General features: G+C 37.9%; 2 protein-coding genes across 5 annotated transcripts; one reads left to right on the forward strand and one right to left on the reverse strand.

The window, feature by feature from the left end:
- Positions 1–25,457: 25,457 nt before the first annotated feature.
- LOC127625647 (zinc finger protein 180-like) lies at positions 25,458–43,043 on the reverse strand. Of its 4 annotated transcripts, XR_007968327.1 has the most exons (7): positions 42,781–43,043; positions 41,822–42,276; positions 41,597–41,661; positions 37,053–37,169; positions 35,991–36,881; positions 26,686–26,810; positions 25,458–26,543 (listed from the first exon to the last, which is right to left on the reverse strand). XR_007968327.1 is itself a non-coding variant. In XM_052100947.1 (5 exons), exons 1-5 carry the CDS (start codon positions 42,962–42,964, stop codon positions 26,164–26,166), a joined length of 1,209 nt encoding a protein of 402 aa, XP_051956907.1. In that variant the 5' UTR covers positions 42,965–43,043; the 3' UTR covers positions 25,458–26,163. The 4 variants fall into 4 exon arrangements, 3 of the variants coding, with proteins under 3 accessions (XP_051956907.1, XP_051956908.1, XP_051956909.1); XM_052100947.1 differs by lacking the exons at positions 35,991–36,881; positions 37,053–37,169; XM_052100948.1 differs by lacking the exons at positions 25,458–26,543; positions 26,686–26,810 and having other exon boundaries at positions 35,334–36,881.
- A 14,321-nt stretch (positions 43,044–57,364) lies between these two features.
- On the forward strand, positions 57,365–60,221 carry LOC127625923 (myogenin-like). Its single transcript, XM_052101388.1, has 3 exons — positions 57,365–58,720; positions 59,350–59,455; positions 59,611–60,221. The coding sequence occupies exons 1-3, from the start codon at positions 58,184–58,186 to the stop codon at positions 59,727–59,729; spliced, it is 762 nt and encodes a 253-aa protein (XP_051957348.1). The 5' UTR covers positions 57,365–58,183; the 3' UTR covers positions 59,730–60,221.
- The last annotated feature ends 727 nt before the right edge of the window (positions 60,222–60,948 follow it).

Here is a 60,948-nt window from a genome sequence, read left to right on the forward strand (position 1 = left end):
TGTAATAAAAGACAGGGCAGCTGCCAGTAATTCTCCCTCTCTCGCCAGCTTTATACCTCGCGTACCCCCATCAGGCTGATTGGGGACCGGGCATGTGCTGTTCCAGCCCGGCCCTGCCCTCCCCCACTCTACAATCATCTTGTAGCCCCCTCGACTCCATGCCCTCGACTGAAGATTCCTGGCGTGCCGGTTCTGACAAGTCTAGAGGACGCCATCATAGGACCTCCTCCTCAGTCACTTTCCCACAGAGCAAGGTAAGTTCTTTGAGTTTTCTTCTCAGCACAATTGTTTCGGGATGCAACTTTGCTCCCCGACATATTACCTGCTCCCCCTGCTGCAATGCCCCACCGAGTATGTCATACGTGATCGTCCCCTTAGTGCCCCCCGCTCGGAGCTTGGATGTGTCACTTACGCTTCCAACCCGTTGCGGTGGCAGGCCGGGACCATCCAACTTGGCGACGCAATTTAGTTCAGGCGATGCGTGCTGGCCAATCTTGGACCTGCGAGTTCTGAACCGGGCCTCACAAAGACTCCCGTTCAAAGGTGCTCACGCGGAAACTTATTCTAACGTGTGTCCAGCATCTAGATTGGTTCCATCTAGATTGGAAGCCAGAATACTTGCACACATTCAATTCTTTGCTCATCTCTGAAAAACCACCATCTGATTTTTTAAACATTTCAAAAACCGAATGTTATAAAACCTGCCACACAGCGTGGCTCTTTGCCCTCCAACAGTCTGGTAGGAACAGTGAAAATAAACACAAACTGAATTTTCTGGTGTAGCTGTAGTGGTTTAGTGTGTAACAACAATGTGGAAATGCTTATTTTCATGTGGACGAACCGGGTTCTAATCAGTCTTTCTTCCCACTTTTTCCCCATCCTGTTTCCTGTTATAGTTCCTTTAATACTACTTATAATAATTAATAAAAATGAATATGAAGGTTGGTTCTCCACCATGATTTGGTCACGGTGAAGGTCGGGGAATTTAGAGAAAGTTTTGATCTAGGTCAAATTAATCATAGTTTTCTACAGTAATATTGTAGTCAAGTCAAGTCAAGTCAAGTGGTTTTTATTGTCGTTTCAACCATATACAGTTAGTACAGTACACAGCAAAACGAGACAACATTCCTCCAGGACCATGGTGCTACATAAAAACAACAAAGGACCAACACAGGACCACATGAGACAACACAACAAAATAAAATACCTATATATAAAAAAAAAAAAAAAAAAAAACCTACATATACCTATATAATGTGCACGTGCAAACATGTGCAAAAAGTACGGGACAGTACAACAAATTTCTGACAATGAACAGGACAATAGACAGTGCAGTGCCGACCAGTACTCAGTAGTGCAAAAAGATGACAGTTTCTAAAAATGTAAACATAACATACTATGAGATAATGTTCTATGCACATAGCAGTTATTGAGGTAGCAGACAGTTATAAAGTGACAGTAATTAAAGTGCAACTCAGGACACGTGTGTGTCAAACCAGTCTCTGAGTATTGAGGAGTCTGATGGCTTGGGGAAGAAGCTGTTACACAGTCTGGCCGTGAGGGCCCGAATGCTTCGGTACCTCTTGCCAGACGGGAGGAGGGTAAAGAGTTTGTGTGAGGGGTGTGTGGGGTCGTCCACAATGCTGGTTGCTTTATGGATACAGTGTTTTTTGTAAATGTCTTTGATGGAGGGAAGAGAGACCACAATGATCTTCTCAGCTGTCCTCACTATCCTCTGCAGGGCTTTGCGGTCCGAAACGGTGCAAGTCCCAAACCAGGCAGTGATGCAGCTGCTCAGGATGCTCTCAATAGTCCCTCTATAGAATGTAGTGAGGATGGGGGTTGGGAGATGTGCTTTCCTCAGCCTTCGAAGAAAGTAGAGACGCTGCTGGGCTTTCTTGGTGATAGAGCTGGTGTTGAGGGACCAGGTGAGGTTCTCCGCCAAGTGAACACCAAGGAATTTGGTGCTTTTGACGATCTCCACAGAGGAGCCGTCGATGTTCAGCGGAGTGTGTTCACCTTGTGCTCTCCTAAAGTCAACAACCATCTCTTTTGTTTTGTCGACATTCAGGGACAGGTTGTTGGCTCTACACCAGTTCGTCAGCCGCTGCACCTCCTCTCTGTATGCTGACTCGTCGTTCTTGCTGATGAGACCCACCACGGTCGTGTCATCGGCGAACTTGATGATGTGATTCGAGCTGTGCATTGCTGTACAGTCGTGAGTCAGCAGAGTGAACAGCAGTGGACTGAGCACACAGCCCTGGGGGCCCCAGTGCTCAGTGTGGTGGTGGTGGAGATGCTGTTCCCGATCCGGACTGACTGAGGTCTCCCAGTCAGGAAGTCCAGGATCCAGTTGCAGAGGGAGGTGTCCAGGCCCAGCAGGTTCAGCTTTCCAATCAGGTGCTGGGGAATGATTGTGTTGAATGCTGAGCTGAAATCTATGAACAGCATTCGAACGTATGAGTCCTTATTGTCTAGGTGGGTGAGGGCCAGATGGAGGGTTGTGGTGATGGCATCGTCCGTTGAACGGTTTGAAGTTACATATTACTGTAGTTACCATCACTACAGTAATATGGTGTTGGTATAGTAACCACAGTGCCAACAATGCCTATTAAGTGGCATTTGCGTCTGCATAGGGCCCCCACGACAACCTGGGTTTCCCCTACCAGGATTCCAGTATAGCCAAATAGTAATTTACAATAAGTGTAAATAGCACTAGGCACACAGCCCGGCAATATGCATGCCAATAGTCTGATGGAACCTATCAAACCTATTTAAAATATTACATACACTATGAAGAAAAGACATGCAGAGATAAGTACAGTATGTGAATTTGACCTTCCTTGGCCTAAGATCTGATTTGGCGACATCAGTAAGTCAGCTGGTTAGATGAATAAGTTAACCGGATTAAAATCTAACTTTGGCCAATTTCACAGTGACTGTACATGCAAATGGAAAGTTGTTTATTTTAAATAAACATTTATTTACACAAAAAGTGTGAATACACGTGTGGTCTGAAACGTGTGGTTGGTGGCTTTTCCCCAAGGATCGGCATCTCACAGGCCGGCAGAAAGCGAGGGGCATGGCAGCGACTCAATGACCTGTTTCCTGGACCTGAAAAGAACACTCAAAAGCCGCATTTAAAGACAGCAGTGAAGAGGTACCATTATATGACACATCAGGTGCATTTCTTCCCACTGCCAGCGAAGTAGTTAAGTTCAGTCAAAATACTTAAACAACACACACCGATTTTGTTAGATTATATACTGTTTTATTATACACCAGGCTGCAAATAGCATGCCACTATTTACATGTCATCTACTGTAGCCATCCACACCTTAATTTGGTCATTTAATTCTCTTATTCATTTTTCACATATCTTCATGAAATATATTTATTAATTTGGGATGTGATGTGTTTGTTTGTTAAAAAAAAATATATTCTTTCTTTTTTTGTACTTCTGAAGTAGCTATAACTGTGCTGATAAACTACAGTTGTCAGTTATGCATTTTTAATCTTTATACTTTATAATAAATAGACTTGTTTATTAGCAAAATGTAAACTTGCTTAGTTATATATGTTGGGTGTCTTTGGATAGGTATACTTGTAGGTGGGGGGGCCCAAAATGCTAGGGCTGGCCCTGAGTAACCATGTTTAATTTTGTGGTTTCTATCATTCTAATAACAAAATACCATGGTGATACTATGGTTTCTGTTGTAAAAATCAAGGTTATGTTTTGTAAGGGAAGGTTAAGGTTAGGTCTAAATGGAGCCTCTGCCTAAACAAATAAAACGTTTTATGTAGTATTTGTCAAAATTCTCTCTTTAGCTTGAGATTAATGTTTCACATTATTAGGTAGATGAGGCGGAAAATCCCTGCACTATATTTTCTGTGGAAGTAGCTCTGCTCTGCTCTTACTTATTATATTATATATTATGTATTTGGGTAATGATCAAAACATTTGGGAATTATTTTGCAAGCCCCCAATTTCAAGCAAGATATTAGAAGCATTTATTGGATTTATCAGCTTGAATCTCTATAGCACCACCATCAGAGCTGATCTGTTTGCTTATCGTCTTAAAGCAGAGCCCACCCCCTCATAAGTGCATATGCAAATATGTGTAACCTTAGTTTGGCATGTATTAGCTGCCTGGAGGATTCGCTTTCCAATGTGAGTTTGTTGTTGTTTCAGTTTCTACTGTTATGTGAACGTAGATGTAGGAGGGAGAAAATGGCAACATTATTAATGCAGCTGGTTTCTTTTCAGACAGTTTCCATGGTAATTGCAGCAAATCTTTCTCAGGTGGAGGGATAGTGGTCTTGCTGCAATCCAAGTTTTTCTAAATGTTCATGGGGGTATAGAGAAGGACAATTTCAGTAAACTAAGTTTTTGTTTTTTAGTCAATCTAAGACCTTTGTGTCTAATATTAGCATTATATTCTTTATGTATAGCCAGAGGGGAACTGGCTCCCCCAGCTGAGCCTGGTTTCGCCCAAGGTTTTTTTTTTTCTTCTCTCCATTAACTAAATCTTATGGAGATTTGGGGTTTTTGCCACAGTCGCTCGCCTTCACCTTTGACTTGCTCACTGGGGGCCATGAAAATTTATGGAGATTACATTTTCCATTTAAACTGCTCAATTATCAGCTGCGGCCTGTGAATTTTAAGTCTTGGCCTTCAGTGCGATTCATGCCATTAAGAAAACACTGCAGTCCTATTCACTGCAGTGTTGTGGGATTCTGTGGAAATTCTGAAGGCCTAACGGGGTGGAGCTCAAAGTAACACACTGCTTCAGCTAAGGAGTATGGTTTTGGGCATGCAATTTGTGAAACAGATGCCACACTTTGCTTGTAAGCATCGAGAAATAAACTTTTAGTTTTTTGCTATTCATTTGTAGATGAATTAGGAGTGGAATGTGTTTGAAAATACATAGGCAAAAAGGTCAATGAGAATGAAAGTATGAAAAAATACTTATTTATTAGGCATGCTACGCCAGCAGAGAAGGCTTTGCTGGCCCTGAGAAATGGCCACTGTCAATGAGGTCATTACATTACAGCATAATATTTTGTAAAGCTACTTTGAAACTATGTGTTGTGAAAAGCGCTGCACAAATAAAAATGACTTGACCTTACCTTAATGCTTGGGATATTGGGTTTATCTTTGCAGACCTATTGCATAATGCCATTTCCAGAGAATTGATGAAATGAAAAGGGTTGCCATAATTGCAAGTCACCAGTACAAACAGGTGACTGTGAGAGAGAACATGTGGAGGTACAGTAAATGCTCTTCCACAAGTGTTTTTTGTGGAAACTGCATCTGTGTCATTTGAGTGTCATTGTCTTTATCCATTGTACTTGTTCATGATCTAGCTGTGCAAGAAAGGCATATCACAAATATATGTTGCAGCATAATACTGCTTAGACTGATTCAACCACTGCATACTTTGAATGACAGCTCCACCTGGGCATTATATCTGGTATAGCATGTCTATAAAACTAATTGAGTCAGTGCCCCACTGCACAAGGCAAGTAAAGGTCTATTTACTAACTAAGTTAGTAAACTTAGTAGTTAAAGGATTATACATTATACAAGGATTATACAAGGATATACATACAAACCGCAGAAGTGTGCGGTTTGGGACGCACCTATTTACTCTCCCTGTCATGTGCCATGCAAAGCATGCTGGGAAACAGAAATCCCCTGCCCTGTTTCAGTTAATGGTGCTGTAAGCAATTTTAACTGTTCTAGAATTCCCACAAGTTGAGCCATTGGATTAGCCACACCCCCTTTCCAAACCCCCACACTCCAAAGATACCAAATGAGGCCAATATTGAGCAGAACTGACAACTGTTATGAGCAACATGGAATTAAGCCTCAATAATTCACTGCTACTACAATACTATGAGATCAAATGAAAGTATTGACAGGCAGAAAGTGTAATTGATCGCTGCCCCACATATTTTTGTTTGCTGTTCACGGAGTCTAGAGCTGTCACAGAGACCAGTGCGATATCTCAGGACACTTATTTCATTCATATCTTTCAAGGAGTAGTAAAATGAAGAAAAAGTTTTAAATACTTATCAAGGTTAATTTATTTGAACTAATTTGTATGATAAAATTTTTTCCTATTCAAAACAATTAATTATTTTGAGCATTAGGGTTTACAGTGCATACATCCCACAGAAGTAAATCTTGGGGTCTTTTAAGAGGACATCCTGGGCTTTTCAGAGATACCAAATGTTTGGCAGTTTGGCCATGACAACTTCTTCTCCTTGGTCTATAGGAATGTATTATTTTACCTGTTCAGCACATCAAATATTAATATTTTATTCTTAAAAAAAAAATTGCCAATATATACATATATATATATATATATATATATATATATATATATATATATATATATATATATATATATATATATATATATATTATCCCACACTTTTTTTTTGTTCTTTTTGCACCAAACATTATATTGAAATTTTAAAAAGTTAAATTGCTTTTTTTTTTTGCTGGGTCTCGGGAGTTTAGTAAGATGACAAAATAATTTCTTGTAATGTTAAAAAGCTTTATAATAATCTTTATAATGACAAAGCAGGCTGCATATATAAAAATGCATATGAATGACAGTTCCTGTTTTAAATATATCTTGAAAATTTTATGTCATGATTTTCAAAGCTCTGTGTTTTTATTTTGGTGGGTATGAATGGAATGGAATGACAATTGAGAGATATACATTAAAAGCCTTTTGCATGTATCATATTTGATACATGTATTTCAATGTGATTTTTTCTTAAATTAAATAATGTATGAAATTTTAACCAAGCACAAGTTGCTTCAATTTAGCAAATACATTTTGAAATATCAGTTATAATATAAAGATTATTTTAATTAAAGATTATTATTTATTATTTCATAGCAAAAAGAAATCACAGTACGAAGGACAACATTTTTGAAATTATATTACAAGGTCTTCTTCCAAAAGAGTACAGAAACTTTCACGGGGAGGCAAATGCACATCTTTATAGGGTTAACAGGTTAAAGGTGCTGTAAGCGATTTCAGCCATTCTACTTCCACAAGACTGAGCCATTGGATTAGCCACGTCCCCTCTTTCAAAACCCTGCACTCCAAAGATACCAAAATGAGCTATGTTGAGAGCAGAAATTGTTGTTTAAAAAACAGTAGCAAAACAGCACCCTCAACTGACAACTTGAATGAACAACATGACATAAAAATGAATTATGCCTCAGTTATTCACAGCAACTACAACATTATGAGAATGCACAAAATGATTGACAGGCAGAAACACATTTTTGTTTGCTGTTTACAGAATCTAGAGCTGTCACAGAGACTGGTGAGATATCTCAGATGCTTATTTCTTTAATATCTTTCAGGGAGTAGGAATATTTTTTGATACCTTTCCATTAAAAAAATCACTTATAGCACCTTTAATAAAGTATGCCAAATGTAATATCCTTCAATCTCACTGGTTGGCACTGGTAAAAGACATGTTTCCAGAGATCAAATGCAATGTCACACTGTATCTGTGACTGGGGCGGACCTATACATTTTTTGTGGGGTGGCAAGGGGGTGGTATGCAGACTATGAGGAGTGGCAACACTTAAGAATTTGCCCATGTGTAGTTTTTATGGATTAAGGTACCAAGTCAACAGTCATACATAATGACCAATTTAAGCACCCAAATAAATATTTCACATAATATGGTAATTTCTTTCTACATCTGCAACTATCAGTCTTGAATGAAGATGAATACATAGATCAGCACTTTGATTAAGAACATGACATATTGATCTAGTGGTAAATTGTTGCCTTTAGTATTTAGAGGTTTTGGATTGTAATTCACCCAAATATAATATTTTATTTGAATAAAACAAGATTGCATCTTGTGGAAATAAGCTCATCAACCCACGAGAGCCCAAACACTGTACGCACGCTGCAATAGTTGGTTGATGGTGTGATTGGCTGCTGCTGTAAACACTCACAGGATTGGTTGTTGCTGTAATCAATCAATGGGTCTGTTATAATTTGTGCGTTTGGTCAAAGTTTATGCAGTTTGACATGAATAAACCCCTACACAATGTCAAAATCAATGATAATATACTTACATTTATATTTAATACATTTGAATACTTATGCTGGGGTGGCAGATGGGGCTGCAATGCTTTTCCTTAGGGTGGTATTTGGCCCCCATGCCACTCTGGTAGATCCGTGACTCCTGTGAATAAATCGGATCTGTGCTCAAGATGAGGCCTGCTAAAACTGCTGCCACTAGTCTCATGTGCAGTATAATAAACCCAGTGTTTTCTGTTGATCTCTATTTGTTTTCTTTTGATATTTGCATGTGGCATTTATCAGTGTGAATTTTTTTCATTGACTTTTTCCCCCCCATAGCATGTAAACATGCAGATATGCACAGGCGCATGAATTATTAAGTATTCCAAATGAATTAGATTTTATCTACCTTTGAAGTAACAGGTATGGGTTTTCACTCAGTAAATAAAGCATTACTCCTGTTCTCCCTTGTTAGTTTTACATAAAATGTATGTCAGAATATTTCCTGTAAAATTTTTAGGTCAAGTCATTTTTATTTGTATAGTGCTTTTCACAACACACATTAATGATTAATGTCTTTTAAGTCCTTCCTGGATTAACTGCAGAAGTTTACATAGATGCATTGTCCTTTGTTAGTTGGCTGATGAAGGCTTCTGTTGCCAATTAATTGATAGACTATGTATTCCATTCCAAACTGATCCCTGTGGCACTCCATAATTAGGTTTTGTTTGATTTGACAATTCCTTGTTTACATAGACAAAGTGGTAGCGGTCTGCTAAATAGGACCTAAACCATTCTAATGTAAATCCACAAAGGCCAACATAATTCTCAATCCTATTCAAGAGAATGTCGTGATCTATGGTTTCGAAGGCAGCACTAAGATCTAAAAGCACTAGAAGAGAAATGCAGCCGTGATCAGATGATAGGAGCAAGCAATTTGTAACTCTGATAAGCGCAGACTCTGTACTATGGTGGGGCCTAAGTCCTGATTGAAATTGTTCATATAAGGTATCTCTCTGTAGAAATGAACATAGTTGAGAGGACACTAACTTTTCTAGTATTTTTGACATAAATGGGAGATTTGAAATTGGTCTATAAATAGCCAGTTATCCAGGATCAAGCTGTGGCTTCTTAATAAGCAGTTTGATAACTGCAATGTTAAAGTTTCTTGGGACATGTCCTAAGGATAGCAGGGAGTTAATTATATTAAGAATAGGTTCCGAGATTACAGTGAATACCTCTTTTAAGAGCTTAGTTGGTATTGGATATAATATAAATGTTGTGGATTTTGGAAGTTTTTTTTTAGCTCATAATGACCTATGTGTCACGATTCCCTTGTTGTCTGCCCTTGGCTTCACTTGTCTTTGTCTAAAACTACACTTCCCATGATCCCCGGCCCTCATCACTGCCAGCCCTGTGTCATTGTGCTCACCTGATTGTCGTTTGTCATCATCATGTCTCCAGTGTATATAAACCCTGTTTGTTCTCCATTCCCTTGTCGATCGTTGATGTTTATGCATGTTATGGTAGTCTCTGTGTTTAAATCCTGCCCGTATTCGCTGTCGATGGTTTTTCATGTTTATGTTGTGTTTTCCCCTCGTGGTTGTTTTGTTTGTTCCTGGTGTTGTTTTATTTTAGTTATCCTGTTCACCCTTTTGTTTATCTCATTAAAGAACTGCACATAGATCCTCACTCCTCGTCTGCCTCCTTCTGCCAAACCGTTACACTATGACAGCAAAGTTTTGAAGTGCTCGTGAGGAAAATGACACACTGTTTTATGAGGTACTGTGACAGACTTTTATTTCTGATTATTTCAATTTTATCAGTGAAGAAATTCATTAAGTGTGATCATTGTACCATGGTGCAGGGCTTTTGTGTAATTTTCTTAAATCATAGGGCAGCACATTATCAAGATTGCTAGAGAAGACTGTATTAAAATGTTCTGTTATTACATTGAGTTCTTCTAGACTTTGTGGCTTACTGAGTATATGACATAGATCTGGAAGATTATTAGTGAAGCTATCTTTAATGGTCGAAAGAATAGTTCTACCTGAACAATAGCAAGGTGTAGATTGAATAACATTAGCTGATCACAGCATACAAGAGATGAGGTACTGATCTGCGACGTCATCGCTCTGTGGCAGAATTTCTACAGTATCAACATCAACTCAATGACAAAATTAAATCTAGCATATGATTATGGCAATGAGTTGGTCCTGTCACATTTTGTCTGACTCCAAGAGAGTTGAGAATATTGATAAATGCTCATCCCAATGTGTCATTTTCATTATCTATGTGAATGAAGTCACCAACAATTAAAGCTCTATCTAAAGTAACTACTAGATCTGATAGAAATTAGGAATAGGATAGGAAATCAGAATACAGCCCAGGTTATCTATATACTGTAGCAAGGTAAAAAGATGACAGAAATATTTTATTTTGAAGAATTAAAACTGAATTTCACCAAGATGGTCTAGGGCACTGGAAATTACTTGGAGCCAGAAAACTAAGCACTGACAAAATGGTTCCTTAAAGTCTAGCATGACCCAGCTAAATGAGATACGGATGACCATCTGTGTAACTTAATCATCATGAGAAACAAGGGCAGATCTGTCAAAATACACACTTGGAAAACCCCCATCACTGGAAAGAACATTCCAAGAGAGAGATAAAGAACCATTGCCCTGGAAATCTATGAAAGCTGAGGTACTCTTTATTCTGAACAATAACCAATTTGACACACTTAAAATTAGACATTTCCTGGGGAATGCCTCACTGTCGTATGCTAAAATTCACCAGACAAAAAGATCTTGATGACTTGAAGAAAGCAGGCTTTCTTTGAAATGCTTCCTTGGTATTATCCTTTTTGCAGGACAGAAATCTAATGTTCATAACTTAAATTGTACAAATTAACTTTTCAAGTGTATATCAGGACCTATTTTCTTAATCTAGGAACTGTGACATAATTGCAAAATTTACTTTACTGTAATTTTATCCTGCACTTAATCTGCCAAAGTGCCTAGAATGGTCATTCAAGGTTTAACCTTATCATAATCCTGACAATAATTTTTTTAATAATGTGTAATATATTCATGTTTAGAATTAACAAACTACTTAGTAGAAAACCTTTATCATGCATTATAACTAAATGATAATTGCAATTTAATAAGAAAGTATGTCATGTTTAATAAGGAAATGTTTGCCTGTTTATGTAGAGAATGTTGATTTTAACAGATGTCATGTCTCTTACACCGATTTCAAGGTATAAAATGTATGTTTAAAACATTTACTATTTAGAGTGGGAATTTTTAAGAATCCTTTAGACAAAGGATTGTAAATCAACTTTGAAAATGACTGAAATTTGACCATGTGACTCTGAAAAACCACCTCTGATTGGCTTGGAGCCTCTTTGGGGTGTGGACAGATTTCACTCAAGACTCTGGTACCAAGGAAGAAGTCTTTAGTTGTCTCTCTTCTGCTCTCTTGCTTCCACTTTCTCTGCAACTCCTCAAACTCTGTGCTCTTGCCTTTGTGGCTTGCAGCCTCAGTGCAATGTAGAAGTCCAGGAAGGCTCGGAGTAAAGCTCAGAGGAAGCCTTTTTCTTCTCTGCGCTATGACACACACCTCGTCATCCATCAACGCAACAGATGTAGCACAATGTACGATCATTAACAAAAGTCAAAAACACAGACGGAAACAACAGAACATTTTACTGACACAGCCAAAGAACCAAAGTGATGCAAGAAAACACAATGACATACAAGTACCTCTCCAGACTTTGCTTTATGTACTGGTGCATTATTTAAATACTTCGGGTAACCCAATTGCAAATCGAGTTATATTGAATGGTTTCCAAGGCATTGTCTGTAGAATCCATAAAGTAGATTTTCTGTGTACAAATCATTTCATTCACCTGTTACACTATTCACCAACTTGTATCATGTTTGTATGTGTTTGATTATTTTTTATGCTTAGAATAGCAATAAAGTCTTGTTTGTATTCAAAGATAATTTGACTGTGGTATATTTTGATAAATAATCTTGTCACATGATTTGTTTCAAAGATCCGGCCCTAAAGCTAAACCTAAAATATTTTTTAGAATATTTTCAATAAGCCATGAAAATAATATTACTCCAATAAAAGCATTTATCATAATTTCCTTATTAAAGCTAATTCCTTACAATAGAAATTGTGAACAGATACAACGAAACGTTGCATTACGATATTAATGGTGGAGAATTTTATTCAGACAAATAATCTAATTATTTGTACTTTATCTATCTTATAATGGTTGTCAAATAAGGTTCATTTCAGTATAAATAGACATACTGTTCCCTAAATTATAATTATGGAGGTACTCCGCAATTTAATCCTTACCATATACATCTACATTAACCAAAATTCCTACATTTGTATCTGATGGTGTCACATTAAGCATTAATAGTTCAAAAGACTTAAACATATATCCTGTCCTCTGAGTAACACCAAAAACGTCACTGTAAATTGTAGCAACACCTCCTCTTCGTGCCTTCAGATGAGGCTCATGTTTAAAACAATAACATGGGGGAGTAGATTAATTTAAACGAATATATTCATCTGGTTTAAGCCTGGTTTCATTCAAACTGAGCATATCCAAACTATGATCTATAATATTTACAATTAGTGCTTTGGTTGAAAGAGATCTAATGTTTAGTAGCCCTAGCTTTTATATATTTATCTTCAACTTTTTAGTTATTTTCAAGTTTTACCGCAATCAAATTTTTCCAAAATAATTTTGTGAGTTTTGTGTTTGGTAGTTGGGAGAACAGACACAGTCACTATATGATATCTAGGTGATACAGTCTCTATGTGTTGTTGTTTGTTGTAGTCGAGCCTGCACTTGTGTGTGTGTTCATGTTTGTGTGTGCTGAAAGCAGTAAAACAATTACAAATTACAAGAACGGTTCACCTAGCCCTGCTTCCTCCTTGAGAGTATACAAGAACTTTGGCTAAGTGGCCAACTGTTCATCATCATTTAGAGCCGAGAGGCCGAGAAGTGTATAGCTGCAGGCATGGCTCCAAAGAGGGGCATGAGATTCAAATCACCATTATGGATATAGAAAGCCCCTAACGATAACTTTCCCTTACCGTAACCATTTTGAAGATGGCGCAACCCCCTTTTGGAGAAACCTCGCTCTCTTTTGGAGATTCCATCCCAATTTGGAGGTCTCCAGCCTGCAGCTATACCTACTTGGAGAGATCGATCTCTCCCATGAACACAAGCACTGCATCCTCATGCCCTCAGTCTCAGGTCTTTGTTTGCACAGTAGCCTAGCAACTAACTGTGGCTGTTGACATGTTCAAATGCCTTTCATTTTCCAGTATTGCACCCTCTCTTTTGAGGGAAAAAAATCTATAAATTATGTACTTTTGTATGGGCAAAAATGTATGTTACTCATGAGCCATTGCAAAGCGAGTCAGAGTGTGAGCACAGATGTTACTGACCAGCCCCATTGGTTTTATTTAAACATTGGGACCTATAATGCTTGGCACCTATAATCTCAGATACTTTCATCGTTGGTCTGTTGACCAAGAAGCACTGGTAATAGCGCTGATGAGGAAGAATGGTAGTTAGCATGTTGTTTTAATACTTTATTTAATTGTATAATTACTGCATAGCAAGCTTTTTTTTTGTTTTGTTTTGTGAAGACCAGATGGTATAAATTACATACACCAGGCCTCCATGTATTTGTAATAAATGCCTGGTGATATTGTGACTCTGATAATGTGACTGGGTTGCAGCCAAGATACTTCTGGTTGATGACTGGTACTGTCAGCTTTTGAAAACATGTTGAAATCTCTGCACAACTGTGCATGAGTTCAACTGCAAAATGTGGCCTAACTTTGTTTTCAGAGAAATTATAAGATTGACACTTAACCAACAAAATAGGGCCAAAAACAATATACAAAACTATATATTTACATTTTCTGAAGAAAATGTTAGCGGTGTTTGACTCTGCTAAAGTAACTGCCACAATACTACACTCTTGCATTGTTCATATTACTCAATAAATGCTTATGACCAAGAAAACGTATTTAACTGAGCTGTTTCAATGAAAGTGTCTTGTCATTTGTGTTGGGACAACATAAATATTTTTGTGGATTTTGCAGTGGAAGATCTGGAAAATTCCCGCTGGGCCAGTCAAAAATTGGTCCAGTTAGATCCACATGTTGATTGACAAACTTTCATCATATGTCGCTTAACAATTGCCAACAGTCCGTAACATCCGGTATTTAAAGGATCAGAATTGCGTTCCGTATTATTGGCTAGTTGATTTTACGAACGTTCCATGATTGTCAGACGTCACTGGTGGGCGATGGTATTTCCGGTCTAACGCTACGTTAGGTTCATCGACGACGCCGGTAACTGTCAGGTAAGACTAGGACCAGATAAACATGGCTTTCTACACCAGATCCCTTCAACATCTGCCAAGGATAACGATAAATGACGTACACCGAATAATTCAAGCGTCATCACCGGCTCCCAAGAGCAAGAGGGAAAAGGGTTTCAAGATATACGTCTCTTCATTCATTGACAATTATGAAGGTAAGTTATGCTATGTCTTTAGCTAGCTGTAGCCCTAACGTTAGCGATGATGCTAGGTGACGTTAGGCTAGAAAGTAACCTTTACAAAATACTTATTAAACGATTAATTTTAGTTATTGGTCACATGTGGTTTATTATGTTCATTTTACTTTCTGACATTGAATAAATGTATGGGCGTTTCTTCAACAAGGGGCACTTTTAGGCTTGTGAAGTTGAATAGAAAAACTTGTTCAAAAGTCACGTAACAACATAAGTTTAAATTATTTGTCTAGTTTTAAGGTCTGTAAGAGGACAAAATTAGATTACAAGAGAAGTTATGAGACTGTGTTAGTCTCATAACTAAGAAGTTATGAGTTATTCTGTTTTTAGATAACAGCAGTGAAATGTCATTTCCACCACATCTCAATGCTGTTATTTAAAAACAGAATAACTTATGTCAGTCAAGAATTGTCTAGGATCATTTTTGTAACTATTTTTATCAGTTTTTCCACAATGTACAATAATTATACATTTGTCAATGAGATAAATGAACTGCCCTAAGGACCAAACGGTGAACTGTACACCTGTCACACTCTGAAATGCAATACTGGTTTGGGCAAGAGCTTATTAGGAAATAAATGACTTGCATTTTTATATCAAGTAGAGCATGATCTCGTAAATTGTGGATACATTTTTAATGTGTGATGAGAACTTTTAAATATTTTTTTAAAATGTGGGTGGTGATGGAAATTACAATGAATTAACGTGAATGTAGAGAAACAGTGGAGATGTTTATTAGAAAATCAATTAAACTCATCACACTCAGTAAACTCAATTCACAAAGCCATTAAACATAACCACAACTGTTTTTAGTGTAGTGCTGAGTTTGATGTATACAACTGATTTGTCTCACAGATGAACGGTTACAGTGCGTGTAAATAACTGACACAACTTATGGCAAGGCAAAAATATAAGCAATAAATGATGCAACAAAATTGAATTTTCATTCATCTAAATGAAATCAATTAATATAAAAGCATAATTTAGAAATAAAAATAATATTATAATCTAAATATAAAAAGTATTGTAATGTATTATAATATAAAAAGTATTACACAAATCTACTCTTGCAATCCATATCAATTGTACTTTGGTCATATTTTTTAAAAATGACATTTTTGGTTACAAAGTACATAAAAGTGCCCATAGTCTAAGAATCACCCATATACTAATGACTTGTGTTGTTCAGTTACATGTATTGACAGTATTTGGTTATCCCCAGTATCAAGTAAAGACAGACAGGGAGAGTCATCTGTGCTACCTGTCATAGATCTTTGAGGAAACATGAGAAACCTCACACCATCAGAGTAGGATGAAAGACAGTTCAGTTGTTCGTCTGATCCAACCAGTTCTGTTCTGGAGCTTCAATTTGGCAATGATTGGTTAAACTGGCAAACAAAAGTATAATTACCTAAACAAGTTGAACATCTTAGACAACTATCTAGCTAGCCAAACGTTTGAAGTAGTTAACACTATGATGACACTTGCCTCCCCTATTAGTGTTCTAGTAGACCTACCATTCCTATATGAAACCCCAGAAGCTGGTTGTTGAGACAGTTGCTTTGCTGTTTATATTGTGTTGTGTTTAACTAACTTACTTTCTTACTAACCCTAAAGTAACCTCATTCTCTAACTCATAGTAGCGAACTTGAAAAATAATGCAAAATGCACTTTTGACTTTGAGATATCTGATCAGTTTGTGATCTCTGCTGATTATAACACACTTTTTTGTTTTTTAAAAGATTGTCCTAGAAGACTCCACTCCTGTTCAGCTCTATGAGGTCGAGTGCTCCTGTGTGGCTGGCAGAGCCTTAATCATAATGTTGCATTACTGTATCGGACTGTACAAAACATGTGTTTGTGTGAAAATCAATGTAAATAGTTCTCTTTAAGAAATGCACATGTATGTACATAAACAACAAACCTATACGAGGTACCTTTTGTTATTATCAATTCAGTGTTAGTAGTTATTAGATTACATTAAATTTTATTGTCATTTAGCAGAGTACAGGTACAGAGCCAATGAAATGCAGTTGACATCCAACCAGAAGTGCAAAGAAGCATTAAAGTACTGTTGAGTACTGTATTATGTGCAGTTATGTGGACTAGTTATCTACAAACTCATAACTCATACAAAATGTCAAACGTTGCATCACAATGTTACAATTATAGGAGCCATGTTATTGTTGAGTGTAGTATGACAGCTTGTGTCTTTGTATAATAAATGTCTGAATTAACTCATGTATTTGTGTTCCTCCTGGCAGTGTAAAAGACAATAAATGACATGTAAACATTGTCAATATTTCAGACAATTTTCTGAAAGGTATATCACAAGATACAAAAAAAACAAACAGCATAGTAAATTACAAAATATATAAGCAGTATATGGAAGCTCAAAGAGAAAAATACAGTCCTTGGCGCTGGTAAACAAAAATTGTTCCACTCAAAAAGACATGGCACAGCTCCTTGAACAAGTTTTCGGCGTCCTGTGGTTATGATGAAACCTTCTAGCTTAAAATGTCGACTGCATACCCGGGTGTTATCGGTAGGAGTGAAGTTCTCGCGTCTTATCTTGACTACCCACTGAGCTCGTACCTCAGGCTGATGCGGAAAACGATGAAAACTTCAGAATTATACCTCGATGAAACGGCACATCGAGGAACACTACAATGTAATTTAGAATTGCCAATTTGATACTGATATGTAAGACGTTTCTTATTTACTGTTAACATTTTACATACGGTACTCACTGATAACTTGCCACTCACTCTTTCACAACATCTACATCGGAAATACCGGTAGTAACCTAAACCGGAAGTCCCCCCGCCCACCACGCAGATTTCGAACGTTCGTCGCGTCACCTGTGCACATAGCGAATAGCGGACGCAGTCTGTATTTTATCATCTCGCACACAAATGAGAGAGTAGCCATTGATGATGTTGTGATGCTTCTTCACAGGGTGGGAAGGATCAAGGATGATCCATCGCGAACAGATGGGCTACTAATAGCTGAAAGGATGAATGTGCTTCAGGTACAAGATCATCACAAGTTTAATACTGGCTGCAGTCTCACAATCTCAATCAATTAATCTCTGAAATCCTCTGCCCTAGCAGTGCAGAATGATAATAGCTAAATTATTTTTTGTCCCAAAATAACAGAATATTTAAAGTAAATGAATGTTGTTTTTGAATGGCATGTAAAAAAAATTAAAACAATCACTCAGCCTTCATTGTTTCACTGGATCTGTTGCTATTTTAATTATCTAAAATACAAAGCACTGACCATTTAAAGTGTGAGCCTGTACATCTTGAAATAGTTATAAACATTTACAGTTCTACACTGTTATTATGTGTTGTGTGTAATCTGATTAAAAAGTAAAAGTTAATGTAATTGAATTACTTTTTAGTAAAAAAGATATAGTGAAACGCATTACATTTTAAATTCTTGTAATCGGATTATAGTTACTAACTTTCAATTAATTTAATTATTTTAAATAGATTACTAGGATTAAACATTTGTAAAACAATATTTTTTTATGTTGAAAACAATTAAAACATAAAATATGTTTATATGTGTACCGTTTGAATTTCTGTGACAGCTGAAGCATCATTAATGAGTCATTGTGAGGAAGAAATGTGTGATGAGTGTGTGAAATGTTTGCAACAATGAACAAGGAGGAAATAAAGACATTGGTTTGAATTTGTGGAGTGGAAGAGGACAGGGCGGGATTTTTTTTTATGAAATAGTTTTGCATGTCTTCGCATAAATTTTGCATGCCATTGCAATACATTTACCATGGTTTTACTAAAATAACCATATTTTAACCTTAATATTAGTAGTAACACCATATTAATAATACAGGAAAACAAAAACTATGGTAGTAAAAATCATAATTTTGTGGTTATTTTGATTTCACTACAAATACCATAAAACTATTGTAACCACAAGATTAGCCATGATTAATCTGTTGTAAAACCATGGTTACTATGTGGATACTGTATACTGTTACTTAACTGTTACTGTACTTTTCATAGTTACTACAATATTACTAGTGTAAAACCATGGATTCCGTTAAAAAATAAAATAAATACATAAATTCAAATAAAATAATAATAATAATAAAGTGGTTATCCTAAAACAGTCATGGTGCAATATTACTATAGTTGTCTACAATTGGTAGCACTTTATAATAAGATTACATTTGTTAACATTAGTACATGCATTAGGTATCATTAACTAACAATGGACAAAATACTTTTTACAGTATTTATTAAACTTTGTTAATGTTATTTAATAAAAAATGTAAAATGTCATTGTTAATGTAAGTTCATAGTATGTTAGTACATAGTACATTAACTAATGTAAACATATCCAAGTTTTAATTTTTAAAATCATGTTGAAATTAACATGAACCAAGATTTAGAAATGGTGAAAAAGGATTATTCATTTTTGCGTTATACATTTGCTGATGAAGAAGCTCAGAAAATGGGAATAGAGGAAGATTTAAAATCGTAAAACTTTTAAAAGCAAGTATTTCAAAAATGTAACCATGCATTAGACATAGTTTTGACCGTCGTACCTAGTTTTGATTAAAAAAAAGTGTAGAACATTCTGAGAATGTATTTTTTTTTTTAATTCACAGAATTATAGGGCAATGTTAATTTAAAGAACTGCAATAATAGAAAATAATAGGCAATAATTAGGCAACAATATATAGGCCTAATAATGTTTTTTTTTTTTTTTGTGGTAATTTATATTTTAATTGAATGGTTTTTTTGGTAATTTATTAATTTAATTTATTGTTTTTGTTATGGTAATTTATATAATTTTTTAGTTTGGTAATATAATGTTTATTTATTTTATTTTTGTTGTTGTTTGCATAGCAATTTAATTGATCAAACCCAGAGAATGATGCCGATATGTTTAAAAATAAAGCACATTGTAGTTTTCTTCTAGTGTTGTGTATTTATTTTTTATTTAATACACCTTCTGCATGGAAGGTTGTGATATTAAAAAACATACTGAAACAATTTTACAGTGGAGAGGTAGTGAGGTGTTATTTATTATCTTTGATAATAAATAATATTCTATTGAAATTGAAAATTTATTTTTTTATTTTTGATTGTTCATTTAAAAGATTAAAAAGCTAACATTGATTATATTCAATGTTATATTGATTTGAATAATTAATAATGATCTTTGATAACCCGTTCCTGAACAAAGCACCCAACACTGAGAAAGCCACATAGGTAATAGAGAAATTTTAGGAGAGGGGAAATACAGGACCAAGCATGATTTGTTTTCAGAATAAGTCAGGACACTAGAAAAAGTGCTTAAATATGGGACTATCCCAGGAAAAACAGGATGTCTGGCCACCTTACAACCGACAGTGGTCCGAGGAGGGACAAACCACAAACTGGCGACAAGGTGTTGGGTGCCCAAGGCTCATCGATGCGTGAGGGCAATGAAGGCTATCCTGTCTGATCTGAACTGACAAAAGGCCTACTGTGGCACAAGTCACCGAAAATGTTTAAGAAGGTTACGGGATGAATGTGTCACAACACACAGTGCATCGCACCCTGATGCATATGGGGCTGCGTAGCCACAGACTGGTCAGAGAGCCCATGAAGACCCCTGTCCATCATCGAAAGCGCCTACAATGGGTACGCAGGTGTCTGAACTGGACATTAAAGCAGCAGAAAAAGTTCACCTGGTCTGATGAGTCCGGTTTCTTTTACATCACGTGGACGGTCATGTACGTGTGCGCCATTTACCTGGGGAAGTGATGGCACCAGGATGCATTGTGGGAAGACAACAAGCCAGTGGAGGTATTGTGATGCTCTGGGCAATATTCTGTTGGGAAACCCTAGGTCCGGCCATTAGTGGACATCAATTTGACACGTTCCACCTACCTAAACATCATTGCATCGTTTACACCCCTTCATGGCAATGGTATTCCCTAATGTCAGTGGCCTCTTTGAGCAGGATAATGTGCCCTGCCACCCTGCACACATTGATCGGGAATGGTTTGAGGAACATAATGAAGAGATAAAGTAGTTGCCCTGGCCTACAAATTCCCCAGCTCTTAATCTGATTGAGCATCTGTGGGATGTGCCAGACCAACAAGTCTGATCCACAACGGCTCCACCTCGTAACTTACAGGACTTGAAGGATCTGCTGCTAATATCTTGGTGCCATACCACAGGACATCTTCAGGGGTCTTGTAGAGTCCATGCCTCAGCGGGTCGGCCCTGTTTTGGTAGCACACAGAGGACCAACAGAATATTAGGAATGTGGTCATAATATTTTGGCTCATCATTGTATATTGTACCAGTGAAAACATGAGTTCTAGACTTAGAGTGCTGGACAAGCCTGTGAAAAATGTTAAATTATCCAGACTGATGCTCTCCCCCACTGATAACGGTGCTCCAGAAAGGCTGCCGAGCAACAGCAGGTAGTAGAAACTCTGGCCATGATATTGTATGGCATGTGGTAGCTAGCTATCTTATCATTAGGCATTCTTCATTTCATGCATAGATTCACGCATAAACTGTCACATAAAATCAATTTCAATGGTATTTTCTTAGTGACTGGCTGCATGGAAGAGCTAAATTGAGAGCATTATTTTTTGAGTTTATCCAGTGTCAGTTTTTTGACTGACAACAGCAGAGAACGTCAGTGCGAACCCTTTGAGGTATCAGTTCAAAACTAAGCCTGCAGGGCTTTTGTGTACAAAAGCCAACTCTTAATTGCAGAAAAAAAACTGAAGCAGTCCTCCACTTACCAAAGAGGAGATGTTGCCATAGTAACGTTAAAGTACTTCAAAGCTTTAGTGAGAATGAGATGCCTTGGGTTTGATTGGCCTGGAGGCCTGACCATAAGAAAAGGAGACCAGAGATTTCACAGGTAATAACCATACTAGACAAAACTGCTTGACATTGACTAAATGTAGTTGTAGAGTGTTAATGCAGCATCCTGATACTTTACCAAATTTACTCTCATGTTGTCACAAACTTGGATGACTTTCTTTCTTCATCCTTCTTAAACTATGTTGCAACTCTTTTTGTCCATACAATGTAAGTCAATTGGGGTCCGAAATTTTCAAGCTCTGAAAAGTACATAAAGGCAGCATAAAAATTAATCATATGACTTTTATGGACAATGTAAGTTTGTGGGTAATCTATCTGTACATTTCCATTGCATCTCAGTCAAATAGTAATGTTTTTTAGGAGAATATATATATATAATTCAGAAAGGTACTTTACAAGGTCTTTAATGCATGTTTCCTGTGCCTAAGGCTATTCACAGCCAAGAGCAGCCCAAAAATTCCAATGAGTTGTACAGTTGAAAGTGCCAAAATGTCATTATACTTTCCAAAAATCACTTTTAGCATTTAACTAAAGAAAAAACCTGGGGCCTGGGTATCTCAGCGAGTAAAGATGCTGACAACCACCCATGGAGTCGCAAGTTTGAATCCAAGGGGTGCTGAGTGACTCCAGCCAGGTCTCCTAAGCAACCAAATTGGCCCAGTTGCTAGGGAGGGTAGAGTCACATGGGGTAACCTCCTTGTGGTTCTCAACGCGCTCAACAAGCCACGTGATAAGATGTGTGGATTGATGGTCTCAGATGTGGAGGCAACTGAGATTTGTCCTCTGCCACCCGGATTGAGGCAATTCACTATGCCATCATGAGGACCTAGTGTGAACTGGGAATTGGGCATTTCAAATTGGGGAGAAAAAGGAGAGAGAAAAATAAAACCAACACATACTATGTGATACATACTGTATTTACATATGACAAAATATGTGTAAATATGAATGCATACATTATTGATTTATTCTCATTTTCTAAGATGCTCTTACAGTGATGACCAGACCCTGCAAATGTTGTCTACAGTCATTTACAGACACACAAGAAAGAAAGTGAATAAATAAATGTCTTCAGCCTCTGCATTTATTTGGCAATGCAAGATTAAAACTGAAATATCAATTCATTGCATTTGTCCAGGTATTATTGCATTCCTGTGAAAAGCTGGTTTGCATTGGCTGGATGCAGATTGAGCAGATTTAATCTAAACATCCGTAGAGAGCTGTCACCTTAATGCTGTGATGTGATCATCAATATACCACACACAAAAGCTGTCTGCCTTTCCAAACTGTATTTGGGCGAAGGGAACTTGATGAATGATTCAAAACCTTTGCTTAGTTTTTGTGGTTGCAAAGAGAATCGCTTTTTCTGTTGGGTAGAATTGTGTAGATCACAATTATACATGCATTTGTGGATAAACAAAGATGAAAAATAGCTGTAATTATTCTGCTCGGTGAGTCAAATTGTTTTCATGTTCATTTCCAGTGCAAAAACTCACATATCGAGCATGCTACAGTAAGTTTTAATCAAAGTGGTCAAATGAAAGTGGCGGCTGCCTTTGAACTATATATGCTCCTCCAATCTTGGACACACGCAAGATGTAAACTATAGCTTATAACTTCTATATAAGCTCCACAAATGTATTTTATTTATTTATTCAGTCTTACGACTCGTGAAGGATAAACCCTGAGGACACATTTTTTGAGGAAACACACGGGCAGCTATAGCGGTCCTGTACTGAAAACTAATAACAAAATGAACAGCCAACAAGGACGGCTACTGAGGAAGTAGCTCTTGAGTCCTACTACCAACAGAATTCTGGCTTTCTTAATATACATTTAGACCAATGTAAATGTATCTATGTGCCTACACTAAAAAATATTTGAGCCTATTTTTAAGATTTATCCATTTCAATTGAATAACACATTTCCATCTAATTGAATTGCCTAATATTTAACTAAATAAAATGTAGAAATCTTACAAAATGCAAGTTTTATTAATGACATATTCTTCAAGACTATTCAATTCAATTAGATGGAAATGTGTTATTCAATTGTAATGGATAAATCTTAAAAATAGGCTCAAATATTTATGTGAGTGTACAGTAATATTTGTTGTTTTCTAAGTAGAATAAATTCTCTTTGTCAGGCATAAAACAAGGCCATCCTTTCTCACATCGGTATGTTTTCTATGAGCCTCAACAATAATGAAAATGTTAGAATGAGTAATTATTACACATCCCTCTGGACAAAATGCAAAACAAACCAAAATCTTTTACTAGTGTGTGTCTTTTTTTTATATTGTACACATGAAGGTCAAACATGGCCTGTGAGAAATAAATATCATAATGCAAGCAGTGCCATGAAGTTACAAATAACCCTTGTAAAAGCCAAAGCTATTAAAAATAATAATTAATAATACAGTCATATACAGCTTCATTTTACCCATAATATTTTAATGTCAGAAGGACAATTAAACCTTCAACTGATGTTTATTTTTGTGTGTATATATATATATATATATATATATATATATATATATATATATATGGCTTTGGTTGAGGTAAACTTTCTATTCTATATTTGTTTAAAGAATATGTTCATCCCCTAGGGGTCCCCTAGGATTAAAGATAATAAACAGATGAATAAATAATCACCTCTATACTAACAAAATATTAAACAAATTCAAGATGTTCTCGGTCTGTAAAACCAAACGGAAAATCCTCCTGATGTTTCAGTGATTTGAGCTGCATGTCAGCTGTGGCTCAATTGTAATACCATGTATTCACTACACGCACGGTCCTTCAAGACTCTTCCAGGCTTCATGCAGCATCATTCACAGACCGAGAGGTTTGTGGGTTAGCCATGCTAATTGTAATGTAGATTTCTATTGAATTTCTTATTGAAGTTACAGCTGTGTGAATGCAAATGTGTGCTGTGTGAATTGTTTAAAGGATGGCTCTTGCAGTCAAACCTTTTAATTTTAAAAGCTATCAGTGTTATGTGACCACAGGGGACTAGTAGTAATGTCAGGTAATTTCTATTATGCCATTGTATTAGGCTGTACAACAATTATATTTCTATTTAAAAAAAAAATAAAAAAAATCCATTAATACAACATCAAAGATATGATGTTTGAACAGAATAAATGAAAGCAAAATATTAGCTTTTTCATGATTTAAAAAAATTATAATTTACAGAAAGTGTCATTAAAGTGCTACTGATGATCATCAAAAAGGTATATCAACATTTATGTTCTTGAATCTAATAACACAGACAGGCAGAAATGACAGTGGGTCACTTCTGCCCCCTCGTGTTTAAGATAGTTACAGCAAGTAAAAAAAACACCATACCTGCTCATTAAAGTTGTTTATATCATTACACAAAAAGCTATAATGAATTCACATTACATGATCATAGTGCTTATTCTTGAAACGTGGGTGTCTGAAAGAGTTTATGGTTAATTTCTTGAGATAATTCTCAACTGTTTATAAACTAAAACTGCCTACGCTCTACAAATATTTTCCAATAATGAAAGAGGACCCTATTTTTATATAGCATCTTATGCAATCATTTTCAGTGTAAATATCAACTTTATGTACTGGCAGTCTACAGTGTTTCCCAAATGTGTGGACACCTTTGGCTCTCTCTTTGTCAAGATCTTGGGGTTGAAAGTTTCTGTTTCTTTTAGGGTACAGGAAAACTGAGGCATCTGACTCTCTACAACATCAATGACATGTATCTTAACCAACTTTTTACAATTTCTGACTTTTATATTTTCAATTTGTTTTATAGGGATGAAATTAAAACTACAAACAAAAGCAAAAGCAAATTGTAAAAAGCAAAGACAGCTTAATTGTTTCATTTATTAGCCTTTATTGGGGCTAGGGTTCCTGTATCTATATATTATTGATGGACAAAATTTGCTCTGTTTGAAATCAGTAAAAATGACTACAAACTGCAAGGATGTTTGTATATTTTACTCTACTATTTTATGACAGACACACAACATTAACAACATCAATAATAATAATAATAATAATAATAATAATAATAAAACAACCAAAGAAACTAAATGAAACAATGAAGATGTACTTTTCCAAATGCCATTCAGGATCTTTAAAATTCACACAAGTACTTAAAACTTACCATGCTAGCTATTGTACTTCTATAATGACAGTAGAAAGAACAAAACAGGTTAAAAAATTTAAATCAAGCCTTACAATCTTGAGGCTTTTAAAATTCTGCTCAGGAAATGAACACTGTTTTGCATAATTTAAATCGCACCTGGCTCACAGAAATGTAATCAGTCCTGCTCTATAAAATGTAGCATTGCAAGGACTTGAAAGAGTTCAGGTGATTGGCAGTTGCATATTCTAAAAACAAAGTGAAACCTTTTAAGGACATGATTGGAGCTGTTCTTGACATATTTGTTCTGTTAGATGTGGCACTGTATCAGACTGCCTGATTGGTAGTACAACATTATTTAAAAACCTTTAAAAATGCATCTGCTATCATGCCAGATTAAAAAAACTAAATACTTTGACATTTCCAATTTAATGAGTAATGGAAAGACCTTCAACAGACACTGCTTATCATTTCATGGTCCTTGTAGAGCAAGAAGAACGCATTTTTTAAAGTGCCTGTTTCGTGCACTTGAGTCAATAAAAGTCTTCCCACAACTCTGACAGATGTGAGGTCTCTCTCCAGTGTGGATTCTGACGTGTGTCTTAAGGTGACTTGATTGTCTAAAGTTTTTACCACAAAAGCTGCAATGGTATGGTTTCTCTCCTGAGTGAACTCTAAGGTGAATTTTTAGCAGTCCTGATGAGCTGAATCTTCTGCGGCACACGACACAAGAATATTCTCCTGTACCGTGTGGGTTTCCGTGAATATCATGAAGAGTATGGTAACTTTCAGACAGTTCCTCTTCATGTTGAATGTCCTCACAGGAGATGTCAGTTAAATTTGTCTTGAGCTCTAAAGAAGAGGCAAATTTACACTTTCATTTACTCTGTACTTCTATGAAAGTAGTAAAATGGCATATGTGGCCATTGTTTTGTTTTTTATGTAATTACAACTCTGGAAAGCCAATATCAGCAGTTCATTAAACCGTCCTTACGTGTTTGCTGGTGTTGTTCTTTGTCAAGAGCCGCTTCTTCAGCGTGTCTGATCTTCCTTACAGTGTGCAATTCCTCAGGTTCCCACTTATTCCTCCGGTTTCTTTCCCGTTTTGTTTGCAATTTACTTGTTGGAGTAAGAAATACAATTACTTCAGCCACTTATAAGAAAACAGTAAGAGGATTTACACAGATTCCTTGATAAACACAAATCAGAAGCATTTCATTATAACTATTTACATACTGCTAAACTGTGATGCTATACAAATATTTGCCATTCTTTTATTAATTTATTTTACTATTATTATACTGCTTAAGGTTTTAAGGCAGCAGATGTTTTCAACAAACAACAGCCCTCAGAGAAACACTTTAGACCTATTCTCAATGGGTGATTCTCACAAACTTTATCTTAAGCTTATCCTTGTGTGACATCGCGTGCACATGTGTGGACATTGTATTTTGGCTTTGCTATACTCAACACATAATTTAAGTTATTTTAAACTGACTGGTCTCAATTCAGGAGACTCTGGGCTGTCAGTAAAGGGTTAAAAGTTTGAAGCACAGAGTCATGTGACAAAACAACATGGCGCTGACCACAGAGGGGTTTGTCTTTGGGAGAAACGCCAACAAAACTACATTTGGTGAGAAACCTAATTATATTTACATTGAAACCTGTTTGAGTCAAAAGACTCGAGTCTCTAGTTTCATCCACTATGCCTCTTTTAACATTTAAGCAAATTATCGCAAAAGACGTGCTGGTAAACACAATGTACACTAATGTGTAATTTAGCTATTTTTTTCCTTATAGATCATATATTTACTGTGCTTTATATGAAGTTAGGATGAGAATACTGTGCATTTCTGAGCCAGTGCATACAGACAGCACTGTAGGTTAAGTCATTCACTAAATAGGGAGCAAGGGAGCATCCAATAGCTTTCTATACAGCTAAGCGCATTAAATCCAATCTTCCTATCAAACGTTCAGTTTCAGGCTGCCGATGATGTTTGGACCACTCAATATGTTTGGCAGACATGGGACAATACTTATCATTACATAGATTCAGAATTTATAATGTATAATTTTATTTTAACATGGTTGGCAGTGATTGGATGATGCTTATGGGCTGAAATATGTGCCACCAGAAACTGAATTTGAACCATTTATATTTGAATTTGAATGGCTAAACTTGAATAATTGCATTGAAAAACTGAATTTGAATCACATCATTTGAAATTGTATTGTTTAATTAAAATTGAATTTATTCAAAAACTGAATCTGAATTGTATCATTTGAAATTGAATTTATTCGTTTGGAACTGAAGTCCAATAAAATTTGATCCTCACTGAAAATTAAACTCTCTATATATCTTCACATTCACTTCTCACTATTCAGATTCAGTTCTCAAATTCAATTTCAAGTTACTGAGACAGACATCCGGGTAGTTGGAGGATGAAGGAAGAGCAATCGAGCGCAGATCGATAGATAGCGTTCATTGGCGCACAGGACTCCTCTTGGGCCAATCAGCACCAATGTTTTGGAGCACAGTACGTTACCCGCCATGAAACTATGGAATTACGATTGTGTCAATAATAATGAATGTAACTTTATAAAACTGAACGTAACTTTTTCAGAAACTATCAAAAATATTCCATTACAAAAGAAGAAAAACACAATTAAAATGAAAAAAAATGAACTCAGTCGCATCGAATTTAACAGGCTCTTCAAATATGCTTCATTTTTTGTTAATGTTTTTCAAAGATTCGCTTTCGCAAATCGTGGATTCTGAATACATTGCCACAGATTTCAGCTTACGCTTCGCAGTTTTTCGTTTGCTGTTTTGAGACAAACCTCTCGTGGGGGTGGGCTTAACAGTGATCTACTCTGATTGGATAGTGAGCTTTTGATGGACAGGTGCTCTCTGACCCGGATGTACAGACGTCACTCAGTGGCGCGATATTGGAAAGCTCTCGCGGTGATTTGTAGTTATGCAATACGTCGTGCTCTGTTGTATTACTTACTAACAATATGTAAATAATATTTGACCTATAATTATATAATTTAATATTATATGAGACCTTCGATCGTCTAATAATCGTCTTCGATCAGTCTGTAAAGATGAGCTCTCAGGAGAGACACGGAGCGGCATCATCTTCCTCCTCTTGTCCTTCAAGGCAGCTTGAAGTAAGTTTGTGTGTTACTGAAGTAACCAATAACATCGATAAAACTTTTATTCATGTAACGTTACAGTGTGCAACAGTTCTGGCTTTATTTTGCAAATTTATTGTTGTATTGTAAATGCATGCTAAATAAAATGTTGCTGTTTTGTCATTGTCATGACTGCAAAACTGAAACCTGGCCATATCTTGGTCCACTGTTTGACTCTGCCCCGACTGCTGAACGGACTGCTGCTGACCCTGCCTTGTGCTGGTATTCCCGAGCGACTGGTTAAGAATTTCAAGGTTGTTATGTACAGATGCAACATCTGCACCAAGATTTCTGCCTTGCTGTAGAATAAAGACCAGTTTGATATCTGCACTGTCTACATTGACACGTCCTTGAATATAATAACTGTGCAAAAGAGCAAACACTCAAACTACATAACATCATGACATGACATCAGTGCATTGCAAACTTGTGAATGACAATAAAAAATTATTAAAAAATATATAAAATTATGATATTTTATATGTGTTTATCAAAACATTGTGAATAAATATAATAAAATATATGCAATATTCCACCACTGTGTTGAAATTTAGAGTGTTTTCTGTAAAATTAGAAAATTGTATCGATGTTATTGGTTACTTCAGTAACACGAACTTACTTCAAGCTGCCTTGAAGGACAAGAGGAGGAGGAGTGGAGCATTTGTTTAATAAGCAAGGTCTTTTATTCAGATATTCAGAATTTCTTTCTGAATACCAAATACCAGTAATCCCAAAAGAATTTGCTACAGTAATGGGTGCTATTCCCTCTGGTTTATGTATGCATTTTAAAAACCGTAATTACTTCACACCAGTATCTACTGCATCCTTTCCTAAACCTTGTGATACTTCTGTTGGTCAAATCTGTTTTTCAGCGTCGAAAGCTAAAAACTATAAGATCTTTATTTCTTAAGGATTTGATTTCTGTTCCACCTGTTATTTCCTTTTGGAATAATTTGTTTGGTAACCTTAATTGGAAAAAATCTGGTCTTTACAGCAGAAATTCATTCTCACAAATAAAGTGAAAGAAATTTCCTTTAAGTTGATACACAGGTTCTATCCTGTTAAGAAATTTATACAAAGATTTAAATCTGACATTGAGCTAACATGCTCTTTTTGTGTGAATTCTGATGAAACAGTGGTTCATTTATTTTGGTCGTGTCATTACACTCAGAAGCTCTGGAATGAAATTGATGTTTTTATCAAGTGTAAGATTTTGCCAGGCTTCTCAATACATATGAGAAACATTATATTTGGGTATTTTGATTCAGACCCCACAAACGAAAATGTCTGTTTTGTTATTAATTTAATTATTTTCTTAAGCAAATTCTATATTCACAAATGCAAATTTTTAAACTGTAAACCTATCTTCTCTGTCTTCTTAAAAGAAATAGAAAATTATCTAAATTTGATTTCAGTATCTACTAATAAGAAAGCCATAAGGACTGTTAGAATCTGCAGTGCATTTGATCTCTTCATGTGAACATTTTTGTGTGATGTAATGCCCTAACTCTTCTTTTATTGTTATATACATTATTATTATTATCTTTTTTTTTAATTATTATTATTTTTCTATTTATTTTTGTCTTCTTTATTGTTTTGGTTGATATTATGTGATGTACGTATGCTTTCTCTTTTGTATGTTCCTGTTCTTTGCATTAAAAAAACATATATATATATATTTTTTTAAATAAATAAGAGGAAGATGATGCCGCTCCATGTCTCTCCTGAAAGCTCATCTTTACAGACTGATCGAAGACGATTATTAGACGATCGAAGGTCTCATATAATATTAAATTATATAATTATAGGTCAAATATTATTTACATATTGTTAGTAAGTAATACAACAAAGCACGACGTATTGCATAACTACAAATCACCGCGAGAGCTTTCCAATATGCGCGCCACTGAGTGACGTCTGTACATCCGGGTCAGAGAGCACCTGTCCATCAAAAGCTCACTATCCAATCAGAGTAGATCACTGTTAAGCCCACCCCCACGAGAGGTTTGTCTCAAAACAGCAAACGAAAAACTGCGAAGCGTAGCGAAATCTGTGGCAATGTATTCAGAATCCACGATTTGCGAAAACGAATCTTTGAAAAACATTAACAAAAAATGAAGCATATTTGAAGAGCCTGTTAAATTCGATGCGACTGAGTTCATTTTTTTTTCATTTTAATTGTGTTTTTCTTCTTTTGTAATGGAATATTTTTGATAGTTTCTGAAAAAGTTACGTTCAGTTTTATAAAGTTACATTCATTATTATTGACACAATCGTAATTCCATAGTTTCATGGCGGGTAACGTACTGTGCTCCAAAACATTGGTGCTGATTGGCCCAAGAGGAGTCCTGTGCGCCAATGAACGCTATCTATCGATCTGCGCTCGATTGCTCTTCCTTCATCCTCCAACTACCCGGATGTCTGTCTCAGTAACTTGAAATTGAATTTGAGAACTGAATCTGAATAGTGAGAAGTGAATGTGAAGATATATAGAGAGTTTAATTTTCAGTGAGGATCAAATTTTATTGGACTTCAGTTCCAAACGAATAAATTCAATTTCAAATGATACAATTCAGATTCAGTTTTTGAATAAATTCAATTTTAATTAAACAATACAATTTCAAATGATGTGATTCAAATTCAGTTTTTCAATGCAATTATTCAAGTTTAGCCATTCAAATTCAAATATAAATGGTTCAAATTCAGTTTCTGGTGGCACATATTTCAGCCCATAGATGCTGGCCACCACTTTCAATTATAATTAATTATGCTAATTTCTGATGTAATGTGTGTAACATCTCAAAAACATGAATAACTAACACTTCTGGAAACATAATATATAATCTTATTAAAAACAATCTGACATTCCATTTAAAATCTCACAACTTAGTCCTACTACCCACATATGTTGCCATCCATTTATCCACATATGTTGCCATCCATTTATCCACATATGTTGACATCCATTTATCCACATATGTTGACAGCCGAATTACCTGTTCCGCCCCGCTGCGAGGCCCCGCTGGGTACGTCCAAAATACTCGTCCCTTTGGTGCCCCTAGCGCAGAGCTGGGAAGCGTGGCTTTCGCTTCCCAACGCATCACGCTGGCTGCACCGGACCATTCGACTTCGATTACGCCAATTCAGTTTGCCCGGCTCCACCCCCTTCAGGAGCGTCCGCTTTCCGCAGTACACGACGAGCATGCCAGTTCCCTGCGCCGCGAAATGGCGACCCTCTTAGCCAAGGGCGCGGTAGAGCCTGTCCCTCCAACCAAAATGAGGAAGGGTTTCTACAGCCCTTACTTCATTGTACCCAAGAAAGGCGGCGGCTTACGACCAATCCTGGACCTGCAAGTTTTCAATCAGGCCTTGTTAAAACTCCCGTTCAAAATGTTCATGCAGAGAAATATTCTGGCTGGCATTCAGCATCTAGATTGGTTCGCAGCGGTAGACCTGAAGGACGCGTACTTCCACGTCTCAATTCTGCCATGACACCAACCCTTCTTACGGTTTGCGTTCGACGGCCAGGCGTTTCAGTACAAAGTCCTCCCCTTCGGCCTGTCTCTGTCCCTCGCGTCTTCCACGAAGGTCGCAGAGGCGGCCCTTGCCCCGCTACGAGTAGCCGGCATCCGCATACTCAACTACCTCGACGACTGGCTCATCCTAGCACACTCTCGAGAGTTACTATGCACACACAGAGACCAGGTGCTCCGGCACCTCAGCCGCTTGGGGCTTCAGGTCAACTGGGAAAAGAGCAAGCTCACTCCGGTTCAGAGCATCTCTTTTCTCAGGCTGGAGTTAGACTCAGTCTCAATGACAGCACGTCTCATGAGCGAGCGTGCTCAGTCGGTGCTGGACTGCCTCGCTTCATTCAAGCCAGGCACAGTGGTCCCTCTAAAAATTTTCCAGAGGCTCCTGGGGCATATGGCATCCTCCGCGGCGGTCGCGCCGCTGGGGTTGATGCATATGAGACGACTCCAGCACTGGCTCCAGACTCGAGTCCCGAGACAAGCATGGCACCACGGCACGCATCGGGTAACAATCACCCCCGCCTGCCTCCAAAAACTCCGACCCTGGACAGACCTCTGCTTTTTACGGGCAGGAGTGCCCCTGCAGCAGGTGTCGCATGTACGCATTTCCCCTAGTGAGCCTTCTTGCACCAGTGCTGTGCAAGGTCAGGGAGGATGAGGAGCAAGTCACGTTGGTGGCCCCCTACTGGCCCACTCGGACTTGGTTCTCGGAACTCAGGCTCCACGCGACAGCTCCTCCCTGGCGAATTCCTCTGAGAAAGGACCTCCTCTCTCAGGGACGGGGCACGCTCTGGCACCCGCGCCCAGACCTCTGGAACCTCCACGTCTGGTCCCTGGACTGGGACGTGGAAGAGCTAGCCGGCGTACCGGCGACCGTTATGAATACAATCAACCAAGCCAGAGCCCCCTCTACCAGGCACCTTTACCTCCTAAAGTGGCGCTTGTTCGCAGATTGGTGCTCTTCCCGAGCTGAAGACCCACAGAGATGCGTGATTAGGTCAGTGCTTCTGTTCCTACAGGAGAGGCTGGACAGGAGGCTGTCCCCGTCCACCCTCAAGGTGTATGTTGCCGCTATTGCCGCCCACCACGATCCTGTAGACGGCAAATCTCTGGGTAAGCACGACCTGATCCTCAGGTTCCTGACAGGCGCCCGGAGGTTGCCTCTATCAAGAGGGTCGGGGACCTGCAAGCGTTCTCTGTCAGCGACACTTGCCTGGAGTTCGGTCCGGCAGATACGTCTGTGATCCTAAGACCGCGACCGGGCTATGTGCCCAAGGTTCCTACCACAATGTTCCGAGATCAGGTAGTGAACCTGCAAGCATTGCCCCGGGAGGAGGCAGACCCAGCCCTTTCGTTGCTATGTCCAGTGCGTGCCCTGCGCATTTACCTGGACCGCACACAGAGCAGCAGACGCTCTGAGCAGCTCTTTGTCTGCTTTGGGGGACGGCAGAAAGGGAATGCCGTCTCCAAACAGAGGCTCGCCCACTGGGTTGTCGACGCCATCACACTGGCTTATCACACCCAGGCCGTGCCCCTACCCTTGCGGGTCCGATCTCACTCAATAAGGGGTGTAGCGTCCTCATGGGCACTGGCCAGGGGCACCTCCCTAGCAGACATCTGCAGAGCCGCGGGTTGGGCAACACCCAACACCTTCGCGAGGTTTTACAACCTCCGCGTTGAGTCGGTTGCGTCTCGTGTTTTGTCAGGTCCGAGCCCGTAGAACTCAGTAAAACGTAGACCGACCGGCCGGGTGGATCGCTTGCGCCCAGCGCCCTTTTCCTGACGTCAAGGTAAAGTAGTGCGCCTTCTTCCCAGGGCGCCCCACTCCGAGTCGGGCCCCTGGTCGATTCCTCCCCAGCCCTCCGGGTCCGCGGTTCAGCGGAGGAACTCACCAACCCAAGCCACTGCGGGTACCCTAATGGCTACCCTGTACTGGTATAGGTGCTCCACAGGTAAGGCCTCCTGCTCGGACTCCCCCTGTGTGTAACTCCACGGTTCTGTCCCCTTACGAGCGGACCCCCATGTCTCCCTTAGGCAGTTACAGCTGCCTCAGTCGCCTTGCTGTAGCAACTCCCCCCTTTCGAGGCTGGATCTACCACCACGCCATACTTTCCACACGAGCTCTAAGACGGCCGTGTGACGTGTCTACCACTTTTCCTCCCCAAGAAAAAGGGCAGGTTTGGTCTCCGCAGGGTCTGGGATAAGACCCCCTTCCCTATATGCGTGTAAGGGCCCCGGTCGTGATTGCTCTATGCGAGAAACATAGAGAGAAAAGAGGCCCAGCCAGGCTGGCCCGTTCCCATGTTGGCAAACATCGCCTTGTTCCCCTCCCAGGGTAACCAAAAGGATCCCGATGTTCTTATGGGGCATTGGGGAAGGGTACGTGCAGCCAGGTACGGACGATGCGTGGCACTGGATGGAATCCCTGCCCGCCTCTGTATCGGCGGTTCACGTACGCGGTTCAGCGCATGGCAAGATTGGAATGGGTCCCCTAGTGTCGCTTCTCCGACACAACGTGTAGAGAGCGACAGAAGGGGAACGTTTGGTTACGTATGTAACCTCCGTTCCCCGAGGGAGGGAACGACACGTTGTGTCTTTCCTCCGCCATGTCGCTGAACCGAGCCACTGTTGTGGCCGGACCATTTCCGGCTCCTCAGAAAAATCCTGACTAAACTTCAGTATTTGCCCCGCTTAAATACCCGTATGCGGGGGCGGGATATGCAAATACTGACTACCAACTCTCATTGGCCCTTTTCAATAGGTCAGAGATGAAAATCGGCGCTCAAGAGAGACCCCTAGTGTCGCTTCTCCGACACAACGTGTCGTTCCCTCCCTCGGGGAACGGAGGTTACATACGTAACCAAACGTTTCACTCAGAGAGAAGAAGCATGCATACTACATGGAACTGCTTTTTTCACTTTTTTATTTCAAAATTCATAAATAGCATAAAAAAATCATAAATGGCTGGTCCATTTGTCTTTAAAAAAATTTAAGGTACTGATTACACAGATGAAATTAAGTGAATCATGTTTGTTATAAAGCTGAACAGAAACTGCATGCACACATATCTTCAACAGTATATTACTATATTTACCGTACATTGATACATTTGGCTGACACTTTTGTCCATGCTGGTCTATGTTCACATCATATTGTTAGAGTCCGAACTACAGTCTGATTGCATCATCAACGTGAGTAGAAGGGGCAGCTGTTTACCACTGTAACTGGGTAACAACTAGAAAAGACAGCAGATGCAAGTGATATCGCGTTACATCGTATCGACTTGAGGCTGTCTACACTGGACACTTTAGAGTGAATGTCCTAAGCCGTTTATTTTTCTTGTCAGCAGGAGTAGCACCAGCACGTGCAGTGCAAAATATAATGGGACATCCGTTTACTTTCGGCACGACATGGCTCAACACAGTGGATGCATCCAGTGTAGACATCATTATTGATTAAATTGGGAACGATTTGCTTTTGTCGCATCATGCCACGGCATTTGCATCTGGTGTAGACAGGGTGTCTCATTGGATTTACCACCAAACATTAACATGCACAGAACAACACTTACGCTTGTCTGCCGTGAATTAATTGAAAGTGCAAAGATGTGTAGAATGTGAGCTGTTCTTTGAAGGCGATTTATTTGACAGATAAGCAGGTACAAGAAACTCATTATCCCATAATAACCAATGCCATCGGAAAACAGAGTTCACATCATCAAATGAACTGAACTTTGGCGTAAAGTGTGAACGCACCCTTGCATTAAAGCTGATGTGTGCTATTTCTAAGCTATCAAACAGAATTGCCCATTTACATTTATTTTCCAAACAGCCATCCGAATACACCATTCGAATAAACAAAAAGATAGTCCTACCCTAAACAAGCGCTATATGTCGAATCAATGTTGTTGTGTCGAAATTGTTAGGTCACTCAAAACAAGAATGCAGGTTTTTGCGCTAAAATACCATGCGTAAAAGTGGCCCAACTGTTTAATGAATTCCCCCAACAGTGTTAATAGTTGTAAAGAAAAATAACCAACCAATGGCTTACTTATAATTGTCTCTGCATATTAAGCTGGGATAGGAGAGATTATTTTAACACCAAAAATGTTACACACTTCAGCTTTAAAGATATCCATTTTAAATGGAAAGTGTGTTCCTTGGGAATCAAACCCTTGGAATTGGCAAGTTCCATATACAGTACAGGTTGATCAGGAATAAAGGGATATTTTTTACACACTGAACTCTAAAAAATGCTAAAATGTTGAGCAGATGTGGCAGGCATTTGCTCTGGGATGAGTTCAATAAAGTCTTCTTTAATGTTGTCTAAAACGTCCTGAAATGCTTTCTTTTTCCTGTATGCAGCAGAATTGTCCCTCCATCTTTTCTGTTGCCTTCTCAATTGTATTGGGTTCAGATCTTTAGCAGATTTCATTTTCCCCTGAGATTTTCGTCTTTGATATCTACAAAAATAAAAAATATAAGCGAGTCAGTGTAAATTATTTCAAATAAATAATTATGAAAAAAATGATTGAGAACCACGTCTGTATAGATACATGTATATGCACTTGCATTGGTAGAAAAAATAATCTAACCTACAGCCATTCATTTTCTATACGAAACCTTCAGTATACCTCTCTCTCTCCTTTTTCCTGTATGCTTCAAGAAGATCAGGGTTCCCATATACTTTCTGCTTGTGCTTTTGGGATCTAGCTTTTGCTGCAGCCTTCTTTCGCTCTTCTTCTGCCAATCTAAATAACAAGAAAATGTTTACCGTAGAAATTAAAAACTATCATTAACAGGAAGTATATATTTTAATGTCTCTTTAGGGTGGCATCCCACTAGCAAACTTGAAAGAACTTGATTTTGGTAGGGAATGTCACACCTACCTATAGACACTGCCTTAAAAATGCATGAAAAATGGAACGAGTATTAGTTCATGCGGTATCACGCGTCGTCAGGTGGCACAGGAGAACCATGGTCAATGGGGGCAGTCACGTTTCATTCTCAACTGTTGACAAAATGCTCATGTAGCTATCCACCATGTTTCTAAAAATCGTTTCAGATAACACTGAACACTTAAGGCCTAGGTATACTTTGTTTTTGGGCATTCCGGATCGGCACACCTGGTCAACCGTGTTTCCTTAGTTTCCTTACTCTTTTGACCGCAAGTGAATAAGAACACGTTTGCCGCATATCCACTACCACTTCTTTGTGATACTCTTTTAGTACAGTCAATAGCATACAAATGCGTCTGCAATGCGCACAGCCGAGGACCATGCGTGGCTGTGCTGTTGATGCAATTTGCGTCTCACACACTGTGTGCAGAGCAATACGCAATGTGGACACCCGTGTATTTTGTGCTTTATTCCATAGGCTATAACATTGTTTCACCAATTAATGTGAGAACTGCACAACATAAAACTATATTGGATCATTTTTAATTCTTTACAATCTAGTGCCGAAGACATAACTTTCTAACGTTACCATTACCAGTGTAAAACCTCTGTTGTGTTTCTGCACTGTTCTTTACAAATTCTTAGGTTAAAGTCATTAAAACTCATTTTTAACCACTCAACAGGTTTTAATATAAGCAAACTATAGTTTTGGAAAGTCGTTTAGGACATCTACATTGTGCATGACATAAGTCACTTTCCAACAATTGTTTACAGATTGATTGTTTCACTTTTAATTGACTATATCATACAGTAATTCCAGTGGGTCAGAAGTTTACATACACCAAGTTAACTGTGCCTTTATGCAGCTTGGAAAATTCCAGAAAATGATGTCAAGCCTTTAGACAATTAGCTTCTGATAGCATGTGTACTGAATTGGAGGTGTACCTGTGGATGTATTTTAAGGCCTACCTTCAATGCCTCTTTGCTTGACACCATGGGAAAATCAAAAGAAACCCACCAGGACTTTTTGTGGACCTCCACAAGTCTGGTTCATCCTTGGGAGCAATTTCCAAATTTCTGAAGGTACCACCTTCATCTATACAAACAATAGTACGCAAGTAAAAACACCACGGGACCATGCAGCCATCATACCGCTCTGGAAGGAGACATATTCTGTCTCCTAGAGATTAATGTAGTTTGTTGCGAAAAGTGCAAATCAATCCCAGAACAACAGCAAAGAACCTTGTGAAGATGCTGGAGGAAACAGGTAGACAAGTATCTATATCCACAGTAAAACGAGTCCTATATCGACATAACCTGAAACATATTGGTTCCTCAGCCAGGAAGAACTTACTGCTCTAAAACTACCATAAAAAAGCCAGACTACAATATGCAAGTGCACATGGGGACAAAGATCTTACTTTTCGGAGAAATGTTCTCTGGTATGATGAAACAAAAATGGAACTGTTTGGCCATAATGACCATCGTTATGTTTGGAGGAAAAAGGGTGAGGCTTGCAAGCCGAAGAACACCATCCCAACCGTGAAGCATGGGGGTAGCAGCATCATTTTGTGAGGGTGCTTTGCTGCAGGAGGGACTGGTGCACTTCACAAAATAGATGGCATCATGAGGAAGGAAAATTATGGATAATTCACAAATGGGTCTTCCAAATGGAATGCGATCTCAAGCATATCTCCAAAGTTGTGGCAAAATGGCTTAAGGACAAAAAAGTCAAGGTACTGGAGTAGCCAACACAAAGCCCTGATCTCAATCCAAAAATGTTTGGGCAGATCTGAAAAAGCATGTGCGAGCAAGGAAGCCTACAAACCTGACACAGCTACACCAGTTCTGTCTGGAGGAATGGGCCAAAATTCCAGCATCTTATTGTGAGAAGCTTGTGGAAGGCTACCCAACACGTTTCACCCAAGTTAAACAATTTAAAGGCAATGCCACCAAATACTAACTAAGTCTATGTAAACTTCTGACCCACTGGCTATGTGAAGCTGAAATAAATCATTCTCTCTACTATTTTTCTGACATTAACATTCTTAAAATAAAGTAGTGATCCTAACTGACCAAAGACAGGGAATGTTTACTATGATTAAATGTCTTCAACTGTATCTAATTTTTTGCAGTTGCCTGAGACATATAATCTCAGAGATTATATTGACCGGCAGAGCCAGAGTCATGAAGTTCAATTTTAACATAGATATTTTTGGTATTCAATTAAACATTGCTTTGATAAAGATAAACAACACTATTATTAACATAAGTTATTCTTATTTTAAGATTATTCAAGTGTTTTATCCACCAAACATTAACGTTTTCATAATATAATATAAACCACATTTAAGCAGTGAAACAAGTGATACAGCTGATATGAGTTCAATGGAAAACCCTTAATTATATTACATTTACAGCATCAGTGGATAGTGCATCTATACCATTATATTAAAATAGTATTTACACACAAAATCTGTAAACTAAAAACACAAAGAGAGGATTAAAATATGATGTTGATGAAATACACTTTATTAAATGAAAATAAAATGCAGAAAAATGCAATTACAATAAGCAGTTTCGTTTATTGTTTATTTGTTAGTAAAGTTATAATGGAGAGAAGGTTACAAGCTAAAAAATGTATATGTATATTAGTATAAAACTGTGCTATGAATCTAAATCAGTATATATTTATAAACTTGAGACGAACATACATGCTTAGGGAACTACCTTATTGTATACCTAAAATGGCTTTTAGATGTCCAATATGTTTAAAACAGACTATTTGAAAAATAGGCAATGGAAAGCGATGCATCTTATGCATTTCAGCGACTGGGGTAAAAGAAAGTAGAAAACTGCAACACACACATGCGCACACACGCAGCCATGCAGACACACATGCAGGGAATTATAAACTACAGCAATTTTATAAAATACTCAGAACTCCTGAAAATTGGTAAACATATTACAGCAACTTTACCTGAAAGCCTATTAAACACTTCACAATCTATAAACAGACAGACACAGCTTCTCCAGACACCATACACATGCTACAGTAGCAGCCGACCCTTCTTTTCTGTGCTTACAGACATGACATAAACAAGCAAGGATGAATGATGTAAGCTCGCAATTTCCTGCCAAATCCGGCCCGACAGTTTAAAACATAAATCCTTATTGTAGGCTTTTCAAGTATCAAGGCAAGAACGCAGGTTTGAACGCAGATTGTATGTACTTGCTCACTAATGAAATTTTGTTATGTTTTAACAACAACAAAACATTTTTATTGAAGCTTTAAATGTAAATCGCAAAAAGAAGACTAGCTAACCTAGTGAATATTGCAGCAATTACATAATTATGTTTGCAGCAGAGCAATGGCTTTAAAAAAAGGGGGAATATGGAGAAATTTGTTAAGCTGATCTCTAATCATCTTCTAGTCATAGGGCGTATGGTTATGGAATTTCCAACTGACAATGTCTGATATTGTTTGCCGCAGATTGTTAGGTAGTGCATTTTTTCCCCTGGAGCCATCAAAGTTGACCGAACCTGCCTAGTCCTGATAAATGTCATGTGGTATTAGACTTCTAAACAAAAGCACAGCAAAGCATTCCCGCTGAATCTCGGTACAGTTTTTTCTCTTTCTCCAAGTATGATTGAGTTAAACACACATCAGTTAGGATCATTCCCGGGAGGGGAGATTGACGAACATGATGCTGGGAACTTGAAGTAGTGTTTCTTGATTTAGTTTCTGGCTGTCTCAAACAGAAAGGAATGATAAAATCTAAATTGAAATCTCAAGACACATTGTGCCTTCTTAAACTAGATAGCGGGTGGTTAGTGAATAAGACGCAGATGTTCAGAGGCGGCACAACTGTAACTCCCCCCCCCCACCCCCATTTCATTTTGGGGGTGAAATATGACTCGGACATTTTCTGAAATGTTTTGTGAGAATCACCCAGGATTAACAAAATAACCATCAAATTTTAACACTTCACATGCCACTCAAGTTTGATTCTTTTGATATGAAAGAAAAAATTGAATTATTTTTGAGGTACCTGTTTTTGTAACATCTGATCTATTTGGCTATGCTGCGAGTTCAAGAAAATGTATGGCAGGCAAAGAATTTGTGCTGTCTACACAAGCTAGTAGCAGCACACTTTTAACCAGATTTTGTACCATATATTTATCACTAGAAAAAATTGTTCTGATAAGAATCAGGACTCAAAACTCAAATCATCACTGATGAAGGGTTTCACAAACACTAAAGAATCAAAAGAAACTACCTCTCTCTTATTTGGGCCAGCTCCATCCTATGTTGTGCCAACACCTCTTGATTTCTAAAAGGCAGCTGTAAAACAATTAAATCCATCCATTCACATTTATGGTTGCAGGGGGTCTTAAAAATATAAATATTAGTTAATAGATGCAGTGTCAGTCTGTGAGACACAAATGGACTACAATTATAATACTTTGAGAACAGCTTTCAAATGAGACTATGCTTGACTTACCTCATATTGTTGTGTGTTATGTGCAGGGGAGCCAACGTGGCTAACTTTTATTTTGATGTCGTTGCTGGATGCATCACTGTCCTCTGTAACATCCGAGCTGTATCTTGTGATGTGCTGTGCCTGACAGCAAGTACCACTTTCAGGATTAGGCTCAGGTTCATTCTTAATCTGAGCAGCATTGTTAATGAAAGTAAAATTATTGTTGAGGTTTTCCATCACTTGGGTTCCAACGATTTTGTGGACCATCTGATCATGGTCAACGTCCATAAATGGCAATAAAGGTGTGGTTTCATTGCACAAAGGCATCTGCTCTCCATTCTCTTCCTGCTGTGTATAGACCTCTAGTTTCATATGCATCTCTGTATCCTTTCCATCATGTTCAGGTCTCAACTGTTCTTCTGTGTACGTCTGGGTGTATTTCTTTTTTTGAATCTCAGAAGAGCAAGGCTGTGTTTCTATAGTGGGTAAATGCAGAAAAACATTATGAGCAAGAAATTATGAGCATTAAGAATTATGGTGATACAGTATTAATGATGATAATAATAATAATTATTATTATTATTATATTGTAGTTCTAAGTGCTAATGGCACATCATACGGTGTTCCAATGTCAGCAAGCGTATTGTGGCAAAAATGCCAGTGTGTAACAATACAGCCAGTCGACTAATATTGCGATTAATTCGTTTAAAAGACCAGGATAACGACATGAGAACCCCCGCAAAATAAAACAAAGCTTGAAATAGTAGATGTCGTATTAGATGACAGGCGGTATTACATTACCTTGATATTATATCAGTAACTTAATAATACTATTAGTTTAAAAGGCCTGGTTTGGTTTATTGTGCTAGATATAACGCATCAACGACTCGTGACTATCGATATTTCATTATGAAGCGCTAATAGAAATCAAAACATGGGAAAAGTATGATGAAAATCGGTTTTAAGTTGAATTCACTAACCAGGACGACGAAACTGAACTCCAGCTTCGTCCAGTTTTCCCTTCAGAAGCTCTATCTCCTGTCTGGAGCGACAAATCTCCTCATTATAGTTTCTAAATATGTCTTCAACCGCCTTAAATATTTCCTGGGCAGCCACATTTAACCTCTCTGTCAGAAAATCGCTTAAACCCTGTAGTTTAGACATTGTATGTTCATAAAATAAGGCTAAAGTGTTTGTTTCCCTTTTATTTCTACATCCATGACAGAGATCCTTCTTGTCTATTGTTTTGCTGGGTTCGTCTTGCTGAGCTCGACAATGATGGACGCCACCTTTTGCACTGGATGTGTGTTGCATATTCAACTGTGTAATAACGACCTGACTTTAGTTACCCTTACAAAAAACAAACAAACATTATAGTTACCCAAAAATAAAATTGTCTATTATATGAAGACCAAACCCCCACCCCACCATATGTTGAAATGTTCTTTCAGTTTAGCCAATCACAGTTTTTGCCCAATACCATACAGTAGATATTATAGTTACTGTTTGGTGTAACAAGGTTTTACTACAGCATTACTGTATTATCCATACAGTAACTTGATTTGAGTAATAGTTACCATTTAATAATATCTATGGTTCATTTTGAGGTTTTATATGTGTCTTATATTAACTAAATTTAAAGGGTAAACAAAGCAGCCTAATCATTTTCTGTTTAGGTCCATAATCATATATCTAAAAAAAATTAAGTAATAAAAAAGTTACTCATTATATCCAAAGAATTTGTACAAATCTATTTAATAGCGGTATTGGTATTGGTATTGATATCGGCGATAATAATTTGACATCTAACTAGAATCTCTATTAAAACAATGGGAATTTGTTAGGAACTATTCTGTTACTACAATTGAATCTATAACTATTCCTCCCATAATATATATTTTTTTATTATTATTTTACTCCTATTACTACATTATTTAGTATGAATCTACAAAATTTCCATCATCATACTATATTCACTAGTCACTAAAGTGTTATAACAGTAAAAGCATGGTACAGTAAGTTGTCTGAAGGACAATTCAGGGACTAGATTTAATACCCCTCAAACTTCAACTGCTGGCAGGTTTATAGAAATGTATTTGTAGATTCCATCCTAGTGACTTGAGAAAGTCACCTGTGAAGGATCAGATATCAGAACTTGCCCTGAAAGCTGTGTGAAATGTGGACGGATTCTTTAACAGCTCCAGCTTTATAAAACAAGGTTTTCTTTAAATAACAAGAATTTATGCTAAATCGGAAGAAATTAAATCTAGGATTCTGATTTCATAACATACTATTATACATAGTACATAAAGACAAGCACACACACATTCATACAACAGTATTTATAACTAGCACAAACACTTTCTTACAATGCGGGGCAGTGGATGGTGAAGAATAAGTCATTGTTTGACAGGGCCAGCTGTCAGCTCCACTCTTCCTCACGACAGGCCTTGCCTGGCCACCTGCCTAATATTCTCCAACTATGGTCACAAACTCTCTCTTCAGACCACCTCAGATTAGTGCCAAATCACATTACTTTATTGCTAATTACCATCTTGTATCGCTCAATAAAAAGTGCTCTGGTATAATTCTCAACGAACTCTATAAAGGACAACATATGATGCCTATATGAAGTATTTCAGACATACACCGTAAGTGTGAATAGAACACCATGTAGTTTTAGTTCACACATTTGAAATGACTGACTATGATTTGAATAAATGAAGTCTAAAGAGGTATAGGTGTAGCTTGCTAGTGTCAGTTCAAAGAATTGCACATTTCCTTTAATTTTCATGGTATATAAATAAAAAAATATTGTACCATTTATATAATGTGTGCACTATGGAAATGCAAGAGTGGTAAAAAATGTACGTAGATCTATCTAACCCTGATGAAATACACTCACTGAGCCCTTTATTTGGAACACTAACTTATTTGGAAGTTCCAGAAATGGTGTTGTGCTGTTGTAGCCCATCCGCCTCAAGGTTCGATGTGTTGTGCATTCTGAGATTCTATTCTGCTGATTACAATTTCTGTCCACAGAACTGCCGCTCACTGGATGTTTTTGTTTATGGCACCATTCTGAGTAAACTCTAGAGACTGTTGTGCGTGAAAATCCCAGGAGAGCAGCAGTTACAAAAATACTCAATCCAGCCCATCTGGCACCAAAAATCATACCATGGTCAAAATCACTGAGATACATTTTTTTCCCCATTCTGATGTTTGATGTGAACATTAACTGAAGCTCCTTACCTGTATCTGCATGATTTTATTCATCACACTGCTGCCACACGATTGGCTGGTTAGATAATCGCATGAATAAGTAGGTGTACAGGTGTTCCTAATAAAGTGCTCAGTGAGTGTATAACAGCTAAACCAGCCAAAGATGGTTTGCTGGTCTTCACTGCTTCAAGCTGCCCAAGATGGCACTGAGCCAACAGACCAGTCTGACTAGGCTGAGAAACTAGCAAACTACCATAACTTGTTTTTTACAGCCTGCCATGCAATAAGCTACACAAATATACTAAAATGACTCACGATGCATCTAAAATAATAATAATAAGGGTCATTGTAAGGTTGCTTTTGATCATTTGTTGCATCAGCATCACAAATCTCTCAAGGCTTTGTGGGTTATTTTAAATGCACTAATCCAAAAGAGACTGGAAAAAAAACAGCTTGGTGTCCAAGCAGTGGCACATCCAATGCCGCTCTGATGGCATGAACATGCCACAGACATGTCAGCACATCTACAACATAACTGTCATTTTATGTCATCCCAACGCCCTACAAAAACACTTGGCAAAATGCCATTCTAGCCAGCGGCTCCTAAAACCAATAAAAAAAACCCTCTATGCTTTCAAACACAGTATATAGGTTGTATTACTTTTATTTAGGAAAACATCTTAAATGGAACCTGTCTTTGTTCATCAACCCATTGAAGTCAGTCAGGAATATGCGTGGTATCTGTGTCACTTTCCTTCATTTGCATTCCAGTCTGGCAAAAGTCAGAGATGTTTACACTGGACTCTGTTTATGTCTCCTCAAGTCTCACCATGTCTTCGATGTTGTCTAACTATTTGGTCGCTCCAGAAACCGAAGTGCTATATTTGTGTTACTGATGACATAGGAGAAGGTCATTGGAGCTTGGGGTCAGATATAAACATTGTGAGACAAGCAGATAAGCTTGTAGGCCATATTTTTACTCTACCAATAAAGCTTTCCTTAACGCCCCATGTGGAATCCAGACATGGCTAACAAACAAAATTAGGACCGTTGCCGGCATTGTTTCCGCAAAAACATTTTAATGCAGTCCCATCCAAGCTCTGCCCGGCCGTTGGATCAAATGGATGTCATAGACAAGTAGAACTGATCACAAATGTTTGACTGCAAAAGTTTTTGATTTCAGCACACTCTTCCGTGGAATGATAAGCATTAACTGCTGACAATAAAAAAAAGCCCAAATGAAGGGAATACATGTCTTTGAAATCTTGATTCCAAATACCAAAGACTAATTTTAGGTCCACAAACTGCAGAGGAAAAAATAATTTAAAGTATGCTATTCCTAGATCCATTCCTGGATATTCATGTCATTGAGGCAACAATGTAGGCCTGCGAGTGGCAATCAAATGGAATTCAGCAAGTCATTCATGGAATACACACCCTGTTATGTGGAATAAAATAGAATAGATTTCTGGAAACTTGTAACTTTGATCTTGACCAGCATTGAAAACAATTCACAGGAAGCCGAAGTCACTGGTGATCCACTTCTAGCAGTAATAGGCCTACACCACTTGGAAATTTAAATGTGCTTTTTTTCCATTATGTCTCTTGAAGGATAATGTGGCATATTATGATGTTTAATGGGTTTGTCAGCTGTTGTTAATAGGTGTTTCCACCAACTCCCCACATGGACAAGGCATGATGATGCTCTTAGAAAGTATCGTTAACGGCTTGTCTGCTCTATTTAAATGACCCATGGAGATGCCTGAGTCACACTGCCACAGTTTAAGGATGTGATTAATAGTTTTCCACATGCATCTGATACTGTTGTAGAATGCATACTAATTGGAGACATATCGCTTATGGAAATAATGCATCCCTGAACAATTGAGGTTGAAAATAAGGATAACACTTCTGATTAAAAAATCTATAAAGAGCTAAAGGGATTAACAGCAAATTATTTATTCTCTTAGATAATTGCTGTATAAGAGTTATTTTCCTTAAAGGCATAGTTCACCCAAAATCTAAATTCAATCATCACTCCCATATTTTTAAAAACCCCAACTTTCTTTCTTTTTCTTAACACAAAGGAATACATTTTGAACAAATGATGTGCTCAGTTTATGGTGATCACTTCTTCAAGCCTAAACTGGTCATGAGAATCAGCAGCAGGGACTGTTGGGTAGTAAAGTGCTAGGAGCTCGCACCAATGGAGGCTCAGTCAAAGAGTGCACAAAGGCTGCAAATAAGGCTCGTGAGCACCCTTCTGAACAATAAATTGTCAAACGGGACACCCTACGTTCTCGTGGACTTCACAGGGATTCAAAATGAAGGCAAAGAGACTGCAAGTCCATATCAAGTGTGCCATTTGGGACAGGGCCTATGTGTTATTATGTTCCCCTGAACTCGTTCAACGTCATCATTCACTGCGAAGTACAATTACAATACTCAAGAACACAATGACTGAGAATTGATCAAATTACCCAGATGTGTTCTTGATCAGGCCGAATATCAAGGATGCATTGAATAGTGACTTGTGGGCAAGAACCCATTTGAAGTACCAGAAGTCATAGCGGCATTACGATGGCAGACGAAGGCATTTATCATTGTCTTGTCAACCCTCAAGAGTTTCCTGCTGTAAAGTCTGCCAGCTTGTGAGAGTCGTAATTCTCAGCAAACATTTGTCGTTTCGTCTTTGGCCATGTTCACACTACAGCAAAATGTGGCACAAATTAGTTTTTTTCACTCACATATGACACAGATCTGTTAAGTAGATGACGGTGTGAACAGTCACAACAAGCACATGGAATCTGTGGAATCATGCAATTCCCAAAATGCCACTTTCATATGTGGAAATAAATTGGATACTCATCTGATTTTTTTCCAATGTGCCTCACACGTGAAGAGCCAGGTTGGATTTAATGCGACTGTTTACATCAATCTATCTCAACATTCAACATTTCCATGTCTGATTTACCCTCTGTATGTAGGCCCATTTTGGTTAAATATATTTAATTGCAAATCATATCTTTTCTAGTAAACAAATCACATCCTTAATAAATAATAGGCTTCAAGAGTTGGGTTCTGCGATGTGTTTGGAAGGCATGTAAATAGTAAAACATGTACATGAAAAAACACTGGACAGAGATATATTTATGTCAAAGTGCTCTTTACTCTTGTCACTCACACACACAAAAAAAACCTCTTCTTGACTAACCTTACATAACAATGCATTTATTTTTTAATGGCTAGTTAGGTAGATGCTTCGCAGGAACTGTTATACACATACGGGCCAGTTTAGAAGCATTGGCTGTTGAGACCAGTGTCTGTTATGGGCTGCATTTTAAATGTTGTATGTGTTGAATTCACACAAGATCAGTAAATTATGCTTTTTTTAACCACTCGATTATGATTTAAATATATATGCAGTAGAAAATGCACAATTTGTCTTGTTGACATTCTGAATTTGTGGCACTAATGCACTTACAAGCTATAAGCGGCCATAATACACACCGATTACACTCTGTTATTGTAGTTTATGATGACACTGATACAACTGCAAAGACTGATGTGTAAAAGAGTGTTAATGGGAGAAATACTGCCAAAAGAATGGAGATAAGAGGTAAAGTATGTAAATGTAGGTCAATTTGCACCAGAGCGCTTATAACTGTATGCCAGTATGTTCATGTTGACTGATCTTGCCTAAATGAACACCGTGAATGAGAATTAGCTGCCTCAAGGCAGGTGAAGCTCTAGGTCACACCTACCAATGATGTGGACCAATGGCAGTGAGAAGGTGTTTAGCAGCAGGTAAGAAGTTTTCCTAAATGTTTGCCCAGGCGAGCTGTTACAAACCACCGAAACAAACTCAAAAAAACATTTTTGACCAGATTTTTTTTCTAAATGAGGACACACCCATTCGTTCTTCGATTTCGTATGAAGTATATCGAGGCCTTTAATCTTCCATGTGATTGGATCAGTCAATCTGAGCCCACTATCAACATTTTTTCATAACAAACTTATTTGCCCCATAAAGCACAACTACAACATGTGTTTTATGGGGACCTTTAGCCCCTGTAACAGGGAAGGCATTTTACCCCAAATACTATTCTTTTACTTATTGGACATTTATTAAAAAACTTTTGATTTAATCACCTTGAAAGAAACCTATATTACATTTTGTCTCAAAATAAATGTAATAACATACATTTACAACATTTGAAAAATTATTAAATATTAGATCAAATGATCTTAAAATCAAACTTTAGACATTGCACTTGATGACCTCATGGATCAGGAACATTTTTCAGTGCATAGTGACAAACAGGTGTTAAGGAAAGTAATGTGGTAATTTTTGTTGTCGTTTAGTGTATTGGGAGAAAACAAAATCAAAAGTGCCTTTTCCCCTGGGGAAAATGTGGCCCCTATGTACCTTACCGTAGATTTGGCCAGTAGCAAACCCTTAGCAACCACCCTCAATACCTGGATCAGCCGCATAGCAACTTGCTAAAAACACCCAGAAGACCTGATTAACCCCCTAGCATTTTGATGGTGACTTACACTGGCAAGTACCATTTACAATGTAAAACCCCAGATTAACACATTCTTTCAATCATTGAAAGAATCATTGTTTAATTTAATTTTAAATACACCATTTTAAGATTTACACAAAGCAGCAATCACCATGTAATTGATCATTTTTATAATACAACTTCTCCTACGTAAAGTCACAATGAGCCCTTTCAAGTTCAAGTGTCCCTGACTACCAGCCTGTGCGCCAGAAACACTGGTTTATCACGGGGGATTGAGTAGATCCTCAATCGGACAGATGATATCAGTCTATTTGAGTGGGTCTTAGGTGTAAGGCGACATGGTGTGTTGCCCTGTCACTGAAAACAGTGCGCTACTTCTCCTCACTGACAAGCAGCAGCACATTGCGGGACAGCTGGCAGAAAAGGAGGAGGAGATGGGGGGGAATTGGCTTCTTGTGAAGAAATGCCCAGAACGTGGCTGCATTAGCCATGGAATGTTCACTCTTCGTTCATATTTGGCTCTCAACCCCTAGAAAGATATTAAGGCCTCCGTTATGGCTTTCAGGAGAGTAGCGACTGGAACAGATGCTTGGATCCTCTGGGTTGGAGTGCTGAATTGGCCCTGCGACAGGTTCAAGTCTTAACAGGGGTGTTTTTATACAGTAACATTTCAAGCACTTCTGTTATGGCTCTTAAGTATACCTCATCAAATAAGTGCCAATACAGACTCTAGAAACTGGGCAAGTGTCTGTTTGTCTGTCTGTCCCTTTGTCAGCCTGTCTGTCCATGTCCAAATCAAAGCATTTCTAAATCTGCCCTTTCGTCAGTCTGTCTGTTATATCTTAAAATGTCTTCTATGTTCTCTAGATGTATGTGTGACGCTCTTGTTCTACCCGCTCCGTACGGGACTCGAACCTAGGTCTCCGGCATGGGAGGCGGGTGCTCTAACAAGGAGGCTAAAGGCTACAGCCTCTAGCGTCAGTCGCTAGTGCTGGCTCCGGGTCACGGCACCAATGTAACCGTATGTTTCTGTAGTCTGCGTTGTGTTGGAAATCAGTGAAGAATGACAAGAGAGCGCTGAATTGGATCTGCATTACGTTCTTAGATGAGTATATCAGGTCATATGTTTATTTTTAATGATAAAATATCAGTTTCTACAGTTCTGCTTGATGTCACCGAGTCTAAATTGTTTTAATAAAGGTTTCCTATGTTTTACTGTCTGTATGGCCCTCAGTGGAGGCTTTTAAGTCAGAGAGAAACAGTAGTGGACAGGGCCTTACAATACGATAGTCACTGGGCTCTTTTATCAGGTTATAATCCTCTACAACAAACAGAATGGAAAGCATGTGCGTGTGCAGCTGTCGGTGTCTTAGTGCAAGTGGTGTCATGTTAAGTCACATGAATGGTCATGGCTCTCTGTGTACCATGACTGCCTCACCCCTTAGAGGCACGCTACTCAATGTTAGTAAATGCCTCTCTCCAAGAGACCACAAACAAATCGGCCTCACTGTAGGACAGAAAGACAATTAACCTTGCAAGTAAAACTGACTCACTCATCTGGAAATGCGACATGATGACTTGTGTTTTTATAAAGTGAGAGAGCAAGTTAAAAATGAGAACACAACATATGTAAAGTAACATGCTCACAGGGTTTACAGGAATAGTTCACACAAAAATGAAAATTATCTTGTTAATGTCATTCCAAACACATATGACATTCTTTCATCTGCAGAACACAAAATTAGATGTTTTATGGAATATTGCTAGGGCTCAAAACAACACAAGTTCTTGCCTGTCACGTTTGACACTATCAATAAGCTTCACTTTGCTGCGCTCATGAATGTGCAATGGACGTCAAGATTTTCACTGAAAAGGGGCTTCAGGTTTTTTCTCAGTAAAATCTATCTTATGCCATGAGAAGACTTGGAATATGAAGCCGAGTGGCATGGATTACATTTTTTTTATACTTTTGGGTCCTTTTCTAAGGTTGAAAGTGAGTCACTATTGAACTGAAAAGACGGACCCATCTTTTATGTTCCACATAAGAGGGAAAGTCATATGGGTTTTATATGACATGAAGGTGAGTAAACTATGACAGAATTTTCATTTTTGGGTGAACCATTCCTCTTAAAGGTGGAAGTGTCAAATTCAAACTTTGGACTCTTCATTAATAAAGTTATCACCTTCATTAAATAAATCGGGATCACCTAAAAATTTTCACTTTCACACTAAGATTTGCTGCGATGACAATACACATAAAAAGCAATGAAAACTACACTACTGTAAACAAACATTCTCGGGTGTGCGCCAGATTCAAATAGGTGAAGAGGAACTTTTTCAGTGAATAAAGACGTATATTTCACTCTGTTTCTCACACAACACTATTGTATGTTTTTAAAAGACTTAAAATATGGTGCACGAGTGATATGGGAGGCTTGAATGGTGTATTTTCCGTTTTTTTTGTGTGTGCTTTCGGAACCTGACGGTCACAATTATTATTTTGTTTTATTATTATTCCATTCTACGGTTAAAATATGGTGTCTTATGGTTTTAGAATGACTTCTCATGAGCATAAATGATGACAGAAATTTTATTTTTGGGTGAGCTTTTACACAACATCAAAACAATTAACATTTCTCTTGCAGTAAGCTATAGAAATTCATGCAGTTATCCAATTTTTGCTTTTGTTTTTTTATTGTGTTTCAAGGAGTGTTGGTTGCTTCTTCATATTTTTGAGACACTGCAGACATAACATCAGAAATTAGAGTAAATAATTTATCAATGTGATAATGCAGAGTGAATATAGGATATTTTAAGGAAAATGAGCCTATAGTCAACGTACGTGACCATTGTTTTTAACAGCCTGCCGTTTCGCGATAAATTGATGAAATATTTTAAATGGCTTATATGATGAAACTAGAGACTTCTCTTTGGACTCAAACAGGTTTAAATGTAAAAAAAAGTCATAAGATTTCTAGGTTTATTAGGTTCTTTAGGTTTTATTAGATGTAGTTTTGTTGCCATTTCTCCGAAAGACAAACTCTTTGGCGTGCCATGTTGTGACAACATTGCGCCATGTTGTTTTGTGACATGACTGTGTGTGGAAAGTTTAACCCTTTAATGACAGCCTAGAGTCTCCTGAACTGAGATCATCGGTTTAAATGAAATGAAATAATGCATAGCCTATAGCAAAGCCAAAAAGTAATACTACGCAAGTGGCACGGTGTCTCAGGAGGATATATATATATACACTTGAAGTCAGAACTTTACATACACCTTAACCAAATACATTTCAACACAGTTTTTCACAATTCCTGACATTTAATCTTAGAAAACATTCCCTGTCTTAGGCCAGTTAGATTTGTTGTAGAGAGAATGATTTATTTCAGCCTTTATTTCTTTCATCAAATTCCCAGAGGGTCAGAAGTTCACATACACTTTGTTAGTATTTGGTAGCATTGCCTTAAAATTGTTTAACTTGGGTCAAACTTTTTGGGTAACCTTACACAAGCTTCTCACAATAAGATGCTGGAATTTTGGACCAATTCCTCCAGACAGAATTGGTGTAACGGAGTCAGGTTTGTAGGCCCCCTTTGCTCGCATACATTTCGTCAGTTCTGCCCACAAATTTTGGATGGGATCGGATTGAGGTCAGGGCTTTGTGATGGCCACTCCAATACCTTGACTTTGTTGTCCTTAAGCCATTAAGGTATGGAGGTATGCTTGGGGCCATTGTCCATTTTGAAGACCCATTTGCGACCAAACTTTAACTTCCTGGCTGATTTCTTGAGATGTTGCTTCAATTTATCCACATAATTTTCCATCCTCATTATGCCATCTATTTTGTGAAGTGCACCAGTCCCCCCTGCAGCAAATCACCCTCACAACATGATGCCGCCACCCCCATGCTACATGATTGAGATGGTGTTCTTCGGCTTGTAATCCTCACCCTTTTTCCTCCAAATATAACGATGGTCATTATGGCCAAACAGTTATAATTTTGTTTCATTAGACCAAAGGACATTTCTCCAAAAAGTAAAATCTTTGTCCCCATGTGCAAACAGTAGTCTGGCTTTTTAATGGTGATTTTGGAGAAGTGGCTTCTTCCTTGCTGAGCAACTTTTCAGGTTATGTCGATATAGGACTCTACTGTGGATATAGATACTTGTCTACCTGTTTCCTCCAGCATATTCACAAGGTTCTTTGCTGTTGTTCTGGGATTGATTTGCACTCTTCCAAACAAACCATGATCATCTCTAGGAGACAGATTGCATCTCCTTCCTGAGCGGTATGATGGCTGTGTATTCCTATGGTGATTATTCTTGCGTACTATTGTTTCATAAGATGAACGTGGTACCTTCAGGCATTTGGAAATTGCTCCAAAGGATGAACCAGACTTGTGGAGGTCCACAATTTTTTTCACAATTTCTTTTGATTTTCACATGATGTCAAGCAAAGAGGCACTGAGTTTGAAGATAGGCCTTAAAATACATCCACAGGTACACCTCCAATTCAGTACGCCTTCTATCAGAAGCTAACTGGCAAATTGTTTAAAGGCTTGACATAATTTTCTGGAATTTTCCAAGCTGCTTAAAGGCACAGTTAACGTAGTGTATGTAAACTTCTGACCCACTGGAATGGTGATATAGTCAATTAAAAGTGAACCTTTTAACCTAAGTGTATGTAAACTACTGATTTCAACTGTGTACACGAATTGGCTACATCACTGTACTTTCCTCTCCACCAATAGCTGGTGTGTGGTGAGCTTTCTGGTGCACTGTGACTGTGTTTTTCTGTGTTTGATTATGTTTTATGTTGTTTTAAGTTCATATTTATCATTAAAGTTTATGTTGACTGTTTAGCTGGTTCCCACTTCCTCCTTGCCCACCTTTACCTGTTACATATGTAAAGCATTTTGAGTGCCTAGAAAAGCACTATATTAATGTAAGGAGTTATTATTATTATTAGAATGAGTTACACACCAACGTTTACTACAAATTACTTACATTCACATTGAGCATTAGTAACATTCATGTTTGCTAATAAGCACCACTAATAAATGTGAGAAACTTTCACGCTGTCAAAAACACACAAAATATATAAAATGCTGAGAAAGTACTTTCCTCTCCAGTAAGAGATTCTGGGTGGTGTTGTGTGTTTGTGTGCATGTGTGGTTGTATGGAACTGTCACCCTGCCATCCCCAGAATCTGCTGACAGTAGGTTCAGGCAGGTCTGGGGTTAGCGACTCCGACACGCTGCTCCCCTGCAGCCTAGAGAGCCACAGAGGCCCCATTGTGCTCCTTGAACCATCAGTGATCATCCATCACATTTTAACCTGACAGCCAACTGCACTGCCTCCTAATCCTGCCAGGGATGGAGGCTTGAATTACCATGACGAGAGCACCATGGGGCTTCATGTTTTGGACCGGTTCTTGACAATGCCAGAAGGCACCTTTCTGAAGTTCTGAAACAGGGCTTGTATTCACAAAGATTGAATCTTACCACTAGGAGTTCTCCAAAGAGTTACTTCTTGCTTAAAACCTATTCACAAAACTGCTAAGAGCAAGTTTTACTAAGTACACTTTAAGACAAGAGTAAGGCGGTGATGACATCGCTGCTATGAATGACATCCCGTTTTATGATCACGCTCTTTTATTTTGCCCAATGTGATTGGTAGACAGGGAACCACTATTTGTCAGCTAAGACACAAAGATAGATAGCTAGATAGCTAGATAGCTAGATAGATAGCTAGCTAGATAGATAGATAGATAGATAGATAGATAGATAGATAGATAGATAGATAGATAGATAGATAGATAGATAGATAGATAGATAGATAGATCATTTTGATGTGGCTAGGGAGTGCAGAGTTGTCAAAACCATTTATCACTGGTGTAATTGTGTTGTTTCAGTTTGTGGGAGAGGTACCTCTAAATAAATTTACATGAATGAAAACCCTCACGATTGAAGCGATAATGTCAATATTATAATATTTATAATATTATAGTATTATTAAAATACATCAACTCAATTGTGATTCAGGCTATACTTTTTTAAATGGGCAATGTCATAATAATATTTGAATATATATTTTTTAATGGGGATTTACGACAGCAGCTATGCTTTGGCTAGTTTGTAAGTCACGCTTAGGGAGTTAGAAGTCCTCAGGATGACTTCTGAGCTGTTGTGGGTTTAGGAGAAACTTATAGCATTATGCTTCATGAATTACTCTTAGATAAACAATTTTTCACATCTTAAAATTAGGAGTGGCAAGCCCCTAATTTGTAAGAGTCGCTCCTACATTAACATTTTCACATTCCCAGGTCTCCAGCGCTACATTCTTCAATGAAAGAGCTAGAACTCTGAACGGATCTAAAAGGATTCCAGTATTTGGGATACAGCCACCAATAACAATGTAGGAGTGGAAAGCATACTGACACTCAGTGAAAATATCATGGTGAAAAACCCCCTTCACCGTGTACTACATGAACTATATGAATAGCTGTGGTGGTGTCAGTAACCATAAATAAGCCAGTGGATTCATTAGGGGACATAGCGGAAGCTCTTCCGAATTAGCATGTGAGCTATGAGCCCAGACAAGTCCATTAGGGATTTCCAGCCTCCAGAGAGCCTGACTCACTGTTTGAGGTCATGGGCGATAAATGTGTACCTTACCGAAGCAATGTCATATATTACAGGTGAAGTGGAAAATATTTGTACACTTTAGGACCTTTAAGTCACACTTAAATATGTCAGAATGCCATTGAATTAGATAAGAGAACATCAATGTGGCATTTGCAGAGAAATTCTGCTAGAGCTTTAATCAGAACTAAATTCACTTGAGTATTTTCATCTTGCTTTCCAGTAATATATCTAAACATTCTTGAAACAAGGTACATTTATTTGAGAAACAAAATGAACCAAGATATTTTTACTTGTTTTCAGATGTCCTGTTCATGCACAAAATGCGTTTATTTTTAACACTTTAGAAAATATATATTTTTGATTTATGCTCTTGTTTTAAGAGATTTCTCTAAAAACAAGACTTACTGTATGTCATTACATTTCTCCAGTAATGTTTTCTTGTTTTAAGAATGGTTAGATATTTTTTACTCCAAAATAAGACAAAAACAAATACTCAAAAGGGAGCTGGGTTTTACAATTATTTTCAACTAATTTCAAGGCCATTTTAATGTATGTATGAAGTCAGTTCACCTCAAGTTCACAAAGATGCCCTAGCTGAGTACCCACATGTTATGGACATAATAATATGAAATATATGAAATAAAATAAATTGAAAGTGTCTCAATACAAAAAATCTATTGTTTTGTTATTTCAAACCTAAAAAATACTTTTTGTGAAATGTTTTGCTTTTTTTTTTTTTTTTTTTGTATATTTATGCTGTATTTCTTAACAGTAAATGACACTTTGTTTGACATTTAGTTTTTTTTAATGCAAATGCAATTAAATTAATACATTTTTAAATGTGGTTTAAAGCAACATTCCTGGTTCAATACAAGGTAAGCTCATTCGACAGCATTTGTGGCATGCTTTTTTTTAGCACAAACATTTATTTTGACTTGCCCCTCCTTTTCTTTAACATGTTGTCAAACATTTAAACTTTAAACCCTCCAAAAATGGGCACAATTCACTTCCATTATAAGTGATTTTTGCTTCTTTTTTTAAAAGAAAATAATGGATGAAAATGATTTGACATTATGCCACAGATGCTGTCGATTGAGCTTAACTTGTATTGAACCCGGAATAAGTGTCCAAACACTTTGGGGCCACTAAAAATAATAGCTACCACTACAAGACAATATTTTATGAGACACGCAGAATAGAACAGCAAGAGAGTTCATGGACAAAGATTGAGCAGATGATTAAAAAAAGATTGGCATATAGCATACAAGCAGAACTTTTAAGTTATGTGGAACTTAAAAGCATAAAAACGGCATGGTCACCAGGGAAATTACCAATTTGATTTATTGCATTGTCTCTGCAACTTCTATACAGTGTGAGTGAAAGCAGTTTAGGAGACCATTACTATTCACCCTCTTTAATAAATAATTCTGGCTGAGCTAGACAAATAATTAAGTGGTATTAATACATAACAGTGATAACTAAACAGAACTTGTCTACCTTAGGGTGATACTGTCTGATGACAAAGATTTAAATCAGTTAATTAAAGAGCCATAGTGGATCTTTTATATCTGCTGTAGTCTGTTTGAATTCCATGGCACACGGATTATGTTCCTGGACTTTCAACAGCGGCCTGACGCCGGTCTTGAAGCAAACCGGTCCCAAATCCCCAGAAGATTGGGGAATGAAAAGGGATGTAAAGTTTAGATATGTGGCAACAGCTAAACGCCGGGTCAGGTTTCTCAGAGCCCTGGCTATATTTAACCTACTGATCTAACACCAGGCAGAGTGTTTAAATGCCACCACTGCAGTTGGTGCGGAGCAGTTGTCGTCCACAGATCTTCTTCGGCACGAGCTCAGCCTAGGGATTCGTGTTCAGTGCATACATACACACACACAAGCTCACAAGGACCGGAAAGGACCTATTCCTCGTATTCAGAGAAGACAGAACAGAGCCAGTGGACTCTACATCAATTCCAACTGAAAGACATGGAGCTTTTTGAGACCAACCCCTACTTCTTTGCAGACCAGCGGTTTTATGAAGGTGGCGATAACTTCTTCGCCTCCAGGGTCACTGGAGGCTTTGACCAAGCAGGATATCAGGATAGAAGCTCCATGATGGGGTTGTGTGGGGATGGAAGGCTGCTGTCATCTGGCGTGGGACTGGAGGACAAACCGTCCCCATCTTCCAGCTTGGGTCTGTCCATGTCTCCTCACCAGGAGCAGCAGCACTGTCCGGGTCAGTGTCTTCCCTGGGCCTGCAAGGTTTGTAAGCGCAAAACGGTGTCAATGGATCGTCGGAAAGCTGCCACTATGAGGGAGAAGAGGAGGCTGAAGAAGGTGAATGAGGCCTTTGAGGCTCTCAAGAGAAGCACACTGATGAATCCCAACCAGAGGTTGCCTAAAGTGGAAATCCTACGCAGTGCCATCCAGTACATCGAGAGACTGCAGGCTCTGGTGAGCTCTCTCAACCAGCAGGAACATGAACAGAACAGCCTAAATTACAGCACCGCAGCTCCACAGAGGGTGAGTGAAGCTAAGGAGATCAGGGGCAGGTGTTCAGAGCGCTTGTTCAAGTAACAAGGGATGGTTGATTGACAGATACACTATTTAATGTACTTTCATAGTATGCACCTTATAAAGAGCAAATATGCCAAGGATATTGACAAAGTTCTTCACATGAATTAAGTTGGTGATATACTGACGTTACAAAGGATAATGGAGAAGTATCAATTGAATACCCAATTTAATAAGAGAAAATTGAAAATCAGACTTTGTTCTTTAAATGATTCCAGAAATTGCCACTTCAGCTGTATTTGTGAGCATTCATGATGTAATTTATCAAAATGTTGCACTAGTAGTTAAAGTCTGTTTGTTGAAACTGTAAAATCTCTTTGTTTCCAAAAGTTGGTTTATTTCTCATAATATTAATTTTAATGGCATATAAATCTTTTAACATGGTCATTTTAACCAAATGTCAATGTACAGTTGACATTGTGAATGCAAATAATAGCTAGCAGAGTGCACTGCTTGTTCCATGGATTGCTTATGATTTTATGGTTCTGACAGTGTTGGAGGTCCAGTGTTTGGGTGGGGAAGGTGGTGGCATGACTTACAGTAGTGTGTGTGTGTGTGTGTGTGTGTGTGCGCAACAGGTGTCCTCCTCCAGCGAGCAGGGCTCAGGCAGCACCTGCTGTAGCAGTCCAGAGTGGAGCAGCACGTCGGACCATTGCGCCCCAGCCTACAGCTCCACCCACGAGGGTAAGACCACCAAACCTATACTAACTTGCCTGACAAATAAAAATGAAGATTATACACACAAAAAATGATTAACAAAGTCCACTTCATATGAGCATAAAAATGAAAGTTTGAATGACTTGCCTGACAAATGTATGACAATGTTCTAATTTCTTTAGTTCTCCTGAACGACGACTCCTCGGAGCAGACCAACCTGAGGTCTCTGACTTCTATTGTGGACAGCATTACGGGAACAGACACCACTGCAGTCCCCTATTCAGTGGACATTAGCAAATAAATGAGGTTGACCACAACATGATGCTCAGACCACCTTTCAGCAATCATAACAGCACTATCTACTGCACCCGAGGTGAATTAAGAACCTTATAAAAGTCATAAAACCCTTGGGGGCATTATTTCCAGACAAATCTAGAGGTCCATATTAGTATATTTCCAAGTGTTTTTTTAAATCTCTGTTGGAATAAAAAAGAATTTCAAATAAGCCTAATTCCTGCTGAAACTTAACACATGCAGGTGGATATTTTGATAGTTTGTCCTTTCCTTTTGATTCCTGAGTTTTCAGTCTATTTGTGTGTGCTTTATGCTTACCAACAAAACTGTATTTATGGGTCCAATGTTTTACTCCATGGTTTTGACCAAGTTCTGCTTAATTTAAACTAGTTCTGAATGCCAGTCATGTAAATATGTTCCTATTTTCTACAGAGTGGTTTTGTTATTTTATTTTCTATTTTTTTCTGAGTGTTTGGAATTATTTATTTCGACTTTTACAATAAAGATTGTTGTGTATTTGTATATATTTATTTCAAATCCTATTTTTAACCTCTAAACAACTGGTAACACTACAATAAGGTTCCATTCATTAACATTTGTTAATGCATTGGGTATCATGAACTAACAATTAACAATATATTTTTTACAGCATTAATTAATCTTTGTTAATGTTAGTTAATACAAATACAAATGTTCATTGTTAGTTAATGTTAGTTTGTAGAGAATTAACTAATGTTAACATTTCACTCTTGATTTTAAAATTACATTTCTATATGCTGAAATTAGCATTATCTAAGATTAATAAATTCTGTAAAATTATTTTCCATTGTTAGTTCATGTTAACTAACGTTAGACACCTTATTGTAAAGTGTTACCAAACAACTTCAGTACATAAAAAACCTAAAGTTAAAAAAGCCACAAAATATCAAACATCAAATCAATCAGATTTCTAACAAAGTCCATGAAATTATTTAGATTATACATAAGGTAAATATTTATTTGATATACTCATATATACTTTATTCTCTGTGACAGCTTTTTACATTTAAAGTGCAAAAAAAAAAAAGATAAGCATTATCTGAGCAGTACTATCAAATTTCACATTGAAAGAAAGAAAAATAATTAACTACTCTTTACAGAATTATATACAGTACACCAATTATATACAACAGTAAACCTTACATGCAAAAAAATAAACTGAGTGAGGGAATGAGAGAGAGAGAGAG

The sequence above is a fragment of the Xyrauchen texanus genome, chromosome 32, assembly GCF_025860055.1.
Source record: "Xyrauchen texanus isolate HMW12.3.18 chromosome 32, RBS_HiC_50CHRs, whole genome shotgun sequence".
NCBI lineage: Eukaryota > Metazoa > Chordata > Actinopteri > Cypriniformes > Catostomidae > Xyrauchen > Xyrauchen texanus.

What these genes read in the sequence shown, in the direction of transcription:
- LOC127625647 (XM_052100947.1), bottom strand. Translation starts at nt 42,964, where the DNA reads ATGTCTAAACTACAGGGTTTAAGCGATTTTCTGACAGAGAGGTTAAAT. An exon ending in AGTTCAGTTTCGTCGTCCTG is followed by an intron (nt 42,277 to 42,780) that starts GTTAGTGAATTC and finishes TACCCACTATAG; the next exon opens with AAACACAGCCTTGCTCTTCT. An exon ending in ATAACACACAACAATATGAG is followed by an intron (nt 41,662 to 41,821) that starts GTAAGTCAAGCA and finishes ATTGTTTTACAG; the next exon opens with CTGCCTTTTAGAAATCAAGA.
- LOC127625923 (XM_052101388.1), top strand. Translation starts at nt 58,184, where the DNA reads ATGGAGCTTTTTGAGACCAACCCCTACTTCTTTGCAGACCAGCGGTTT. An exon ending in GCACCGCAGCTCCACAGAGG is followed by an intron (nt 58,721 to 59,349) that starts GTGAGTGAAGCT and finishes TGTGCGCAACAG; the next exon opens with GTGTCCTCCTCCAGCGAGCA. An exon ending in CTACAGCTCCACCCACGAGG is followed by an intron (nt 59,456 to 59,610) that starts GTAAGACCACCA and finishes TAATTTCTTTAG; the next exon opens with TTCTCCTGAACGACGACTCC.